At 45.6% G+C, this 71,706-nt stretch overlaps 3 protein-coding genes and 1 pseudogene across 5 annotated transcripts; all 4 read left to right on the forward strand.

Annotated features, from left to right (window-relative positions):
• Positions 1 to 33,902: 33,902 nt before the first annotated feature.
• LOC123136511 (O-fucosyltransferase 23-like) lies at positions 33,903 to 35,856 on the forward strand (annotated as a pseudogene). The gene has a single exon (XR_006467042.1). The product of XR_006467042.1 is annotated as an O-fucosyltransferase 23-like (transcript).
• Positions 35,857 to 36,061: 205 nt separating this feature from the next.
• LOC123136510 (ABC transporter B family member 10) lies at positions 36,062 to 44,622 on the forward strand. Of its 2 annotated transcripts, XM_044555905.1 has the most exons (10): positions 36,062 to 37,340; positions 37,482 to 37,536; positions 38,564 to 38,739; positions 38,853 to 39,053; positions 39,134 to 39,393; positions 39,520 to 39,833; positions 40,825 to 41,048; positions 41,326 to 41,678; positions 41,921 to 42,330; positions 42,444 to 44,622. In XM_044555905.1, the coding sequence occupies exons 1-10, from the start codon at positions 37,065 to 37,067 to the stop codon at positions 43,937 to 43,939; spliced, it is 3,765 nt and encodes a 1,254-aa protein (XP_044411840.1). In that variant the 5' UTR covers positions 36,062 to 37,064; the 3' UTR covers positions 43,940 to 44,622. The 2 variants fall into 2 exon arrangements, with proteins under 2 accessions (XP_044411840.1, XP_044411841.1); XM_044555906.1 differs by lacking the exon at positions 36,062 to 37,340 and having other exon boundaries at positions 37,507 to 37,536; positions 38,890 to 39,053; positions 42,444 to 44,621.
• An 890-nt stretch (positions 44,623 to 45,512) lies between these two features.
• On the forward strand, positions 45,513 to 47,023 carry LOC123133926 (uncharacterized). Its single transcript, XM_044553308.1, has 2 exons — positions 45,513 to 45,968; positions 46,362 to 47,023. Exons 1-2 carry the CDS (start codon positions 45,716 to 45,718, stop codon positions 46,829 to 46,831), a joined length of 723 nt encoding a protein of 240 aa, XP_044409243.1. The 5' UTR covers positions 45,513 to 45,715; the 3' UTR covers positions 46,832 to 47,023.
• Positions 47,024 to 59,345: 12,322 nt separating this feature from the next.
• On the forward strand, positions 59,346 to 61,551 carry LOC123133927 (L10-interacting MYB domain-containing protein). Its single transcript, XM_044553309.1, has 3 exons — positions 59,346 to 59,627; positions 60,421 to 60,813; positions 60,898 to 61,551. The coding sequence occupies exons 1-3, from the start codon at positions 59,477 to 59,479 to the stop codon at positions 61,332 to 61,334; spliced, it is 981 nt and encodes a 326-aa protein (XP_044409244.1). The 5' UTR covers positions 59,346 to 59,476; the 3' UTR covers positions 61,335 to 61,551.
• Positions 61,552 to 71,706: the final 10,155 nt, after the last annotated feature.

Genomic DNA, 71,706 nt, shown 5'->3' on the forward strand with positions numbered 1-71,706 from the left:
TGATGCCTTTCAGCTTGTAGCTGATACTGAAGAAGCCGAAGTGATTCAGGCAGCGAGTTTGAAGAGCTTGTGCCAGCGGTACTGGCCAGTAACTCAAACACTACATCAACGCAGGAGTGTGGGGTTTTCTCACTATCTACAAGATCGTTTTTATCACCTTTCTTGGAGACCAACAGGGTTGTCTCACTATCTTGAACCTTATATGCATTACTTTCTCTACCATTGCATAGTGGGGTGCTCTTCTCCAATATTCTGTTTGCATACTACAAGAGAAACAAGCAGACACATCACAGGTTTAGCTTGTAGTATACGAAACTCATTTTGGTAAACCGGTTCAGTAGTAAGGTGGACAGGATAACAGCATGAAAAAAACATATATCTATGTACTATGGTCATTGTATTGTCCATATCATTCTAGTTTATGTTGCCTAATAAAGATAGAGACACAGTTCAACTCATATATTTTTAAGACATAGCAGCATAGACAGAATATAAGTGTGAGAAACTACACAGCATTGGCAACACTTGTAATGTGCATCACATGAGAACATAACTGTTTATACAACTTAAACTGAAATCAACATAGAGCAAGAAGTTAGAACAACAATCCAGTTAAAGAAATAGGTTTAAAACATACCTCTTGCACCATTGGAGATTCAATTGGATCCTTCAAATTCGAAAGTAGTTGGTATGAGTAAATACAATGATGCAACAGCAAAGGAGTATGGACCATAGCTACAGAATCTAACCTGAGAATAGTTGCTCTTCTGCTTTAAACGTGGAGTTTGGGTTAGCTGTGGTGGTCTTCGTGCTTTGGGCACTGCATTAGCTTTACAAACTGCTCGTGTGGGGGTACTCTGTGGTGGACATGGTGCTTTGTCAACTAGAAGTGTGTTACTATCCGCTGGGATTGCAGTTAGATGGGTTGTAGCTGGTTCTCTGCCCAACGGTGTAAGTGTGCAATCTGGAAGAGTCTCGATTATGTGTGGCGGGGCTAGTTTGTGGGCCAGTACAACCATGGTTCTATCTGCATCGACGGGTAGCACTGTATTTTGTGAAGAACGGGTTTTTGCTCCCTTAGATACTACCATCACCCCCTCCAATTCAAATGGCTAATAAACAAGAAAAGAAATTGAACGTACAAACATTGTATGATAGACAGATGTGGTAATTCACATATATGTTGTCTAACCAAACAGGACAGTATGACACATTTTCACATATATGATGCCTAACTAAACAGGATAGCATGACACAGTTTCAGATATATGATGGATAACTTAATAGGATATAATAGCATAATTCAACATATGATGAGTACCTAAACAGGATGACATGACAAAATTACATGATGTCTTTCTAAAATAGGTTGGGATGAAATAATTCAACATGTTGTCTAAGTATACAGGATGGCATGATATAATTGATATAATTGACATAATTGATTCATATACTAAGCAGCTGGCACTGGCATGTATGATCTCTGAACTAAGCAGATGGAATTCAATATTGTGCATATGGTGTCTAAACTAAGCAATGCAAGACACCATATGCATCATATGAGAAATATAAACATTGCAACTTAGAGCATACACCTCAGGTGGGATATAGGACAGGTCATCTGTCTCTGAATCCTCCTCTGAGTAGCTCCCTGTAACCATCAAGATATATGCTTCAACAGGTACCATTGCCTGCTCTGAAGACCTTGTTTTCAGTCCAGATTTTTCCATAACCGGCTCAAATGGCTGATACACATGAAGAATAGTTCAATATACATAGATTGTCGACAAATATAATATGTAATGAAAAAAAGATGGCATGAGATAATTCACATATATGATGTCTGGCTCCATGGCAGTGCATAATTCACATATATGATAACTGGCTGAAAAACATGGCATTGCATAAGTCACATATCTGATATAGAAAGCAAACATGAGGCATTCACACAAAGCATGTCTAATCTAAGCAGATGGCATGGCAATGCAAGACACCATATGCATGATATGAGCAATATAACCCAGCCAAGTTAGAGCATGCACCTCAGGGGGGGGATACGACTGGTCATTTGTCTCTGAATCCTCCTCTGAGGAGCTATCTGTAACCAGCAAGAAATATGCATCGACAGGTAGCACTGACTCCTCAGAAGACCTTGTTTTCACTCCAGATTTTCCCATGACTGACTCAAATGGCTGATGCACAGGAAGATTAGATGAATGTATAAACATTGTTGACAAATGGAATACATTATGGAAAAAAATATGGCACGATACAATTCACATATACGATGACTGGCTAAACAGGATGGCATTGCATGATTCACATATATGATGCCTGGCTAAAGAAGTTGGCATTGCATAATTCCCATATACTCCCTCTGTTCCTAAATATTTGTCTTTTTAGAGATTTCAAATGGACTACCACATACGGATGTATATATACATATTTTAGAGTGTAGATTCACTCATTTTTTTCTGTATGTAGTCACTTGTTGAAATATCTAAAAAGACAAATATTTAGGAATGGTGGGAGTATGATATAGAAACCAAACAGGTGGCATTCACACAAAGCAAATCTAAACTAAGCTGATGACATATAAGATGTATAATGTAAGCAATGTAAGGCGCCATATGCATGATATGACCAACATCACCATGCCAGGTTAGAGCAAACACCTCAGGTGGTAAACAGGCGTGGTCGGCTCCTTCTGAATTCCCATCTGAACAGTTATCTTCCTCTGGAATACAATATGGAAATGCAGGAGGGGGGCCCACTTTGCCCACCATGGAGCGGCGTCTGCATGACATTATATTCCCACGCAACGGTCTTCTCTTTTTCTATACATGTTCAGTAAGATTGTGTACAATATCTGACATGCATAATAAAAAAATAGTTACATTTTGTAAGGCCTAAGGGGTGCATGCAAAAATCAAGACTGATGGTAGCAAACGAGTGGATGGATCCAAAACTAATGATAGCAGGTAGATTATAGCTTCAGTTTAAAAAGATAGACAATGGATCATCTATTGTTTGTTTCCCACCCAACATGAACCACATAGAAGACCCCAGATGAACCAGATAGTAGACAGATACTATTCGTTGCTGGCTCGATATGAGACCCATGGGCATTTCAAAACTCAAGTTTGAACGATAAAGTAGCAGGTAATAATAACCGATGTATAACATACGCAAACACGAAAGACTGCGACCTCTCTTCCGGAACTGTGTAGTCCTCTGGTTCATCTGCTCAGTCGATGATGGTAATGCAGTTGGCGTGGCTGCCGGCAACGAGGAAGATGATCCGAGGCGGCAAAAGAAAGTCTGCAGGGGGGATCTCTGCTGCAGTGAACGTTTTTGTCGATGGTGCACCTAAGGTGGGGTGGATGACGGCACGGCAGGAGCAAGACATAACACACAGAGTTTTCTTTGACACCTATCTGAAAATGAAGTAAATCTGTAAGGGCTCCTTAGAATTGGAGGATTCTATAAACGCGGGGACAAGAAAAACACAGGGATAGGATAGGAATGCACGTGCAAAACAGAGCATTTGGAAACATAGGATTTCAGTCAACCTGGGTGTTTGGTTCACATGAATTGGAAGAACACAGGAATGGAGAAACATGGTCAAATTAAATTCAAACCACGTGAAAATGAAAAAATAAGAATCTTATTATGCCAGTAATGCAATTAGTTCTGTTCTTCATGCATATTAATTTGAAAAAGACGTCCAAGTGAATAAAATTCCTATGTTTTTTCTTTGAAAGAGACACCAAAGGAAAAAATCCTCCAGTTTTGCTTTGCTCCACTCCTTCTAATAGATTTGCACGAATAGTAGTTCCATAGCAAAGGATCCCTGAGGGATCAACATGAATGCAGAGTAACAAAGTGATGCGACGAGTGTACAACCTCTTTGGCATAGCCTTGTGGACCTCAGCATCATTGGGTTGGACGTGGAGGATGGTGATGATGCTGGTGTGACTATCGGAGGCGGGGAAGAAGATCCGAGGCCTCTGGAAACGGCACCAAGGGTACTGCTCCGCTGTGATGGACGGTTTCATCGTTGGAGCAGCTCCGGTGAGGTGTACGATGACGAGGCTGAAGCAGGACAAGACAGACAATGTTAATCTGAAGTGGGACCCTAATATCATCTGCAATAGATGATGTAAAATACATCACCAAAAAGTGCTAGATGTAAAACGCATCAGCCGCACCATGGCCGCTCCGGCAGATGTTGTAAGTACTGTTCACTCTGAACTTAACTGAAGAAAATGAACTTTATAGTTGAAACTAAATTTTACTGTGGAAAGTGATTGAACTAGTAGCAGAGCATTGCAATAGATGTTTAGGGCGTTCAAGCACTAGTAGTAGAGAAGCAGTGATCTAAATCAGCAGACGCTCGAGCAGGGAACACACTAGCAGAGAGCAAGTCATGTAGTAGCATCGCGAGTGAGTTCTAAAGCAGCAACTCATGTAGCTGTCGGAGGTCATGCAGCAGCAGCAGCAGTGCAAGCAAGAGAAAGAGCAGAGCAGCAGCACGAATGAAAGCAAGAGCAGTGCAGCAGTGCGACCGACAGCAAGAACAGAGCTGCAGCACGAGCAAGAGCCGTAGCAGCTGTAGCTAGTGCCGTTGTGGAAGTCGCCGCCGAGGAAGCAACGACATGGGGGGAGACATCGTGGATGATGTGGCCGGTGACGGCGCCGTTGATGGAGACCCGCCATGTTTGCTCGGTATTGAGCATCGACAGCCCCGTGAGATCGGATAAAACATAAAATGCAGAGGTGGGTGTAGAACCTCCTTGGTGGCGTCGAGTTGGCGTCGGCTTCACCGGATGAATTGGTGAGGGTGTTGCGGTTCCAGTGGGGCAGGTCAAGACGGCGCTGTGGGGATTGAGGTGGCACGATGAAAGAGGCGAACGTCGGGGAAACTCTTGGAGGTGGAGGATGGGGCGGCTGATCTGGTGGGACAACTAGATCGACAATGGATCCTCATCCGGTGCGGTGGATGAGGGACGGCTAGCTATTGCGGTGGACGACATAGTCGGGGAAGAGTCTCCGACTGGGCGGCGGTCGGGAGGCCGACAGAGGAGCGTGGGTTTTCGCTGGTTTTGGCAGCCTCGGTGTACGAATGGGGGGCGAAGGGGGAGGGGGGAGCCAAGCTTGGGACGCGCTTGTCCGAAATGTTGGGTAAGTTACCAGTATACCCCCACCGGTTTTGACACCGCGACGTGGAGCTTCATTTCTGGCTGAGGGGTAGAAGGGGGATTTCACGTGTCTGGGCTGCGGGGCGATTTCGGATGAGGAGGGAGTTCTCGCGCACGTCGAAATTTCGGGATAACAAGGCGCGGCGCGGGTTTAAGAGGCGGGAGTTTCAAAGTAGGTGAGACAAAAGATACTTGAGCTTGAAAATTTCGGGATAACAAGGTGCGGATTCCTTGTTCGGCAGAACAAACTTAACGTGTAAAAAAAACAATTCATACAAGACACAAGAGAGTCATGTCCCCTTTTACTATATTGCTATATATGCCATTGAAAAAACTACAAGAAAAATGTAAAAAGATCGGGAGAACAAGATTACCCTGCACAGTACCAAATCGATTTGCACTTCCCTCAACAACAACAAAAAACAAATTAATTCCCAACAAAAGAAAGAGTAATGTCCCTTTTTATATGATTACAAATGCTAGGATCTCGAATTTCAATTTTTGAATCCACGTTATGTTGAATTCGAATATATCGTTAGGTGACCTTGCATTTTATAATTGATATAGTCGTACATTTTGATATTCCATCATATATGAACATTTCACTCCACCATGTGAACATATATATTGTCGTCTACCATATGGACTAAATTTGAATCAATTTTCCTTATTTGAATACAATTGTTGTCAAGTTATACAATAATTTAAATATTATCTTGATAACAAAAAACATGCATATAGCAGTAATCATATTTCACTATGAACTACATGTACCATACACTCTCCAATTCAAATATTTGTATCCATTTTATGTTGAATTCAAATCATAGTACATTATTGGTCTAGGTAGCGAGATGTTTGGGATAATCTAAACCCTGTTTTCATATGTACAATTTTTGGCTGAATTGGGACAAGTTTTGGTATAAGCTTCTTGCAAAACTGGAGATTCTCTTAACAAGCCTCGTGGTTCCGAGAGGGAACGTGTCACCTTTGTATGCGAAACGATATACGTTGCCTCCCCCCTGATTTTCTTTATAGAGGCAACATAGAACTATATGAGTGCCCTGTTAAATTTTAGAATTATTTCGGGTTCGTTTGGCCTTTTTATAAATTAATTGAGTTTCTGGACTTTTAATGTGCATAATCTAATATGAACTGCATGCACATGCTCCAGTGCACCAAAGTTGGTTGAAAAATCACATGTGTGTCCTTGGTTGAATTTCTAGGTCCCATGGAAGAAATGATAATGAAATTCAAACATCTGGGCGTCGTGACTCAGCCGAGAACATCGAGAAACTTAGATTTTAAATTCATGTGAATCCAAAACTCGCTTGGAAATCATGAAACTTCGCATGGTGTCATGTCATGGCACTAACATGTTGTGGTAAAAAAATGGGCCGATTTGGAAGCTCATGGTTCTAAGAGGGAACGTGCCACCTTTGAGTGTGAAACGATATACGCTGCCCCCCCCCCCCTTGAGTTTCTTAACAAAGGCAACATAGAACTACATTAGTGCCCTGTTAAATTTTGGAATTATTCCGGGTTCGTTTGTCATTTTCATACATTAATTGAGTTTCTGGTCATTTAATGTGCATAAGTCAAATTTGAACTACAAGCACATGCTCTCGTGCACCAAAGTTGGTTGAAAAATCACATTTGTGTCCTCGGGTGAATTTCTAGGTCCCATGCAAGAAATGAGAATAAACTTCAAACATCTGGGCATCGTGGCTCGGCCGAGAACATTGAGAAACTTGGTTTTAAAATTCTTGTAAATCCAAAACACGTCTGAAAATCATGAAACTTGGCATGGGTGTCATGTCATGGTACTACCATGCTGTGGTAAAAAAATTGGCCGAATAGGAATAGATTTTGGTATAGGCTTCTTGCAAACTGAAGCTTCTCTCAAGAAGGCTCGTGGTTCTGACAGGGAATGTGACACTCCAAAAAAATTATTTTGTTTTCAACAAAAACTTTGTTTGTTTTGAAGAAGGTCATTTAAATCCTTCCAAAAACCTCTCTCTCTCAAAATATTTTCCCCATGGCAAGGATTTTAATTTTGTATCTTCTTCAACCCTGGTGTTTGGTTATTAAAAACCTTTCTTCTGATTTTTCCCATCTCAAATATATTTTTGGAATTTATTTTCTTTTAGAAAGAAACCCTATGGGTTTTGGGGCTACTCTTTTGTTTTGAAACCACCCATGGTTTTACCATGCCTCATGTGGTAAATCCTCCCAAAACCCCTCCCTCCACTTTGGGGCAACCCAAACATTCCGTTCCAATAGGTCCAACCCATTTTTGAATTTTATTTCATTTATTCTTGTCCCCAAAAACAATTCTGACAATTATTTTAAGCCTAGATGATTTACAAAGGAAGTACCTGATTTCCTTTGAGTTTTGATCTCAAACCAACTCCTCTGGATAGTCCCTAGCACCCCCAACCTAGAACCATCAAGATCCATTCTTCCTCTTTTCAAAATTATCAATTTCAACCTCTGCAAGTTTGGACCAGATTCATCATTTTTGGTGAAATTCATATTTTCCTTTCTCCAAAAATTCCACCAAAATTCAGGCAGCCCCCAGGTGCTTTGAGAGGCCACCACACCAAAGATCAGCCCCAGAAAAATTCTTCTCATGCTTGAATCATTTCATCAAACACTTGGTCGGCACTGTTCCTGTACACTTTCAGTAAATTCAGAGTTTTGTCAGTGTCGTTTTTCGTCAGTGCCTTGTCATCGATCACCAGTACACCCTGGTGCGTTGCGCATGGCCTCTCCTCCTTGACCAGAGCACCGCATGCACTCTTGGACGGGCACATGTGTCGGTGGCGGCGAGCATCACCGACGCTGGCAGCTTCTGCGGTGGCAGAGCCACCCGTGGCGGCCAACGGGAGCGAGCGCCAGCTCGCTACACCGTCCGGCGCCGCCCAACGCCCTCTAGCCCTCCGCGTGGCCTCATGCATGCCAGCGTGCACCACAGCACCATCGCCGTGGCCCGGCAAGCATAGGGCGCGCCCTCTGCCGCCGACGGGCCCGCGCCGCCCCGTTCTGTCGAAACCACCCAAGAGCGCCTAATCCAACCTGGTTTAGCTTCTAAACGGAACCCGTGGACCTCCACGTTGACGCCCAACCCCCTAAACTACCCGACCAAGCACTGCGCCGCCGTAACCATCGCCGGAGATCCCCGTTCACGGCCACCACCTCGGATCGCCTATAAAATGGAGTCCCGAGCTCGTTCTCAAGCATGCACCACCTCTTCTCCTCACCAGAACCCCGCCAAGCCACCAGGAGGACCTTGAGGAGGTCTCCTCCCCCAACTCCGGCCGCCCCGATCCGCCTCGGCCACTAGCTCGATCCACTCCGGTGAGGCTAGCCCCGCCTCCCAAACCTCGTCAGTAGTCTTCTCGTGCACCCAGTGATCTAACCCAGGCTTCAATTTGACCTCCGCAGCCCTCCCCGACGAGATCCAACTTCACCCGAGCCGCCGTCCACCGGAGCAAGGACCGCCGTCGACGTGGTGCTCGCCGACGACCACCACCACCCACCGACGCGGAAGGACACACTGAGCATGTAGGTACCCTCAGATCCTCCTAACTTGCCGTGGATCACCGCCGGCGACCACCGCAGCTCTCGGGCGCCAACGAGCTCTGTTTCTTCCCCCGTTTGAAATTTCAAACCTGATGGGTGGGACCCCTCGTTAGTATTTTCCTTTTTTTCAAACCATTTTCTGAAAACGCCTTCGGGCAGAGTACGTCTCCCTTTGAAGTCGACGGCTTTTTAGCTGAAGCGTTTTCTGTTTTTATAAGTTGGCCCCTGGAAACTTTCTGTTTCATTACAGATGAGTCCCTGGATTAAAACCTGTATAACTTTTAAACAAAAACTGATTTTTGATTGATTCTTTTTTTGTCATCTTTATTTTTCTGTCTAGTTTTTTGTCATATTTATTTGAAAATATTTGGAACACTTTTTGTGCACTCTCGGTATTTACGTTTGTACGTATTTTGTTATAACGTAGATACCGAAGGAGGTGACGGAACCGCGAACTTCGCCAAGCTAGACTCCGACTACTCCGAACCAGGCAAGCATGTTTGAACTTTTGATATGATGAGTGTTTGTTGCATGTTGCATTAAGTAGTTTCATGGCATGTTTATGAGCATTTCGATAAGTGTTATATTACATGCAAAGATGAGGCAAGTGAGTTTCGAAAATCCATAAGTTGTTGGATGTGAGTTTGCATGGCCATGTGATGGCATGAGAATGGGTAAGATGGCAGTGTTGTAGCATGCCAGTCTTATGCCAGACTATTTGACTCCAGTGTCAACGTGAATCAAGTCACGTTTCCATCTGTTTTCCCTTCCTGTACTACCACATGTCTTCCGCAAGGGATATGGCTTAGTAAGTCGCAAACCTCTTTCCTGGTACACACCAAATAGAGAGGCCGTGATGAGGGTTCCATGGCCCTGGATTAAAGCCAGTCATCCGGTCAGGGGGGATGGGTGTTTCCGGTTGGTACCGAGAGGGGGGTACCCCTTAGAGCGCGCGTATATAAATTTGATCCCATGCTATTCGAGGTTGTGATCTCCCCGTCTCAAAGTTTTTCTTGAATGTTGTCTAGGGTGATTCCTGGCATCATGAGGTGGGATGGGTGTGTACTGGTTAAATGTGTTTCTATCGAAATACCGTAAACGGAACTAGTCCTTCGTGACTACGGGAATCCGTTGGCTGTGGGTAATTAGTACAAACTCTGCAGAGTCAAAAATACTTTGAATCATCTTATTCATGTCCAAGTACTGTGTTCAAGTTATCTTGTCAAGTGTCAGTCTCAGTGACAAAACTCCGGTGAACCACATGAGTGTTAAGTCCGGTTAAATGTTTATTCCTGTGGATGGACTAACCCGTTTATTGTTATGTGTTGAATATTTCCTATGAGTATTATATCTTCGTGAATTTATCAGATATGAATAATGAAATTTACGCCCTTTCTGTGATGTCGCTCAGACGTCCGACTGTGGCACACTTGTTATTTACTTTTGATATAAGCCCTTTCTGCGATGTCGCTCAGACGTCCGACTGTGGCACACATGTTATTTACTTTTGATATAAGCCATTTCTGCGATGTCGCTCAGACATCCGACTGTGGCACACTTGTTATTTACTTTTGATATAAGCCCTTTCTGCGATGTCGCTCAAACGTCCGACTGTTGCACGCTTGTTATTTACTTTCAATATAAGCCCTTTCTGCGATGTCGCTCAGACATCTAACTGTGGCACGCATGTTATTTACTTTCAATATAAGCCCTTTCTGCGATGTCGCTCCAACGTCCGACTGTGGCACGCATGTCATTTACTTTTCAATATAAGCCCTTTATGTGGTGTCGCTTAGACGCCCGACTGTGGCATGATTATTTATTTGTTTACCTTTCGAGGCGTCGCTCCAAACACCCGATCGGTTTTCAGTTGTTTGTTGGGATTTCGGGAGGACTACCGCCCGACTTCCTTTTTACTTATCATGTCGTGCAAATATTTATTAATTGAGTGTGCATTGCTATTGCTCGTAATGCATTCATGCATGCATTTGTTATATCTTATGTCTGAACTGTCTTGCGAGTACTTTCAAAGTACTCACCTGGATTGTTAATTTGGCCAGATGTTGATGAAGGCGATCTCATGGATGAAGAGTTCGATAGCGAGTCCGGCGCCTAGAGGAGTCCCAGTCAGTCCCGCGCGACCCTGGATTTGGTCACTGTATTATATCCGCTTCCGCTACCCGAATAAATTCATCGAGCCTCACCTCAACGCTCGATGAGCCGCCAGTTTAGGAGTCATGTTATCCACTCCACTGTGATATATCCACCACCACTTTTATCTCGAGTCAGTAGTATGCCACCACACCCCTGTATCATAACCGCCCTTATGTACAATATTGGCGTGTTTGTAATAAATTGTTGACCTACCTCAGCTCAACCCTGTAATATATTTAATGCTACTGGGCTTCTGTATCAAGTATTTGTCTACCAGTAAGGAGAATTCTTCCTTTACTGGAATCAAAAGATCGATTTCTCAATAAGTATTTTATTGAAAAACCGGTCGTGACAGGGAACGTTCCACCTTTGAGTGTGAAACGATATACGCTGTCCCCCTTGAGTTTATTTACAAAGGAAACATAGAACTACATGAGTGTCTTGTTAAATTTTGAAATTATTCCGGCTTCATTTGGCCTTATTTACACATTAATTGAGTTTTTGGTCATTTAATGTGCATAATTCAAATTTTAACTACAAGCACATGCTCCCGTGCACCAAAGTTGGTTGAAAAATCACATTTGTGTCCTTGGGTGAATTTCTAGGTCCCATGCAAAAAATGAGAATAAAAACATCTGGGCATCATGGCTCGGTCGAGAACATTGAGAATCTTGGTTTTAAAATCATGAAACTTGGCATGGTGTCATGTCATGGTAGTACCATGCCATGGTAAAAAAAATTGGTCGAATAGGAACAAATTTTGGTATAAGCTTCTTGCAAATCGGAGCTTCTCTCAAGATGGCTCGTGGTTCTCGGAGGGAACGTATCACCTTTGTGTGCATAATTCAAATTTGAAATACAAGCACATTTTCCAGTGCACCAAAGTTGGTTGAATAATCACATGTGTGTCCTCGGGTAAATTTTTAGGTTCCATGCAAGAAATGGGAATGAAATTCAAAATTCTAGGCGTCGTGGCTGGGCTGGAAACATTGAGAAACTTAGTTTTTTAATTCCTGTAAATCCAAAACACGCATGAAAATAATAAACTTGGCTTGGTGCCATGACATGGCACCAACATGTTGTGGTAATTTTGCAGTCCGATTTGCGAAGGCGCACACATTAACAATCAACAAAGTCATTTTGGAACAAGTGTTGTCACGTTACAACCGGAAACACAAGTATTATTGAAACCGTGCATGTTCTATTTACTACCATTTACGTGCCACCACGCGTCCCCATTTTTTATTAGCTAGGAGGTGCCGAGCAGGGTAGCTATTTGAGTACGAGAGGCATGCGATCAGACCCCTGCACGTGCTTATCGGGAGGAGAGCCCTTTGACCTCCATCTGCCGTCCACCTCTCTCCCAAGGTCTCCATTAATGGCGCCCGAGCCTCTATTTAATGGTGTGGCTATGTCTCACTCGACTGAGATTTAAGAGAGAGAAATAAAATCTGAAAGCACGGATCTTGATGTAAGATCCGACGGACCTATATAGCATCTACTGCGACTTATAGCAAGACTGATGAATATATAAGGACGATTAATTGTCTTACATAATTAGAAAGATAATTAAAAAAGCCGAAATACACAAGGGCAAAATAAGAAGGAAGACAAGGATCTGGCTCGCTGATCTCTACTTTCTTGATGCGTTGCTGTAGGCCGCGGAAACTAGTCTCCGCGGCGAGCGGTGATGAGCTCTTTCGTGTCCTCGAGAAGTTGCTTGAGAACATCCACAAATTCCTCCACCAGCCTTTGGCGCTCGTTGCGGAGCATGTCATTCTCGTCCATAAGTTTCTTGACGATGACGTCGGTCCTCTTCAACAAGGCACTGGTCTCCTCCTCCTAGTCTGCACTTCGGACGATCTTCGCCCTCAGCAGGTCGCGCTCGGCCCGGAGCCTCTCATTGCCCTCCCTTAGTTGTCGGCTGACGTCGGTAGCCTGTTCAAACGAGGCTTTCATGTCGTCCTGCAACCTTGCCCACCCGGAGATCTGATCCATCTGGCTATGGATGATCGCATGCATGCGCCTGTAACAGTCGTCGCCTGCCCGCGAGAAATTTTCCCAGGCCGCCGCGGCATGGCGGGACATCTCTGCTGCTTCTGTAGCGTGGCCGGACCAGCCTGCTGCATCGACGGCGCGGCGGGACCTCCGTGCTGCTTCAGCGGCACGGCGGGACCTCTGTGCTGCTACTTCTGTGGACGGGACATCTCTCGTGCTTCCGCTTCCATGCTGGCCTCTCCCTGGTGGCAATCTCTCGACCCAAAACTCACGCTGGCCATGGCAGACGCAAGGGAAGGATGCTGAATGACTTGTTTGTTTTTTGTGGATGAGCAGTTGAGGAGGAATGTGCAGTCATCTTGGCATACTAGTATTTATAACCGAGTACTAATACGCTCCTAAGTGGGAAACCGTTTAGGTTGTGATCGGAGTGAACATGTTTGCAATTCAATATAGCATGGTACTAATACGCTCCTAAGTGGGAAACCGTTTAGGTTGTGATCGGTGTGAACAGGTTTGCAATTCAATATAGCATGGAGTAATTTGGAATGTGATGAGACGCAAGCTCAAAATTTATTGACGGTTCTAGTTTTGAAGTGCGGCACTATTCTCGGATGGCGTTACATGGGCACATGTTCTCGACCGTGGTGTAGCATATGCCATGGTAGTTCTTTTTCTACTGCTGTGTACGTGCAATAACTGGCACCATCGTATACATATCTTACAGTTAATGGGGCGTTCGACAGGAATAGCCGTGTGGCGAGCTATAGGCTAGTCTTTTTTTAGACGCATTAAACCTATCTCTCGGGACTTCTCGCACGCACCATCGTGCCACCCACAAAAACTTGTACTCTGAGTTTAGTACGTTATACAGGAAGAGAAGAGGTGCACGCACACACTCATCCTCTCACACACGCGTCTGTTTTTTCTCGAAAAGGAGGATGATGACCCCCGGCCTCTGCATCTAGGGGTCACACACGCATCTGTAGCTACGAATTGTAGTGTTCTCAACCATCCGATTGGCTCTATCATGGATGCACCTATATACTAAAACATGTCTAGATACATCTATATTTTGACAAATGGAAGGCATGTATTGTGGAACGGAGGGAGTGCTTGTCATCAAAATGGATAAAAAGGGACGTATCTAGAACTAAAATACGTCTACATACATCTCCTTTTATCCATTTTGATGACAAGTGGTACTTCTTACCCAAAGGAACTTTATATCCAACAGACACAAAATATCCGTTCAACTGTTCGAAATTACTGATCTGATGTTGAAGTAATTGATGCATCACCACCAAAACCCACCATTTCTTAAGCAAAAGTAGACCGAGGAAATCCCTATATTAGAATATTACTAAGATAAACAGAAGGCACTGTAGAAACATTTAGGATGTGAGCTTGTCAATCTGAATGTGGAGGGACACCAGCTTAGCCCCGGCCAGCAGCTTGGGTGGAACTGTGAAGAAGGTCAGTTGCTGCACGTCGACGTCGCCGGGATCCTTGCTGCTTGTCAGCTCCTGCACATCGACGTCGCCGGGATCCTTGCTGGCGTCGGTCGTGCCTTTGGGCTCCCCCGGCAGGCCGTTCGCCCACAGCTTGGCCACGTAGTGCGGCAGTGGGGACGCCCCCGTTCTGATGTAGACGACCGACACGGCGATAGGTGCGCTGATGTCGAGCACGCCGCTGACCAAGAAAAACGCATGGCCATCCTCCTCCATAAACAGCAAGAGCCGTGGCTCTGACAGTGGCACTTGTAGCTGGAGCACCTTGTCGTACTGGATCCTGTGCACGAGCATGGGATGCGCGGTACTGATGTGGTGGTAGAGCGCCGGCGGTGGGCCTTCGTAGCCGTAGACGGGCATGGGGCATTTGCAAGGCGCAAGGGACACATGCTCTGGTGATCGGCGAGCTTGTGGTAAGTGACGTAGAGCCCACAGCCTTCGTGCGGGCACTCCACCCTCACCAACGAAAGGACGGCGTCCACCGCCGTGTTCCACACGTCAAAGCCACCACCACGCTCGCACTTCTGGCACTGCTGCTGGTTCCCGGGGCACTCGACGCGGTAGTCTGCGCAGGCCAAGTGCCCTCCCTTGCACTGCAGAAATCAATCGAACAACACATCAATCAAGAAACCTGCACCTTGCTCAATCAGCCGAACGGACGAGGTGTATTCGAACCTCATACACTGGAGGCGTCAAGGGGCGGAGGCACAAGGGGTAGTGGAGCACGGTGAGGTCCATCGAGACCTTAGAGAGCTCCATCGTCGGGTCCTATTTGGTCTGCATGATCTCGCCCTCCTCGTGCACAACCATCTCTCGCTTGGGTCGGGGCATTACAAAGCTTTACCGTCACATATTTTATACTACTTCAAGGTGCATTAAATCAACACATGCAAGTATCAAAAGGAGAGTCACGGCATGCATGCATGTGTTGTAATTAATGCATCGGTAAACACAAATTATTGAAATATATCGAGTGCAGTGCTTTGATGTTTCGCGTTAACTCGTACATCAACGAGAAGTTTGATTATCCTCTCCCTTGCGGACTTAACTGCACCTGCCTTTGGCTGTATGACAGGTTGGCCACCCACCTGTCGGGCCCACCTGTCATACACGCAAAGGCAGGAGCGTCCCTCCCTCGCCCATGAGCGTGGTGGCTGGCAAGACTAGGAGAAGCTTTCGCTACACGCTCTCCCTCCCACACGCGATGGACATGCAGCAGTTCAATCGGTGCCAGATGGCCAGAAGCGTACTGTAGTACTCCTCCGGTGTAGTAGTACTCCATCATTGTTCGACTTCCCGAAGAGGCGAAGAGCCAAGTGCAGCCCGGACGCTCGTTTGGCAGTTTCACGTGTAGAGTAGTCTAGAATAGCATGTACCGTGCCTGTAAGCTTAAAATCGTTGGGGTTGGCTCCATGCTATGTGGACGTCTAGAAGTTTTTAAAAAATAGTCTTCTGGCCCTATCTGTCACCCTGGTGATTGTAGTTTGCACGCTCATCTGGTCAAGACAGGAATATATATTTTAATTTGTGGCGGGTAAATGTTAGAGGTTGCAGCAAATATATTATACACTGCGGGTCTTTCAGCCAAGTTTAGAGGCAAGCATGTGGGGCCCGTGCTATGATGTGTCACGTAAACTCGTACAACAAGGAGAAGCTTGATTTTACTACTACACGCCTTCTCCCTCGCCCATGCACGCGGTTGCTCGCAAACGAGGACAGGCTTTTGCTTAGTACTTCTACAACAAGCTATCCCTCCCGCTCGCGGTGGACGGACATGCAGCAGTTGATTCGACATTGTAGAAGCAGTAGTAGTAACATCATTGTTCATCTTCTCGAAGAGGCGAAGAGCCAAGCGCAACCCAAACGTGGCATTTGCGAACATTGGAGCACGCATATAGCCAGGCTCTTGCATGAGACAAAATTGCTATGTGAGCCCACTATTGTACTAGTACGTACAACTACTTGCTAGTATAGCCCTGTAACCAGAAAGGAGTATTTGCCCTTCTAGAGATTTCAACAAGTGACTAGACTACACCGAGAAGGAGTACATATGGAGCAAAATGAGTGAATCTGCACCGTAAATAAATATGTGTTCTATCGTTTTCATCTCCGAGGTGCACAATATTGAGTATACTGACTAGTCTCTTTTTGACAAACATTTACATTTTTTTTGACACAGTACAGACACAAGCGCTCATATACACACGCATATGCTCACCCCTATGAACGCACACACGCACGGCACTATCATCTTGAAATTTATGAAGTCACCATAGGCACCTCGTCGTCGACAGGAACGTCTGCTGACTCCTGACACGCGACAGACGCGAGTGGCAGTCGCCTCCATAAGTGCTTGAATGCCAAGGAGGGAGAGGGTAGCGGTTCCCGAGACATTTAACGGTTAATGATGCATCCTCAATTACATGTAGAGGGAATTAATTGGAGAAGTAGAATAGAGCCATCACGATGTGAATGCAACAAAGTTTGGACTCTCATAAAAAGGCACCCCACCACTCCAATCCATCTACTCCCAAGTATCTGTGCAACACTGCTCACTCCAATCCAAGACCAAGTGACCAGAAGCCACAAGCACCTATGGAGGCGATGGACGCGAGCGGCAGTCTGCTGTGCCAAATCATCCAAGGCGCTGGCCTGCGGCCCCGCACCGCGCAGCATTTCCAGATGGTGCTGGCAACCGCCGGCATCGTAGCCCTCACCGACACCGGCTTTGCCTCTCGCATGGACGACATGATGGTCAACTCCGTTCGCAAGTTCACCGCCATCAAGAAGCGCACGGACGACCTTGCCGTACTACTCCAGCCTGCGTGCCCAGGCTCCTCATTGCCTACCACCCTCATCGGCCTCCATGGTGACGAACTATTTCAAGCCCTGGTGGCCCTGCAGGTGCCGGAGGTCGCGACAAAGAATGTGCACCTTGAGGCCGCTCTCACTGCGCAGCGCCTTGCCATGCAAGAAACCGTCAACCTGCACATCCACGTCTATGAGGAAATCGTCTACATAGGCCACTACAAGGCAAGCGAGGACAGAAATATGTTGGCCTCCTTCCAGCGGCTAGAATCTTTGGACGCCATTGTTCAGAAGCACGTCGATCTGGCCACGAAAGCCGCTGCTACTTAGGCGCCGTTCGGTGGGCCGGCGCCCTGAGTCGAGGAGGTGGACGTCGTCGATGGATGCATCTCTTCTTCTTGCCTCCTGTAACCAGCACTGCATCGCCTCGTGGCCTTAATGTTTTATTAGTATAGTACTCCCTCAGTTCCCAAATATAAGTCTTTCTAAAGATTCCAGCAAGTGACTACTACATATGGAGCGAAATGAGTGAATCTACACTCTAAACTATGTCTACATACATTTGTATGTTGTATTACATTTGAAATAGTATCTAAAAAGGCTTATATTTAGGAACGGAAGGAGTATATGGCATTTTTATTCCAGTCGTAACGTTTTCACTGTGAGGTGGGGCCGTCGTTGAGCAAACCCACCCCGCCCACCAGGCGTCGGCCGAGTTTAGAATTATAAGAGAGAAACAAGGGAGGAGAGCTAGCTGTAGCATGGACGTTGTTGTCATATGGGACTCGTGTTGATGGAATAGGAGTACTGAGCACTCGTGCCTCATTTTTTTGAGGGAAAAATTAGTCGTATGTCTAGTACCACTAGTTGGGTGCGTGCGACCTATAGCTATCATCACTTTAGGTCTCCTTTTCAAACCGCGGCTACGCTTCATAGTACATATTTTTTCACGCATTTATCCTCCTATATGTACTCCTAGGCTATTCCACGTGCTCCCATTCGCCGACATGTGGGACATAGAGCATCTGGGTCGTAGTGCATGCACGACTCGGAGCATATGCCGGGGTACTTTACATTTCAGATCTCACGAATTACATGCAAACCCCCCGCAGAAGAATAAATAAATGAATGAATTACTACATGAAACCGGATTATTCGTAGAAACCGGAGCACGTTCATTAAATTTTGGATATAACACGTTTATAAAAAATGACCGGACCTAAACCAGTCTATGGGCCTCTTTTATTTTTCCTGCAAAAAAAGGGCCTCTTTGATTCGCAGGATACTGAAAACATAGGAATGGGGAAAGTATGATGGCGATGAACAGAGACGAGGAGAACTCTAACTCAGTTAGAGGTTGGAGTTAGATTCTAACCCTGAACTAACTCTAAACCAAAGAGGTGTATGGATGGCAGGGTTAGATTGACAATAAATGCTCTTTCTCAATCATTTGACTACTTTGGACCCTATTTCCAACCGAATTTTGTGTGGCCGTCTCTTCTGTGGCCTCCCCTTGCTCACAATTGACATAAACGAACCATCTTTACAAATCAAGCATGCAAAACATTATAATTTTTACTTTGTCCATACAAATGAGATATCCCACTTAAACATACAAGTCGTCAATCAAGCTTCACAAAAAAACACTCCATGAAACAAAGTATGAGCTAACTCATCACGGAAGTCATTCACGATAGGGAGAGAGCCCGGAGCTCCTCACGCACCGAGGGAGGAGCTCGCCATCGTCGCTCTAGAGGAAGGCTCTGTATAGCCCAAGCCTCGGGAACCCCTCCGACGCTGGCCCTTGCGAGTTGAGGTCGACACCAGCATGGGTAGCAGGGCCACTTGCCGCCGACTGGGAACTTAATCTTTGGGCCTCTAGAAATAATGCAAGCCTGTAACTAAAATACCTAGAAAGGTGAACTGAATCTTTGGGCCTCTAGAAATAATGCAAGCCTGAAACTGAAATACCTAGAAAGGTGAACTGAATCTTTGGGCCTCTAGAAATAATGCAAGCCTGAAACTGAAATACCTAGAAAGGTGAACTGAATCTTTAGGCCTCTAGAACGATTTATTACCTCCTCAAGCAGCATCAAACAATTCCATGCATGCACCACAAATCTATACCAAGTTTGATCAGGATCTACTTTTCCAAATCAGAATTAGCGCTAGAGCGAGCAAGATCAATGATATGGCTGTGAGACAGAGAAGGAACGAACAAACTCAACCCTCTCGGCGACCTCCCTGGTAGATGCGCCACCATCGCGCATGACAGAGGGAGAAAAACGACCGGTGAAGGGGGAGCGGGGCGACCTTCAAAGGCCGGAGGGAGAGGGCGGCCGGAGTAGGGCGGCGGAGGCCGAAAGGAGAGGGCGGCCGGAGGAGAGAGAGGGTGAGCGGCGCTTGGGCGGGCGGCCCTATGGGGAGCAGAGAGGAGTCGTGCGAGAGGGGGGAGCGATCTGGTGCGGGCAGGGGAGATTTTTTTAGTTCTCTTTTAGTGGGCCAGAGGATAACTAACCCAATTAGAACCTCTCCACCGGGCTAGTTTTTTTAGCTGGGTTAGAGCAAACTAGCTCAAACTAACCCCTCTTATTTCGATAATTTGAGGCTATTTCAACCCAAACTAGCTCTAACTCAGGGATCCAAACAAAGAGGAGTGTTACTGTACATGCTACACTGTGGACCGTAGCACATTGTTTTTTATGGCCATATCACCACATTGTTTTCTACTGCTAGTTCATTGGGCTACCGTGTTTTGCACTACTAGTTCACTGGGCTGTCGTGGTTCGCACTGCTGGTTCACTGGGTTGCCGTGGTTCGCACTCCTCCGACCTGAGCAATAGTAGTACTAGTATATACCACATCATTCTTTGCTCCTTCTTACTACTCCGACAAGTGGGAGAGCCAGCATCTGGGTCGACGTGTCATGCACCAGATTAGAGCACGGAACGGAAGGGGGCATCACCCCGGTCGGAGCATCAGTAATTCATGACTATAGTGAGTGGTCATATCACAAGTCTTTCCAGCAGTAACGCGCCGTCAAATCGCACATCCCAACCTTTCCAGGAGTATGTTTGAGAATCCGCCACTTGCTCACCCTCCTCGCCTCTCTATCAAACCGCCTACCCGAAAACTGTCGCGCTTACTGCCGGGAAAAGCCCCGCCCTCAACTTTTAACTACGCGAAAATAGTTCAAGCTTGTTCGTTCTATATAAATACAGCACTTACTGTATGTTTATTCAACCGTGGGGTTGTTCAATGAATGGAGGGGTGGGGAGCACAAGTGAACAATACTAGTACTACTAGTAGTAAGTAGGAGTCGTACAGTAGTCACCTTAAATAGAGAGTTTCTTTTCTTTAATGCCACGTACAAAAATTGAAACGCTTGTTGTGGAGAGAAAAAGATAATCACTCCACTATATATGTAAGCAGGGGCCTGAGCGCTTGCTTTACTAGGGTTGCTCTATTCATTCTCTCATCCTCTCCAGATATAAACAAGACAGCGGTAGCGACATTTTCTCTCTGCTCACCACTGGTCACAAATCCGGCCGGATCCCTTTGGGCGATGTGTGTAGAGGACTAAAAGGTGCATCGTTCACGCGGTCATCACCGTCGAGGGAGGAAACCCACAGCTGCCGGAGGGGCCCAATCCTCTGCCCGTGTCATTCTCTCCGACACAATGCCGGCTCGGGAGGTCCTCCGACCCTTCTTCCTCCCTGTCGTATTGTCCGCAGATCCGACCAACCGCCGGCAACATCCCGGCGACCCTCAGGTATAAGTTCTTCGAAAGCGGCCTTGCTCTATTGCCCCAGCTCCCCACGTGTTTGCATGTGCATCTTTTTCTACTCCCATCAGCTCTTCCAAAGCCACCTAAATTTTTAGTATTATTAGAGGTAAAGCTACTTCATGCATTCGAATCTAGGGCTTTGTACAAACAATGAAGAAAGAGGGGGGAAGTTGTAGCATGAATCTAGGACTTGATTCAAAGAGGAAATAATATGGTGAAAGTAGTAGAGACCGGATACCCAACGGTCTCTTGGTTGAAAAGGGAAATAATGGGAAAACGCAGTACAAACTGGATAAGGAAGAGATCTATTATTGGTTGAAAAAAGGATAGAAAGTGGAGGCTGGTGGACAAGTTAGCAGAGTATGTCCAGGATTAGATTTGCTGCCCTCACATAGTAAAAGGTCTCGAGGATTAGAATTTCTTCCCTCACATAGTAAAAGGTCTCAGGATTAGATTTGCTGCCCTCACATAGTAAAAGGTCTCCAGGATTAGATTTCCTGCCCTCACATAGTAAAAGGTCTCCGGGATTAGATTTGTTGTCCTCACATAGTACAAGGTCTCCAGGATTAGGTTTGCTGCCCTCACATAGCATGAACAAACTCAGCATCACCATTTTATGCCTCCTTGTAGGTACATTGTGCTCATGCGTCCACTGTCGCATGTCCTTATACCAACCTTTTGTTGTTGTTAATATAAGGGTGCATGTAAAATGAAGCGATCACACTGTTACCTTAGGGACATGTCTAACCAATGTTATTGTTAATCTAATCCCTCGAGTGATAAGATGCAATTAAACTGTGTTACAAATGGCACTCCTGTTGTTTTCCCCAGTATGGTAAGTAAGTTGCTCCTTTACGCTGCTGAGTGTCCTGGTGTCCCCATGGTCCCATGCCCTTAAACTAACTCTTTAGCTGATGTTGATTTACTGTGTCTGGTAAACAAGCAATGCCACCATTAAAGTAATCCCATATTTGAGGAATCTCATTGTTAATCGTAATGCTTCTGGTAACATGAAGCATTGCTGACATTTTAAAATTTCTACAGTCCTTGCGTGATTGCCATGAACATAATTATGATGCTTCTTTTCATTTTGTATATGTTTCGTATATTCTTATTGACCAGCAACTGTATACTTTCTATCTTTTCGTGCGGATAGGGATATCCATTTCACCTTGTTGCTATTGTGACCTTTTGGTGAACTGCACAAAACACTTTTTTGGAATGAGTGTCTTGTGCAGTTCAACTAAAATGTCACGTGGGCAACATCTCTCAATTTTGGTGGAACTACACAAAATGGTGATTAGAGATTCCAAAATCTCCGTCAAGTTCTGCTGGTAATCTCGTGCAACATTTTATTAGCCTTTGCAAGATGAGCCGTCACTGTCACCACAATGGCACTTTATTTTAGTGGAACTGCACAAAAGGATAAGAAAATTATAGTTGCACCTTACATGAGCCGGACAGCCAAACTTAATGTTCCTCCATTTTAGTGCAACTACTAAAGAAGAATCTGCCAGCTCACGAGAGCAAGTACTTCTTGCTAGCTGAATGATGCAATATTTGCTTCATTTTAGGTAAACTGCAGAAAAAGGCGCATGAATTGAATCATGGAGCTAGAGGTTGACCTCATCCTAGTGGAGCTGCAGGTTGAGTTCAAGGAGGCCACTATTAAAGTGAAATCATGCTCTTCTTGTTTGTGCTATGCAAACAGGAATACTCAACTACAAATGTTGTGACGGTCAAGAGCATTCGCCAAGTTCTCCGATTTTATGGCATGGCTAGCCAAGATGGATTTAATCCCGATATTCACTTTATCAAAAGGCTCTAATGGGTTGGTTCTGAATCTTGCAAGCTGGGAATCAATGAGATGTGTAGGCATCTTTGTTGTACTTATTATTTGAATCTTATTTATTGGTTCTGAATCTTGCAAGCTGGAAATCAATGAGATGTGTAGGCATCTTTGTTGTACTTATTATTTGGATCTTATTTGTTGATTCTGAATCTTGCAAGCTGGGAATCAATGAGATATGTAGGCATCTTTGTTGTACTTATTATTTGGATCTTATTTGTTGGTTCTGAATCTTGCAAGCTCGGAAACACGGCATGATGATGCAGAGGAAAACAACCATAACAAACAGTTCAAACTTGGTAGTATTATCTTTGTGAAAGTGCGACAAATGTGATGATCTTGTGCGTCCTGAGAATAATAATTCTAATTGTTGTGCATGTTGATCCTGTGGCACTGATAGAACGAGCCAATGCATTGTTTGTTTTAAGTATAAATTTCTATTAAAGCTAATTAAATTTAAGTAAAGTGACCACTAACTCCTATTATTACAATACCAATACAGACCCGCTCGTGAACCAACGTTTGGTCAGAGTAGGTTTCTTAATGGAGGCGTTTGAATGCGTCGAGGGTGCATCTTCTGCCGGGCGTGCAGCGGACGAGGGAGGGGTAGTAACTATTGTCGCCTGTACACACTCAGTTTACTATTGAATCCAGTTCCCCAAGAGATGAAAAACGAACTGCTGCTGCCGCCTACACACTCGATCACTTGAAGAGACTCCAATGGCGATCCGAGGGGTGAGCTTGCTAGATATGGACTTCAGCAAGGAGTTCCCCTTTGAGTTTTCCGTTCAGTCCTATGGCTGCACCAAGTTGAATGTGATGTACACCGATGATCTGGACTCGATGAAGCTCTGCCTCACCGAGTTCAAGCAGTACCTACAGGACAAGAAAGCACAAGGTTGCAGGACTATACCTTGTGCCCATCCATTCGTATCCTGACAGGGACCAGCAGATCGCCGTCGCCCAGGTATGTGTGCGGGACGAGGTTCTCATCTACCACTTCTGTAGGGCCATCAGAGGTTCTGGAGCATTCGCCCGTTTCATCGGCAACACCGACTGCACCTTCGCTACGGTGGTGAGAAGGAAGAACGCGACGATTCGGCCATCTGGTGCAACAAGCTTGACGACATCCAGAAGCAATACAAGATCATCAGCAACAGGCAGGAGAAGGCCTTCGTGGTTGACCTCGCCGAGACCATCATCGACCCCTGATACGCCAACATGAAAGAAAACAACGATACCAAGGACCTGAACACATGGGAGGTACCTCTGAATCTAGCCTACATAACCTATGCAGCCAAGGATGCATACGCATGCTACGACATATACAGGCAGATCTTGGACATGAGGGCGTGTCTGCTTCCCGTAACCGACGAGTACACGGACAGCCGCAACGTCATGATCAAGCGTGCCAGGAAGGTCTAGATGTTGCACTTTATCTGTTTATAAGCACCTTTATCATCTGAGTGTTTCATGCATTAGCCTATGTGTCGTAATTATCTGTTTTGTCCGAAATATTTCTTTTAAGAACCCATTAACCTAATTGCTTTTTTAGTGGCTATTTGCTTATGTATGTAACTAGTTCACTTGTTCGTTAAAAAACTAGTTCACTCGGCTGCCGTGCTTTGAATCTCCTTCCTCCCAACATATTCCCCTCCTCAGGTGGACCCAGCAGGTCTCTGAATTTTTTCCCACTTTCTTTTTCGATGTAAACTGAGTTTTCTCCCAGTACTTTTCCCTAGAACCAACTCAACTGTCCCACGTCTAGCCTAAAAATTAATAATACCCCACGTACTATTAACTCATCAAATTTAAATGATATTTTATTTTGTAAGTTGAAAGTTCTTACAAAATAATAATAATAATTGTTTATATATAACTTGGCAAGTTAACTCCTAGTGATTGCGTACATAAGCTTGGAAAGATTTTACTGGCCAATGCAGTAATAGATGTGCAATCATGTGTTTATGTTTTTATAACATTTCTCCGTCTAGCCCAACATGATATTTTCACCTAGCCCAGCAAGTCTGCAGATTTCGAGAAAAATGCAAATGGGATTTAAATTCTACCATATATATAAACGGGCTGCATAGATGCTACATCATTGTTTCACCCAGCCCATCAAATGGACTAAAAAACAAATGGACTGGCTGACATGTGGGCCAGTAGGTCGAAGCCTAAGAAGGCGTTGGATTTACATCCAACGGCCAGCATTCTTCTTCAATCTCTCGTCTTCTTCCCCCAGCGCTACCGGGACCGCCTGCTCCAGCTTTCGGCGTCCAACGGCATTGTTTTGCGCTCCTCAATGAAACGCTACCCCACCGACGGCCATGCCATCCCTCCACTCTGCACCTCCTGTTATTCTCTGCCAAGTGTAGGCCCACCTCGCACCCGAACCAGTCAAGTTTCCCACTCCTCTATGCGACTCCACTACCGCGTCTTCCCCATCTTCGGGTTGTTCCAGTCTTGGGCCTCGCCGTCGTCCATCGCCTCGGTGCGCTCGACGCGGCGTGGTCAACATACGAGAGTCATCGGAAGAGGACTATACGTGGAGAGCCTGACGGCTGGGACCCACGAGGTCCATGGTCGCACGCAAGGAAAGTTTCTCCTTATTACGCACTGTACGTGGGAAGGGCTTTTGTATTTCGCGAAAAAACGTTCCCCCCGCTGACAGGTCGGACCCACTAGCTATATCTTCGCACGCAAGGAAGTGCCTCCTTATTACACACAAAAAATGAATACCACCTGCTAGCTGGGACCCACCATAGTGGGTGGCTGACTTTTCGGCCTACTAAGTTGACAAGGACGGGGAGCTTTATCAACTTAGTCAATATGAACGATTCTAGATCCAGTGACCGTACGATGTCCATCCAACGACCATAGTGCTTCTTCAACCTCTGGTCTTCTTGCTCCAGCCGCCCAAAGCAATGTCGGTCGTGCCGCGTGCTCCTGACTCTCATGGCTGGTTGTGATGCCGTGGAGGCCTCACCGCCCCTACTACTCCTACCGCTGGCCCAGGGCATCCCTCTACTCACCCACACCCCCTGTTATTCTGCGGCGACGGCAGCCTCACGCCGCAGCCGAACCAGTGAACCCTCGTACTCCTCTCTGCGTGGGCATCCATTGCCGCTTCTTCCCCAGCTCTGCGTCGTTCCCTTCCTAGGCCTCATCGTCGTCCACCGCCTTGGTGCTCTCGGCGCGGCGTGGTCAATGTGGTCAACGACCGACTTCCATCGGAAGAGTACAGTACTTGGAGAGGCTGACAGCTGGGTCCACGGCCGCAGCTGGGTCCACGGCCACAACCTAGTTTTTTTTGTGATTTGCCAAGTACTCCCTCCGTCCGGAAATACTTGTCAGAGAAATGCATAAAAATGGATGTATCTAGAACTAAAATACATCTAGATACATCCATTCCTCCGACAAGTATTTTCGGACGGAGGGAGTAAGTCGCTTTGTCAGGCCTGTTGGGCTGCAAATCTTTCAAGACGAGGAGAGCTTCATTCGGCTGGCCGAGAAAATGGCCTATCAGTAATGAGAAATGGGATGTACATTTTTAAAACACATCAAATCGGCAATTAGTTTCAAATTACTTTTTTTTCATTTTGAGACTTTAAACTGCATTTATTTTTATGCGTGGACAATTTGTTGGATTTTATATTGATATACATTTATTTTTAAAATTATTTTGAATGTGACTCGAAATTTCGGGATTAAAAATAGTTCGGACCGCACCGAAATATGCAAAATTTCATATAATTTTTTAACCGTGGCCACAATATGAGCCATAATGCTAACAAAAAGAATATGGGCTCCCAAAAAACCTTAAGAATTACCAATGTGCTGTAAATTATTAGAAATAATGGCATATGGAATGTATGTTGTTTTCCACAGATTTGAGGCTTTCCTAAAAAAAGGCTGACGCACAAGTAGTGACTGTTGGATTTCCATCCAACGACCGTCGTTCTTCTTCAATCTCTGCTCTTCCTGCTCTAGCCGCTCAAACAAGTGCCGGCGGGACTGCCTGCTCCCTCCTCCCCGCGGCCGGCTGTGCTGCCGCGCAGGCCTCAGCGCCCCACCGTACTCCCATCGCTGGCCTAGCCATCCCTCTACTCACCCACACCTGTTGTTATTCTCCGACGACGGCAGACGAACTAGTAAACCCTCGTACAGCCGTACTCCCCTCTGTGTGGGAAACAACTGCCGAGTCTTCCCTGCCTCCATGTCATTCCCTTCCTAGGCCTCGCCTCGTCCACCGCCCTGGTGCTCTCGGCGTGGCCTGGTCAACATGGTCAACGACCGACATGCATCTGAAGTGGACTGTACGTGGAGAGGCTGGCAGCTTGGTCCACGGCCGCACGTAAGGAAATGCCTCCTTATTACGCGCAAAATAATGATTCCTCCACCTGACATCTGGGACCCACCAAAAGGGCCTCTGTATTTCGTGAAAAAAATGTTACCACCGCTGACAGTTTGGACCCACCAGCTATATCTTCGCACGCAAGGAAGTGCCTCCTTATTACGCACAAAAAAAATGAATACTCCCCCTGCTAGCTGGGACCCAGTATAGTGGCAGGCTGACTTGTGGGCCTACTAAGTTGACGGGGACAGAGGGCTTTGTCAGCTTAGTCAATATGCACGATTCTAGCTCCAGTGACTGTACGATGTCCATCCAACGGTCGTAGTGCTTCTTCAACCTCTGGTCTTCTTGCTCCAGCCACCCAAACCAGCACTGGTCGTGCCTCGTGCTCCTGCCTCCCATGGCCGGCTGCGATGCGGCGGAGGCCTCACCGCCCCTACTACTCCCACTGCTGGCCAGGCCATCCCTCTACTCACCCACACCCCCCTGTTATTCTGCGGCGACAACAACCTCACACCGTAGTGAACCAGTGAACCCTCATACTCCTCTACGCGTGGGCATCCACTGTCGCGTCTTCCTCGGCTCCGTGTCGTCCCCTTCCTAGGCCTCGCCGTCCTCCACCGCCTTGGTGCTCTTGGCGCGGCGTGGTCAACGTGGTCAAGGAACGGCTTCCATCGGACGTGGACTGTACGTGGAGAGACTGACAGCTGGGTCCACGGCCGTAGCAAGGAAGTGCCTCCTTATTACGCGCAAAATAATTATTCCTCCACCTGACAGCGGGACCCACCGGACGGGCCACCGTATTTCATGAAAAAAACGTTTCCCCCTGACTACTGGGACCCACAGCTACATCTTCACACGCAAGGAAGTGCGTCCGGGCAAAAAAATGATTCGCCCCCCTGACTGCTAGGACCCACCAGCTACATCTTCGCACGCAAGGAAGTGCCTGACAATCGGGACCCACCTGGTCGAAGCGTACGTAGCATTGTCATTCTGGTCGCGAACATGTATGTACATACTGGTCGATGTAGAGGCGCGACATGTTGTAGTAGAGGCGCGCACGTAGCATGTACATGTACGTACAGCGGCCAGGGTGCAAGAAAGTAAATACGGCCACATACATACATATGGGCAGGATCTCGAACGCCTACTCACACGTATGTACGGCCAGGGCTCCTGTACATGGCTGGGTCGGAACGGAGAAACTGCGTCTCCGTCGTGTTCATGGGGAGGCAACGGAATGCGTCGTGTTCATCGGGAGGCAACGGAACGCGTGGGAGCCAACCGGCTTGGACGGAACAGGCGATGGAAACAATGCCTGGCGTACCGCAGAACGGAGGAAATGGCCTTGTGTTCGACCGGCCACGTTCGAAACGGGATCCTGTTCATCGAGAGGGGTCTGGCGTACCGCAAAACGGAGGAAACCGACTTGTGTTGGACGTCCTACGGTCGAAACGGGGTCCTATTGATCGGGAGGGGTGTGGTGTACCGCAAAACGGACGAAACAGACTTGTGTTGGAGCGCGACGGTCGAAACGGGGGTCCTGTTCATCGGGAGGGGTGTGGCGTACCGCAAAACGGGACTCCACGAGATATTGTTCATCTCCACCATCGACCTCCTCCAGCCTCCACGGGCTACTGTTCATCCACCGTCGACCTCCTCCAGCCTCCACGGGCTCCTGTTCATCCAGCCTCCACCACCCGCTACTCCATCGGCTACTGTTCAACCACCCCTCTCCACGGGCTCCTGTTCAACCACCCCTCCACGGGCTACTGTTCATCCACCCCTCCATCGTCTACTTTTCATCCAGCCCTCCACAGGGTCGTCCTGTTCATCCAGCCCTCCACGGGGTCCTGTTTATCCAGCCCCAACCGGCTCGATCGATCGGGGTCTTGTTCATCCAGAGGCAACGCCACAGGGTCCTGTTCATCCACCCCCACCGCTCACTATTCATCCACCCCCCCCCCCCGCAACGATCACTGTTCATCCAGAGGCAGCATCGATCGGCTTCAATTAGCAGAACTAGCGAAGGAATCACTCGATCGGGTTCAGTTAACAACCATCGATCGATCGCTCGGGTTCAGTAACGCGTAACCTGCGGTGCAATTGCTCGGGTTCAGTTAGAGCCCAACGCCTCGCTCGGGTTCAGTTAGAGCCAACGCCTCGCACACACGCGCATACGTGTATGAGAGAAACGCGCATCGCTCGGCCCCCGACCTCCCACCGTAACCGGGAACTCGCCGAAATTTTCCTCACACTCGCTTCTACCACGGTTTTTTCCGTCATGGACGGCCCAAAGAATGTCATGCAGCTGCGTCTCCGGCCCGCCCAGGACGAAAAGCCCATTTTCTATCATGATCTTTTGTCATAGAAGTAGGAGCCCACCACATCTATGATGATACCAGGTTTTGTCACAATTATCTTCATAGAAGTGTCATAAGTATGACAGAAAAAAATTCATTCGGCCCAAAATGTCATAGATGTGTCTTTCTTTTTTGTAGTGTTGGCTTGTCATCGGGGTTGTGCATGATTAAATAGTTTGTGTGATGAAGATAGAGCATAACCAGACTATATGATTTTATAGGGATAGCTTTCTTTGGCCATGTTATTTTGAGAAGACATGATTGCTTTGTTAGTATGGTTGAAGCATTATTATTTTTATGTCAATATTAAACTTTTGTCTTGAATCTTTCGGATCTGAACATTCATGCCACATTAAATAAAATTACATTGATAAATATGCAAGGTAGCATTCCACATCAAAAATTCTGTTTTTATCATTTACCTACTCGAGGACGAGCAGGAATTAAGCTTGGGGATGCTTGATACGTCTCCAACTTATCTATAATTTTTTATTGTTCCATGCTATTATATTATCTGTTTTGGATGTTTAATGAGTTTTAATATGCTCTTTTATATTATTTTTGGGACTAACCTATTAACCGGAGGCCTAGTGCTAGTTTCTTTTTTTTGCATATTTTAGAGTTCTGCAGAAAAGGAATACCAAACGGAGTCCAAACGGAATGAAACCTTCGTGATGATCTTTCTTGGTCCGAAAGCAAACCAGAAGACTTGGATTTGAAGTCAGAAACGCCATGAGGCGTCCACGAGGCAGGAGGGCGGGCCCGGGGGGTAGGCGCACCCCCCACCCTCGTGGGCTCCTCGTAACTCCACCGACGTACTTCTTTCGCCTATATATACTCTTATACCCTGGAGACATCAGGGGGAGCCACGAAACCACTTTTCCACCGCCGCAACCTTCCGTACACGTGAGATCCCATCTTGGGGCCTTTTTCGGCGATCTGCCAGAGGGGGAATCGATCACGGAGGGCTTCTACATCAACACCATTGCCTCTCTAATGAAGCGTGAGTAATTTACCACAGACCTTCGGGTCCACAGTTATTAGCTAGATGGCTTTCTCTCTCTCTTTGATTCTCAATACAAAGTTCTCCTCGATGTTCTTGGAGATCTATTTGACGTAATACTCTTTTGCGGTGTGTTTGCCGAGATCCGATGAATTGTGGATTTATGAACAAGATTATCTATGAATATTATTTGGTTCTTCTCTGAATTCTTATATGTATGATTTGATATCTTTGCAAGTCTCTTCGAATTATCGGTTTAGGTTGGCCTACTAGATTGATCTTTCTTGCAATGGGAGAGGTGCTTAGCTTTGGGTTCAACCTTGCGGTGTCCTTTCCCAGTGACAGTAGAGGCAACAATGCACGTATTATGTCGTTGCCATCGAAGATAAAAAGATAGGATTTATATCATATTGCTTGAGTTTATCCCTCTACATCATGTCATCTTGCTTAATGCGTTACTCTGTTCTTATGAACTTAATACTCTAGATGCATGCTGGATAGCGGTCAATGTGTGGAGTAATAGTAGTAGATGCAGAATCGTTTCGGTCTACTTGACATGGACGTGATGCCTATGTTCATGATCATTTCCATAGATGTCTTCATAATTATGCGTTTTTCTATCAATTGCTCGACAGTAATTTGTTCACCCACCATAATACATGCTATCTTGAGAGAAGCCATTAGTGAAACCTATGGCCTCCGGGTCTCTTTTCCATTATATCATAACTCTTTTACAATATATTGCATCTCTTTAAATCTCGTTTACTATTTTGCAATCTTTACTTTCCAATCTATACATCAAAAATACCAAAAATATTTACTTTACTATCTTTATTAGATCTCACTTTTGCGAGTGGCCATGAAGGGACCGACAACCCTTTTATCGCGTTGGTTACAAGGTTTTTTATTGTTTGTGCAGGTGCTAGGTGACTTGTGCGTCGTCTCCTATTGGATTGATACCTTGGTTCTCAAAATTGAGGGAAATACTTATACTACTTTGTTGCATCACCCTTTCCTCTTCAAGGGAAAACCAACGCAAGCTCAAGAGGTAGCAGTGAGCATCATGAAATTGGTGATGGAGGATGGTTGATGATGACGACGGCGGCGGATTCCCCTCTCTAGAGCCCCGAACGGACTCCAGATCGGCCCTCTCGAGGAAGAACATGGCTTGGCGGCGGCTCCGTATCATAAAACGCGATGAATCCTTCTCTTTGATTTTTTTTCTCCTCGAACGTGAACATATGGAGTCGGAGTTGAGGTCGGTGGAGGTCCAGGGGGCCCACGAGGTAGGAGGGCGCTCCCCCATTCTCGTGGCCAGGGTGTGGGCCCCCTTCAGCTGATTCTTTCACCAGTATTTTTTATTAATTCCAAAGTTATCTCCGTGAAGTTTCAGATCATTCCGAGAACTTTTATTTCTACACAAAAATAACACCATGACAGTTCTGCTGAAAACAACGTCATTTCGGGTTAATTCCATCCAAATCATGCAAATTAGAGTCCAAAAGGGACAAAAGAGTTTGGAAAAATAGATACATTGAAGACGTATCAGATGCCACCTTCTCCGGGATGGCAATCTGTCCAAATTGTGATAGTCGACGCCTTCTCATATACATCGACAACTTCATGACTGTCCCTTCTCCAATATCTCTGAAAAGAAACAAGAAGGTGAATATGGACAACTAGAAATTTTACTTTGATTACTAACAAGTTTAGGCTATACGAAATATAAAGATGTGCCTAAGGTCAAGTGACAAAAATCACAAGTAATAGCTATAGGTTAGTATTTACCAAAGACTATGAAGTTGCAACTCTATGTTAAGAAACACAAATTATAAACATAAATAAATCAATAAACTCCCTAAAATTTGTTACGTATAATACTTATCCGATCACTTGGAGCTTCAGATTTTTTTTTGAATATCAGTACAGACACAAGCGCTCATATACACGCGCATACACTCATTTTTATGAACGCACACACGCACGCCATACCTCTATGAGCACCTTCGAAAGACTAAGCTGACATATCATCTTGAGATTTACAAAGTCATCATAGGCGCCTCGTCATCGACGAGAACGTCTCCTCCCACCGAATGCGCATCGCCGAAAATCCTGAAATAAATTCAGAAATAAATGTGAACATCAGAATTTAAAATCTGATGGGCTGAGATACCACAATCCCTCTAACCATCCAACCACAGGTTCTCAAGTGATGAGAATAAGGAAATCCCCTTACACTGGCAAGCTGGGCCCAATAGTCAGAACACGTGAACCGCTCCGTGCACGTGCACGTTCTCCCCTTGACCTACCGCCTTCGTGTTTTTCCCCTTCCCGAATTTCTTCCCCCCTTCCGGTGGCGATCTGCCTCCGACGGCCGGAACCATGTCGAGCGTTTGACCCTCTCCTCCTCCTACCCTCTGCACTAGATCGAATCACTCTTTCTGCCTAGATCGGGCCTCCCGGAGTAGCGGAGGAGGAGGAACGGGGGGCCTTGGAGAAAGGGCTGGGCGCTTGCGGCGGCGGCGGCGGCGGAGGCAGAGCCGTGCTTGCCGGCTGCAGATGCGATTGGGGGGTGGAGGTGAGGTGGAGCATCTGGCTCATTCGAGGTCCGGCCGAGTGCAGCGATTTGGGGGACAGCAGTGCACAGTTGCAGAGCTTCGGTGAACACAAGTGATTCATAATACCAAGTAAGAAGGTGTGGTTTCTGCTCAGTTGTAGAGCTTTGCTGTCAAGATTCATGTTTGTGAGTAGTGACCAGCGAGCGTGTTTTTTTTTTTTTTTTTTACATTCATGTGAAGCTCCAGTCTGTCAGCATGGCTTGCTTGTTTGATTTCCATGTGAGATGGGGAAATTCGATAATGGAAACTTGGATATACAGAAGCTTCTGGCTTAGGATTGTTACATGTATGAGTATTACTTTGCTGTAGACACCGCCATATACCTGTCATTTCTCCTTTATAAAATTCACGGGGCTCCTCCTTTATAAATTCCTGACATTTGGTTCTGCGTCCATAACTGATGTGAACCATGGGACTCTAGGCGTGTCCACACCAGGGTATCTTATGCAAACTTAATGTGCATGTTATTATATGTGAATTCGTAAAAAAATATCTTTGTGGTTAGTTTTTGGTTAACATTTTGCTGTTGAGACTGTTCATCTATATGAGTGAATACAGTGAAAAATTGTTCTTTGTGGAGCCACTTAGTAGATTTATTAAATTGCATAAAGTGTGGCAGTATAATAACTCTGCATTATGTCTTTGTTTCCCTTCAATTGCATTTGCAGTCTCTCTGGTGGAGCATGTACTAAGCTGTTAACGGAAGGGTTCAAGGAGTATGTTTACCCGAGCTTGAAACCTGATTTACTCATAGCTCAGGAAGAACTGGTGAAGCCGTCCACGCGTGTTTGGATATTGATTCCATTATATTGCAGCACAGTCTGTACTTCTGTTGGGTGATGGATAAAAATGACCTGGTAGAATGAGAAGGAATTAAAGAACTGTTTCAATGAACATCCTACAAGACCTTAAGCATCTCAAGCACATTAGCTTGCCGGCGAGGCTTATCATTTGCAAGTGCATTCTCATAGTGATTGGCCTTATTGTATTGAGAGCAATTATCTCCCCTTTTCTTGCCATTAGCTCGTCTGAGAAGAGCTTTTATGAGTCACCAACCCTTGACTTGTTCCCTGGAGTTAGGAAAGGCAAGTTTGTTGAGGTCCGATTATATGGGGATTGAACAATCAGAAGATTGCATTTGCCAGAGCATGCTTGACGGCAAAATTCCTGAACCGTTCTCTACTCATGCCAAGTCTGAGTGCTTCGCTTTTCTACAAAGAGGTTGACTTGCTGCAGCCTATTGCTTTCGACAAGGTATTTGACCTAAACAAGTTCAATGCCCGCTGTCATGGGTTTGTAAGAGTAGCTCGGTATTCAGAAGTTTCGAATCGTACCGAGCCTTTCAAACTTCAAAAGGGCAGTGGTAGGAGGTGGACAGTGGAGAGAGATTTGGATCAACTGCAACAATCCAGATTGGGGGAGGCCGATGGCTTTGAAGTGATTCATGTCACTGGGAAGCATCCATTTCTATGGCCTGATCATTGGCCAGTGAAAGACTATGCCAGGATCTTTGATTGCCTTGCTGTAGCTCCTGAGATAGAAACTGAAGTTGTCAGGGTCATATCCAAGATTAAAGATGCAGGGAAAAAAGCAAGACATGATGCTGCCGTTTCTCATAATAAGAAGAGGATAGATGGTTTGAAAAATCTTCCTGTGCAGTACATTGCTGTTCACATGAGAATAGAGAAAGATTGGATGATTCATTGCAAGAAGTGGGAGCAGCGGTCCAATTTAAAGGAAATTTGCAGCAGCAAAGGAGAGATCATTCATAAGGTCTCACAGATCACTGACCTACGTCGCCCGGTTGTAGTTTATCTTGCAGTAGCCGACAGCCTTCTAGAAGATAATTCAGTAACCAGTGGTTGGAGAGTTGGTATGGTTGCTTATGAGAAGAAGAAACTTGGAGTTACTGACATATATGAGAAGCAGCCTTACCTTATAAAGTCTGCCATCGACTTTGAGGTATGCGCAAGAGCGGATGTGTTTGTTGGCAATAGTTTCTCAACATTTTCCAACCTTGTAGTATTGTCTAGAACAGAAAGGTTATACAAGTTAGGGAAGGCAAGCTCATGTGGTGAGGATGTTGGGCTGTCGTCCTATGCGTACAATGTCATCGGAGATGATGGCGGGCCACAGAAATGGATGACAGATATGTTGGACACAAGCCTTCAGCGCATAAGTTATGGAACAAATAACGTCTCCTGCCACTGACCTTCAACACATGTAACATCTAACCAAGACACAACCGCAGACAGGAAGATAGTTTTGGCTGAATCTTGTCTAGAAATGAGCAGGTGCAGCAGCTTCACGTTACTTTCCATGCTAGAATCTTGACAGTTGCACTGGCATGTCGCACTTACAAAATACTTTGGCCAGGAATTCTTTGTGTAAGTGTGTACAGAAGTTGTTTCCTGAGCAGCATTATGCCAAACAGTTTTTTAGTTTGCAAAGCTAAATGTTGTGTGATGCATTGTTTGCGTTCTGTGGTTTACCGGGAGGAACTTGCCTCACACTGTAGAGAATCTGACGCTGGCACTGTCACATGAAACATTTGTATCAAGTGTATTCGTTCGTTTATGCTGTTAAAACTCTTGATTCTGTAGCACCTTGTAATTTCCTTCAGAATCATTCTTCTTTGGATGTGTTCCTTCTCAACAAAATGCCCAGTCGGTGTAATCACAGACATCATATATCAACATCTGTGCAACGAAAGAGGTTTGATGTGGGGAAGTTTGAAGCTCATGGGGGCTGGAATTTACAACTTAAGAACGAACAAATGGGACGGCTATTTCTGTGCAGACAGCTGATTCATCCAAAATAACTACAGGTTGTATACTTGTTTTTAATATATAACAGTTGATTCAGTCAAGGTGGCAAGTTCTTTATGGATCTATCGAGGCATGGATCATGGCATGTTTAGGGTGCATAGTCTGCCTGCACGTCTGAAGATGTTTCGATGAGCCCAGATGAATGAAACATTGCTATTTGGCTAAAAGTTATATTTCTTTGTTGCTTCCAACTGTCCTTCTGGACCTGGAGAAGCTAGTTGCTGAAGATTGTGATTTTGTTCAGAAAATCTGAGAGTAAACCACCTACTATCGGAGTACGGAAGGGGTTAGGTTTGTTATGTTCGGATGAAAAATGGGCATAAAATTCAGAGAACATATGCAATTGTTAAGTTTTTTCTTCTTGGACAAAAAATGCAGCAGTAAACTATATATGCTCAAATTATGCCCCAAATTATGCACCAGATATTCCCAGTCACCAATCTTGGTGATGTGAGCACTCCTTAACCTATTATCTAAATGAAATCATCCTGATCTCATTAAGCCATCATATCAGGAGGCAAAAATGTGTTTAATTGGTAGGGTTAGGGGACTCTGAAGTAAGATCCTAGGCAGTAGTTTTGTTTTCTTGACTCTTACAAAATTCGTTGATGAAAACAAAGATGGTTACAGCAGCAAAAGATCCATGCTTTGTATTTTACAGCGGTGCAGCTTACAGTCAATAAATTCAAGTGCCACATGTCGCTCCCAACAAAAAGTCTTGCGTATCAGCTTGAATGTGCATGGTTGTCATGCTGTGGCAGCAAAAATAGTTCCAACTGAGAACGGCAACTGCTAAGGCTGATACATCATGCTAATGTTCATTTAGGGAAATAACTAATGTTATCTGGTTTCGTGTTGTAGCAGCTCAACATGTAAACCTTGAGAGTAACAGGGTTTTGTCCTACCTTGTACCTGGAACCAAGCTATCGGTTACTATATATCACTCGTGTTTCTGCTACTCTTCTGCAAACTAGTGCAAGACTCACAAGAACAAAGGCATTCATGGAAGAAAAGGACTGCCCCGTCGAATCATTCAAACCCGAGGATGACAAGAAAAGCACACCACCAGAAATAGCAGTTGCTGATGAACCGTTCCCATTCTTCGGCCTGCTTTGCTACGCCGATGCGCTAGATTGGCTGCTCATGGTATCAGGGACAATTGGGTCCTTCGTACACGGCATGGCACCTGCAATGTCATATTACATACTTGGCAAAGCTGTTGATATGTTTGGGGACAACATAGGCAATCGGGAGGCAATTGTCCATCAACTTACTAAGGTTAATTTTCTTTCCAAAATATTCAAGGCCATGATATAAGACATCATTAGATTTTATGAAGTGTTTTTGTTTGATTTTATTAAGGTTAAAAAAGCTGTTGGCTATGTCACTGACGGTGTATATTCTTGTTCTGATTTGTAGTTACTTCCATATATGTGGTCCTTGGCAATTATTACACTTCCTGCTGGAATGATTGGTGAGTACACCTCTTCTAACTTTGCTAGTTTACCAAATGTAAACAAAATCATGAAAGTTAATGGTATTACTTATGCCCTAAAGGAAACAATGGAAGTCCAAATATTATGATGAGCTAAACTATTTCACAGTTATGAGAGTACTAAAGAATAGTAGAATTACTTCAAGTCAACATGGTAGCACAATATAAGTGCATGCTTATTGTATAGTATTGAGGTAATGAACATTTGGCACAAAGAAAACATGAATCCTAGTTACAGTGGAAACTTCTGTATATGAATATAAGTTCTTATTTATAAAATACAAAATGTGCGTAACATCCAGGTGTCAGTCAATTTCAGTGGGGCCTAAGTCACCCTCTGCATGGCACTATTTGCAAAGTTGCATGCAAGTATGACCTACATGTAATCCTGGGTTTGAGAAACTTGGTACCAAGCAACTTTGAGTTGAAATTAGGCCAAAATGCTGAATTGAGAGGATTCTTCGAAAGCTAGTTTTCACTGAAATTATGGAAATTCTAGCTGATTTCAGCGGCCTGTTAAAATTTTCAGTGATAACCAATTTCGGGCAGATTGAAATGTAACTCAAATTTTGGTCAATTAAAAAAATTTAGGTGATTCGGCTGAATTTGAAATTTCAGTGATTTTACTGGTTACCAGAATTGGTCTAAAAGGAGAAGTTGTGAACCCTTGAAGCTGGTTAGAATTTTATTATTTTGTGTTGATGCCCCAATCAAACATCTTATAGTAGCCACCTGACGATAGCTTGGCATAGAATATAATGTGAAGTTCAGAAGAACAGCAGCACATCACAACCCAAAGAAATGTGCACAGAAAACAATCTTTATGATAATAAAAGCGGGGAATTTTATAATAGCACCAATCTCTATTTAACTACTTCTCTTATTTAACTCTTCGTGCATGAACAAGAAAACACCACGTGATGGAAACACAAATAATATGAAATGGCATCAGTATATATTGAAATAAACTGTCTTACGTTTCTGCCACAATGTCCCTGTGCTGCAGAAATTACATGTTGGATGTACACAAGTCAGAGACAAATGACACGCATGCAGATGGCATATCTGGGATCAGTACTCAGTCAAGATGTCGGAGCTTTTGACACCGACTTAACCACCGCGAACATCATGGCCGGAACAACAAATCACATGAGCGTCATAAAAGATGCAATTGGAGAGAAGGTATCAGCTTGCATGTTATAGCATTCACTGTATGTTTGGTAATCCAAAGAGAAGCAAAAAAGATTGTTTTATGGTAACAAATTGTGAACAGTATCTTACTTATTATTTCTCAGATGGGTCACTTTATTTCTAATTTCTCCACATTCCTAGTCGCTGTCATTGTTGCTTTTGTGTGCTGCTGGGAGGTGGGTATGCTCTCTCTGTTAGTTGTTCCGATGCTTCTTGTGGTTGGAGCAACATATGCTAAAACAATGATTGGCATGTCGATGACAAGGACAGCCTTCGTCTCTGAAACAACCACTGTTGTGGAACAGGTACCTACACAATGACAGTTTTGTTAGAAGTAAGTAGGTTACCATATTAAATGTATATTATAAAACATATATTTGTGCAGACTCTTTCACATATCAAGACTGTCTTCTCATTTGTTGGAGAAAACTCGGCGATGAAATCCTTTGTGAAATGCATGGACAAGCAATACAAGTTAAGCAAGAAAGAGGCATTCATAAAAGGACTAGGTTTGGGAATGTTACAGATTGTAACTTTCTGTTCGTACTCACTGACAATCTATGTTGGAGCAGTAGCAGTAACTAGAAGATCCGCGAAAGCGGGTGAGACAATTGCGGCTGTTATTAACATCCTCTCCGGTGCAATGTAATACTGAGAACTATCCTTCTAGCAATATATCATACTGGCATGGTTATCCTAAATTACTATTCCTCCAAAATAATTATCCCGCGGAGTAATCAGTGCTGATATTTTTGTTATCTGTGATTTCAGATATCTCTCAAATGCAGCTCCAGACCTTCAGATCTTCAGTCAAGCAAAAGCTGCTGGTAAAGAAGTGTTTAAGGTTATCAAAAGAAATCCAGTGATAAGTTCTGAATCAAATGGAAGAATATTGGAGAAGGTCATCGGTGACATTGAAATACGAGAGGTGCATTTCACATATCCATCCCGTGAAGATAATCCAATTCTCCAAGGTTTCTCGCTGACTGTACCGGCAGGCAAAATTGTGGCTCTTGTCGGGAGTAGTGGATGTGGGAAGAGCACTGTGATTTCTTTGGTTCAGAGGTTCTACGATGCTATGTCAGGTACACGTCTAGGACATATACCTAACACCGCACAAACTTTAGCCGAGGTGTGTTTAAACTTTATATAGTTTGCTTGGCTGTATTCAGCAGTGCTTGATTTTACGAATTCAGACTGCATTCTTGACATAATAAAGTTGCAAAAGTATCTTTTGTCACGGGGAACTCTTGCAATCCACCTTTTGCTACGAAAATGGTGTCTTCTGTTGTGCCACTTGTTCTAGCATACCCTATTTTATTTCTGCCACTTCCATGTGGTTAAAGGGGTTTGATCATTAAGAAAAATATATGAGCGGAGAGAAATACCAGACATCATTATAAACTTAGAAATTATAAATCAAGAAGAAGAGATAAAATTCAAAACAAATAGTGAGCCACTGAATAATTTTAATTTCTGAAGCAAAGATGTAAAAATAAATTAAAATTTTTACAACGGGTAAATTTTAAGGGTCCAATAAACTTTAGAAATATCGATATGTTCCCATAGTGCAAATATTCTGATAAGAAATCCTAGTGTAAAAATTTAGAAGAAACTTAACCTTTTTTGCAACATCTTAAGTATATCCTGTTATAAAATATTACTAAATTTTCTTACTGGTTTCAAAAGTGATCCATCATTTTCCCGTATTTCCAGTATTTTAATTTACCTTTTCTTAATTTATATTATCTTTTGTTTTTTTAAATAAAAGAAAAACTAATTTTTGATATTTTCCTAATGGTCAAACCCTTTGAACATACTTAAGTTGTCACAAACGCAACATGATGCCAGAATAGAGGAATTATGGAGAAGATTGTTTTTAGAATGCGGAAATGTTATTGCAAGATTTTGCAGTGGAAAAAGAATACAATCATATTATATTCTACACCAAAAGTTAAATAATATGTTGACATGTCAAACAGAACCAATTATTCCAAAAAAAAGGAAAATTCAAATGATGAGTAAAATGTAAATTTTCAGATTTTACTTGTGTTTGTAATATGGTGTGGAATGTAGGTGACATATTAATTGATGGTCAAAACATTAAGGAACTTGATCTGAAGTCCCTGAGGAGAAATATAGGTTCAGTGTCTCAAGAACCATCACTCTTTTCTGGTACTATTTCTGATAATTTGAGAATCGGCAAAATGGGTGCAACTGATGAAGAGGTCACTGAAGCAGCAAAAACAGCTAATGTGCACACTTTTATTTCCAAGCTTCCAAACCAATACTCAACTGAGGTAAGACTTTATGTTCACAAAGCAAGGACAGTGAAAAATTCACAAACCTCTCTTTTATTTTATGTTTGTGAATCAAACTAAGTCAAATTATTGATTTTAATAGCCTTACGGAAATGCAGACTACACTTCAAGTTGGGCACTCCGTTGTCCCTAACCCTGGGTAGTCCATAGAGAGCAGCAATTTGTTGCATAAAGGACAGCTAATTTTCTAGAAAATTTAGTTAGATACCAAATCTATATAATAGTGAGCATTACCCCTCTTCATGGATTACTTCAGGTAGGAGAAAGAGGTGTGCAACTATCAGGAGGCCAGAAGCAGAGAATAGCTATTGCAAGGGCTATTCTAAAAAATCCTCCAATTCTTCTGCTTGATGAAGCCACAAGTGCACTTGATTCAGAATCCGAGAAGTTAGTTCAGGATGCTCTTGACAGAGCTATGCAAGGGAGGACTGTTATCTTGATTGCCCACAGAATATCAACAATTATAAACGCGGACAAGATTGTTGTTGTGGAGAATGGAAGAGTAGCTCATTCAGGAACCCACAAAGAATTGCTGGAGAAAAGTGCATTCTACTCGAGTGTATGCAACATGCAGAATCTAGAGAAGGAATCTGACAAGATTGGAGAAAGGTAAATGTAATCAATTGCATGCTTCTTTTTACACTGTGTAATTATGAAACCCATCATCACATTGTACATGTGCAATTACGAGTGAAAATTGATGAGTATTAGATACCATGCGTGCCAGGAGATGCGTCAGGGCTGTGCTGAAAATATGTTTTTCTAAACTGGACCGACTATAAGTACCTAATTTGAGTAATTATAATAAGGGTAACAGTTCACTCACTAGTTTATGTTGATTGGTAAAACAGAATCACAGAGCAAGACGAAGAAGAACAAGACAACAAGCCATCTTTCGCTGCAGATGATGAAGAGAAGAGAATAGAATTGACCTCAAAGCAACCGAAGCAAGGGATCAGAAAGAGAACATCTGCTTTCTACAGAATATTTCTTGGAACTTTTAAACTTGTGCCCGGAAAAGTTCTGCTGGGTTCCACAGCAGCAGCAATCTCTGGGATCTCGAGGCCTATATTTGCTTTCTTCATTATAACGGTTGCCATGGCATACCTGGAGACAGATGCAGAGAGAATAGTTGGCAAATACTCTGTAATTTTGTTCCTAGTTGGGTTCTTAACATTCTTCAGTAACATCTTTCAGCACTATGTCTATGGCCTGGTTGGTGAAAGGGCGATGAATAACCTAAGGGAGGCCCTCTTTTCAGGTATGACAACGAACATATAGAGTTTTGGCTCTCTCGCAAGCTGCATTTAGCACAGAAGTAAATGGACGGTCATTGTCTTGAATGTAACACCATCTCTCCTTTGCTACATGCAGTCGTTCTTCGGAGCGAAGTAGGTTGGTTCGAAGAACCCGGGAACAGCGTTGGCTTCCTGACATCGCGTGTTGTCAGCGACACCTCCATGATCAAAACGATTATATCCGACCGAATGTCCGTCATCGTTCAGTGCATCTCTTCGATCCTGATAGCAACCGTGTTAAGCACAGCAGTGAACTGGAGGATGGCTCTAGCCGTATATGCTATGATGCCGTGCCACCTAATCGCCGGCCTCGTACAAGTCAGGTCAGCGAAAGGCTTTGCCACTGACATTTCCAGTTCTCACCAGAAGCTCATCTCGCTCACCTCAGAGGCCGTCAGCAACATCCGCACCGTGGCGTCTTTCGTCCAGGAAGAGGAGATACTCAGGAAAGCGGACCTAGCGCTTCAAGAACCAATGCGGACAATCAGGATGGAGAGCATCAAGTATGGAGCGTTGCAGGGGGTTGCCCTCTGCCTATGGCACATGACGCACGCCATCCAGTTGAGCTGCACCATCGCGCTGCTCGGCAAGGGACTGGCGACATTTGAAAACTGTGTACGATCATATCAGACGTTCGCGCTGACGGTGCCTTCCATCACGGAGCTATGGACCTTGATCCCTATGGTCATGTCGGCGCTCGCGGTACTGGACCCTGCGCTCGACATTCTTGACAGAGAAACAACGATTGTGCCGGATGTACCAAAAGCGTCTCATGATGAGGAAGACAGAATTGTGGGCGGCATCGCGTTTGAAGGCGTCAGCTTCAGCTATCCCTCCAGAGCAAAGGTGACCATTCTGGATGGCTTCAGTCTCGCCATTAAGCCAGGCCAGAGGGTCGCCTTGGTCGGCCCGAGCGGCGCCGGAAAGTCCACGGTGTTCGCGCTCCTGCTAAGGTTCTACGAGCCTAGCCAAGGAAGAGTGCTTGTAGACAGCAAGGACATCAGGGACTACAACCTGAAGTGGCTGAGGAGGCAGATAGGGCTGGTCCAGCAGGAGCCGATCCTGTTCAACCTGTCCATCAGGGAGAACATCAGCTACGGCAACGAAGGCGCGTCGGAGGCGGAGATAGTGCAGGCCGCAACGGAGGCCAACATCCATGAGTTCATCAGCGGCTTGTCGGCGGGGTACGGCACCGTGGTCGGGGACAAAGGGAGCCAGCTTTCTGGGGGGCAGAAGCAGAGGATCGCCATCGCGAGAACCATTCTGAAGAAGCCTGCCATACTGCTGCTGGACGAGGCGACCAGCGCCCTGGACGGCGAGTCCGAGAGGGTGGTGATGAGCTCCCTCGCCGCGAAGGGGTGGGGGAAGAGCGGTATCGGCGAGGTGTCGTCGAGCACGACCACGAGCATCACGATCGCGCACCGGCTGTCCACGGTCGCGGGCGCGGATGCGATCGTCGTGATGGAGAAAGGCGCGGTGGTTGAGATGGGCAGCCATGAGACGCTGGTCTCTGCGAGCAATGGTGTATACTCGCGGATGTACCGTGTGCAGGTCAAAGGGGCGAAGGACTGAGTTTCTTTTCATGGGTTTCTGATATGGCTGCAGCATTAGAAATTTAAGCATCATTTGCTTATTTTCGGTCTTGTCTTGTCGCTTACAGCCGTGTTTCCCTGTCCGTATGCCGACTCATATATTTATAGTGTCAACCGCGGTGCAGTGGAAAGTTCAGGTGGGTAGACCTTTCGAAAAACAGAACTACAAATTACTCCCTCCGTTCCAAAATAGATGACTCAACTTTGTATTAACTTTATACGGGTACATCCAAACTCTAAAAGGGTCTTTACTTTGCAAGGCAGTGAATTCATTGTACAGTACAGTTATATCCACACACTTCTCCAATATGGGAATTTAGAGCTTAGCAGGGATACCATTCTATTACACTTCTCTGATATGGCAAATTTAGAGTTTAGCTAGGGACATCATCTGGCAGCAGTTAATAGTCCGCGCACATTATGGGAGAAGGCTGTTCAATTGAGTTATAAGCGGCATGTTGGCAATGGTAGATTAGTGACATTTTGGGAACATAGTTGGTTTGGGAATGTCCCTTCCCTTTGGCAACCCAATCCTGGGATCTCTGCTGTTTGGTGAATCAGAAAAACAGAGTTATTGCTGATGCTTGGGATGGACTTCAATTGAAGTGAACATTTCACAGGCTCTTTTCTGATAACTTGGTGGATGAATGGTTTGGCCTAGAAAATGTTGCTGGAAGTATTGGGATAACTGAACATGATGGTTCCATCATATGGAAATACGAGTCTAAAAGAGTCTCATCCAGGTCTTCGTATGGCATTGTTAATTTAGGGGAGTATGCCCATATTTCTGCCAGCTGTCTGGCATCTTAATTAAGGTTACCCCCAGGATTCAAATGTTTTTATGGCTGTTGTGAAAAAACAAAAACAATACATGTGATGATTTAGGAACTTGAGGTATAGCTAAACCCCTTGAAAGTGTTTCACATGCACGCTGACAGCTAAGCTGGCCGGCGCGACCAGCCAGAGGACCGCCGTTCTTCCGGCGTCGTTACAATTTTTTTTTGATTAATAACATAATTACCGAAAAAGGGTTGCCCCCCTTTATATTATAAAGCAAACATCATCACAAGCATCCAAGCGAACCGATACAAACACACCCACCACGATACACAGCACACACCCAAGGCAAGATACAAAGGTGCCGGGCACCGACACACCACTCGGACGACAACCAAGCAAACTAGATATGAACGAAGAAGAACTACTTGGAGCCACCTAGGAGGGGTGAGACGGACAATGACGGAGCAAGGACTCCAAGACGGTGCCTCCCAGAAGGGTGCGACCACGGATAGCCGCCACGGTCCGATCCGAAGATCAAGTTTTCACCCGGAGCCACACGAAGGAGTGGGAGCACCGCGACGGAGCCTTCAAGAAGGATACGACGTCCGTGGACGCCGCCGCCACCGGCCAGTACGAGGACTGGGCAAGTGATGGACCCCGGCGATCACACCCCTCCGACACCCCCGCTCCGCCCACCACCCCGCAGCCAAGCCCCCACGAAGCCATGGCTACCCGCCCGCACCTAAGGCAGATGGAAGAGAGCCTTTGCATTGAAACCGACGGTGGATTTTGAGAGCACCAGCATGCGTACAGTAATAACATGCTCAGTCAAGCCAAATCCGCCGACCAACATTATTTACAAAAATATTAGGATAGACATGATTTTTTGCAAAAAAAAATGTAACTTAATATTTTCTTTTAACCTAGCCTTGGAAGCGATTTACTCCGTGCAGATCCATCCTCGTTGGCTTTGGCCATGCCATCGGCAGCTTCCTCGCTCATGCGGTTCGCCGGTGCCGCTCGCTCAGCTGCGGCGACCGCATCTCGCTTCGCGCGCTTAGCTGAACGAGCGGCCCTCTCCACGAAGGCGGCGGCGGTCGAACGTCACACTCCCAGCTTGGATTCCCACCATGCCGCCACCGTAGATCCGCGTCTGCACCGTCCTCCCGCCGTCGTTCCTCGCCCCGCCATGACCGCACCTGCCTCCCAGACGCTCAGCAACTTAGAAGGTAAAATCCAATGCCTGGCTGATAGAACAGGAGCATGGTTTGGGCATCATGGCAAGGGAGCGGGAACGGGATTGCCCATCTTCGGTTGTTTTCCTTTCATTTTTATGAACTCCGGACGATTTACCACTTTATATATAGCCTGCGAGAATCCACCATTTTATTATTTTATCAAACATAACTGCCTTTGGCCAGCTGAACCCATCTGAAGCTCAAGTGGGGGAATAAGATAACATGTTATTGGAGTAGTACTGCATCAGACGCCGTATATTAAATTGTACTCCTCCGTTCCATAATATAAGACTTTTATGGCACTATAATAGTGTAAAAAAGGTCTTATATTACGAGACGGAGGGAGTAATTCGACACAAGACTTAATCTTTTTTTTTTAAATAGAACAAATGCCGGAAGGCAAGGTGAAGTTTGTGGCAGAGGAGAAAGACCTTGAGTCAGATGAAACCCTCTGGGTCTTGTATGAGCGCTGGTGCGAGGCTTTCAACCAGAAGCGTGACCATGATGAGAAGCTTCGCTGGTTCAGCACATTCAAGAAGACCGTCCTGCACATCCACAACAAGCCCAATGTGGGCTACAGAAGGGGAATAACCCAATTCGCTGATGGAAAGCTAAGGAAGCCCTGTTGCACTGACCTGCTTGATCTTAAGATTGCAGAGCAGGCTGACGGCCATAATGTTGAATTTATCACAGATGACAGTGGCAAACTTTACAAGCGAGTCTACGCCGATTATAAAGTGGTTCGAGACAGACTTTATGTCCATTTGCCCAAGGGGGTTGATGTGAAAACCATCACCAGCAACCCTGAATGGGCTGAGCTGGAAAAGTATTACTCCACCAACCCTGAATGCTAAGTTGTGCTATGCTGAATTGGTTGTTGCTCTTCTGCCAAAGAAGACATCTGTGCTAAGTTGTGCTTTGGCAATGCATGCATGCATGCGAATGCTTAATAATATTTGTATGCAGACTATGTTAATGCTTTTGTAAGATACTTTGAAGTTTGTCTAAGGTGTTATAATAATCTGGAACTCATCATTTGGTCGAAATGAAATGGAGTACAGATTACAGGGTTTGTGAAATTCTTTCCAAACTAGACCATGCGCCGGCAAGAGGTGTCAGGTGCTGAAGTTGCCGGATGGATGGTGGCATTCTTGTGCGTGGTATCTGGGCTGCGTGTGTTTGATGGGTGCTGCGTTGGGCACTTGTGGGCGTGTATATGCTGTGGAGGAGCACGCAGCAGAGATGTGCTGAACGGCATTACAGATTGACTGTCTGAATTGGCCTCACCCCAGCGTAAGTTGTGCTTTGACTAAGTTGTGCTTCTGCCAAAGAACATATTATTAAGCATTATTGGCTGAGCAAATAGTCTAAACTGCATAATACAGTGAGTACACGGTAATTACCATCATATCTGCTGGCTCCAATTCAGCCAAATATGTAATAGTTGCTTCAGTTGGTTGACGTCGACTCTGTCCCATTTGTTGTATTCAATTTCGTAAGGGATGGATCTCGCGCTGAATAAGAAATATATACTTCTATCGTGGCATTATCTGGATTGGATTTCAGAGATATATTTCAGCCATATTTAAAAGACTGTGATTACCTTTCAAAGATTGTCGACACTTCTGGAGTACGTTGATGTGCCATCTAGTGGCCAATGTCATTGCAGGTAGAAGCAGAATGCCTGAATGACATTGCGGTTTTGTGTTACAGAAAACCTTAGGCAGATACAATCCCCTCCCCGCGTCGCTCCCGTGTGGCGACCGGGGGGGAAACCCTAGCCGCCGGCTTCGGGCCTCCCCTCCCTTGCCGCCGCCGGACCACACTGTCGGGCAAAGCTCACCGGCGCCAGTGGCGGCGGGGCTCTTCTTCATCCCGCTCGGAGGCTGTTGGCGCGGGGCGGCGGCGGACGGCGGTGCTTCGCGCTGGTGCGGGGCGCGGAGGCGCGGCGGCGGGCCCTGACGGCGGGGTAGCGAGGGCTTGGTGGCGGCGCGGTGGGCTGCACGGGGCGGCTCGCGCTCGTGGCTGCGGCGGCAGCCAGGTCTAGGCTCGGCTAGATCTGGCGGTCCGGCGGGCGCGGGCGACGCGCGGTGCCTCGCCGGCGGGCGCGGGAGCTTCTGCTGCTGCGTGCAGCGCGGTGGTCGGGCTCGTGGCGGGCGCGTGTGCTGGTGGTGCGTGTTGGCCGAGCTTCATTGGGGCCTCCCCCGTTCCGGCCCCTGGACGACGGCGAGCGGCGCGGGATGGCTCTCCGGTGAGTGCTCTCGGCTGCGGGTGAGGGGTGGCTTCATGCTCCTTGTCGATGGCTGGGCGGGCTGTCGTTGGTGGCCTCGTGTCAGGCCGTGTCGGCCGCCACGGTGAGGCGACACGGGGTGTGTCCGGTGGGAGTTCTCAGGAGGGATGGGAGGCCCCGATGTCGGGCTACCCGTCGCCGGTGCTGGGGTGCACCGGTCCGGACGCGTCCGCTCCCCCCCCCTTTCCTCGGTCGTGTGCCCTCTGGTGAGGTTCTGGCGATGTTCGAGGCAGGGCAGCTGTTGGCTGCTCCATTGGCGGGTGCTTCCAGTCAGGCCAAAGCCAAGGCCTTTGGGTGTTCTCGGAGTTGCTTGGATGCAGGGCGGCGGCCCTGGCGGCGGGAGACGCGGTGTTCGTGGGCGGAGCGCGCGTCTTGGCTGCGGTCAGGCAGCCATGGTCACGCGGGTGGCATGGTTGGTGATGTTTGGCGTAGCATGGTGGTTTGGCGGAGGGTTAATACCAAAGTGCATAACTTGCCCGGTCTTCTCCGGTTGACGGTGACGGCGGCCACGGGCGTCGTTTCCTTTATGAAGGCTCCATCGTGGTGTTCTCCTCTCTCCACGTTGCTCCGGGTGAAAACTTGATCCTCGGGGCCGGGCGGTGGCGACAATCGGTGTCGTGCCCTTCTTGAAGGCACCACCTTGGAGTCCATGCTTCGTCACTGTCCCGCTTCACTTTTCGGTGGCTAGGTCTCGGGAGGTCCTCGTCGGCCCCAAGTAGTTTCTTTGGGCTCATCCGTAGTGTGCTTGGTGGTCGATTGGTAGTGTTGCGGTGCATCGGCACCCTTGTATCTTGCTTTGGGTGTGTGTATTGTGTGGGATGGTGGCGTGTTGTATCCGGATTTGTTTCTCTAGTCGTGGCTTTATATATAAAGCGGGGCGGTAAAACCTTAGTCAGCACACATTGTTCCTTTTGTATTTCAAGATTCATTGAGCTGCAGTCTTTATTCCCTAAAATTAAAGATTAAACAAAGTTATGAGTACATTCCATAATGGTATGTTTGTAAAAATAAAATAATCAACACAGATGGGCCCAAGTTCTCAGAGAAGACATAGTGGTAGTGGTAGCATAGAAGTAGTGGAAGTGACATGGTTACCTGATAAATAGAAAAGTCAGATTGTAAGTCAAAAATATTAAGTTAAGAACCAATGTACTGTAATTGCAGTGAACAAAAGAGGGAAAACAACTGAGTATCAACTAATATGGAAGATTCTAAACCTATGAATAGCATCCACACGAGGAGGAGTTGCCCATATGTTATGGATGAACTGGCACTGGCCGCCATGCTTGCTCCTTGACCCTTTTGAGTTTTAACTCACCGGATCTGAATATTTGTCCTGTTATTTCTATCTTCAGAAGTAATGCTTATCCTACAACTGGTAGTCTATATAAAAAAACAATGTTACTTGCTGTCGGAAGACCAGGGTCCCACGGATCCGTCTCGCTTGGGCCGCGGCAGCTCCGCTAACGTGTGAACATGGGCAACCAGCCTATGTACTCAAGACCATGCCCCTTTCGAGGTGGCATGCAGATCTTCGTCAAGACATGACCACAAGACGCAGATCCTTGTGAAGACTCTCACCGGCAAGACCATCGCAGACGGATAGAAGCCATTTGGCACCATCGACAACGTCAAAGCCAAGATCTTCACGAGAAGGGGTTGATCCTTCCGGGAACTCCCTTTCCATTGTCTGCTTCTCGCGGACACCCTAAGCCCCGCCAATGACTAGTCGCTGGCAGGAGCATTGAAGGGATTACTCAAGGGCCACAACGGGCCTAAGCCTGTCGTGGCCAGCCATAGCGCGGGGTGAGCTGGCAGGCATGGACGATCTCCCTTGGAGGCCAAGTCGCATGCGCGCTGGCACCTTGATTGCTTTCTACGGCATGTGCCACTTGCTGGCGCTGAAGGAAATATGCCCTAGAGGCAATAATAAAGTTATTATTTATTTTCTTATTTCATGATAAATGTTTATTATTCATGCTAGAATTGTATTAACCGGAAACATAATACATGTGTGAATACATAGACAAACATAGTGTCACTAGTATGCCTCTACTTGACTAGCTCGTTAATCAAAGATGGTTAAGTTTCCTAACCATAGACATGAGTTGTCATTTGATTAACGGGATCACATCATTAGGAGAATGATGTGATCGACTTGACCCATTCTGTTAGCTTAGCACTTGATCATTTAGTATGTTGCTATTGCTTTCTTCATGACTTATACATGTTCCTATAACTATGAGATTATGCAACTCCCGTTTACCGGAGAAACACTTTGTGTGCTACCAAACATCACAACGTAACTGGGTGATTATAAAGGTGCTCTACAGGTGTCTCCGAAGGTACTTGTTGGGTTGGTGTATTTCGAGATTAGGATTTGTCACTCCGATTGTCAGAGAGGTATCTCTGGACCCACTCGGTAATGCACATCACTATAAGCCTTGCAAGCATTGTAACTAATGAGTTAGTTGCAGGATGATGTATTACGGAACGAGTAAAGAGACTTGCCGGTAATGAGATTGAACTAGGTATTGAGATACCAACGATCGAATCTCAGGCAAGTAACATACCGATGACAAAGGGAACAATGTATGTTGTTATGCGGTTTGACCGATAAAGATCTTCGTAGAATATGTGGGAGCCAATATGAGCATCCAGGTTCCGCTATTGGTTATTGACCGGAGACGTGTCTCGGTCATGCCTACATAGTTCTCAAACCCGTAGGGTCCGCACGCTTAAAGTTCGATGACGGTTATATTATGAGTTTATGTGTTTTGATGTACCAAAGGTAGTTCGGAGTCCCGGATGAGATCGGGGACATGACGAGGAGTCTCTAAATGGTCGAGACGTAAAGATCGATATATTGGACGACTATATTCGGACTTCAGAAAGGTTCCGAGTGATTCGGGTATTTTTCGGAGTACTAGAGAGTTACGGGAATTCGCCGGGGAGTATATGGACCTTCTTGGGCCATACGGGAATAGAGGAGAGAGGCCAAAAGGAAGGAGGCGTGCGCACCCCCTCTGGTCCGAATTGGACAAGGGGTGCAACCCCCTTTTCCTTCTCCATCTCCCCCTCTTTCCTTCTCTCCTACTCCAGAAAGGAAAGGGGAATCCTACTAGGACTTGGGAGTCCTAGTAGGACTCCCCACACTTGGCGTGCCCCCTCTAGCACTAGTAGAAAAAAGACCTAATGTGAGACACATTAGTGCCGGTTCGATTTTGGCCCGGTACTAATGGTACCATTAGTGCCGATTCAAATGGCTATGCATTAATGCCGGTTCGTTTTGAACCTTTAGTACCGGTTCGTGCCACGAACCGGTACTAAAGGGGTGGTGGCAGGCTGGCGTCAGGCCGGGGCCCCGCTATCACCTTTAGTACCGGTTCGTGGCACAAACCGGTACTAAAGAGCAATTTTAAATCTCTACCCCCCTTGTATATCGCCATTTCAGTTTTGAAAAATACAAAAGAAAATAATAAAAAATTCATAAATTCTTCGAGATGTAGTTATATTACTACATCTACTAGTTAGGAAAATTAAAAAACTTAAATTTGGACATGTTTTGCAAAAAGTGTAGGGAAAATGTAAAACGGCTATAACTTTTGTATACGATGTAGGAAAAAAATGTATAATATATCAAAAATTCAGCACAAAAATCCGCATCCGATTTTGACAGCTTACGGCCTATTTGTAATTTTTTAGAATCCTCAAATACCAAAAGGAGAAAAAGATATGCTTAAATTTAAGTTTTTTTTTAATTTTGGTTAAATCTGGTCAAACTATGGTCAAACTACTTATTCAAGAAGTATTAATGTTACTACATACTTATTCAAGAATATTAGTGTTACTAAATAATTATTTCAATTTATTGAATTTTGGTCAAATTTGGTCAAACTGTGGTCAAACTATGGTCAAACTTATTTCAGAAATATTAGTGTTACTAAATAATTACTGTTTTTTAGAATAATAGTTTCAAACTCAAACGGTGAAATGTGTGACCTAATGCTCAAGCTAAACTGCTGAGGGTTAATAGGATTTACAGCTTACATTTGTCAGGAAAACAACAAGTACAGACTTGGAAAGTAGGGAGAATAGAACTTCGAAGTTAAGCGTGCTCAGGCTAGGGGAGTGAGAGGATGGGTGACCGGTCGGGAAGTTAGACGATTTGAAATGAATGATCCACACTTGAGTAGTTAAGAGGGGCGATTAGAGACTAAATCATCAAATAATTCAGAAAATTGAAAATAAAAAAATCATTTTTTTTTCAAAATCTAAAAAATACCTTTAATACCAGTTGGTAACACCAACCGGTATTAAGGGTCCCCCATACCACGGCGCGAGCTCGCGCCACGTGGTGGGTCTTTAGTGGCGGTTCGTGCCGAACCGATACTAAAGGGGGGGCCTTTAGTCTCCACTCTTTAGTGCCGGTTGCAGAACCGGTATTAAAGGCCCTTATGAACCGGTATTAAAGCTCCGTTTTCTACTAGTGTAGGACCGACCTCTCCCTCCCTCCTTTATATACGGGGGCAAGGGGGCACCTCTAGACACAACAATTGATCATTGATCTCTTAGCCGTGTGCGGTGCCTCCCCTCCACCATAGTCCTCCTCGATAATATCGTAGCGGTGCTTAGGCGAAGCCCTGCGTCGGTAGAACATCATCATCGTCAACACGCCGTCGTGCTGACGGAACTCTCCCTCGAAGCTCGGTTGGATCAGAGTTCGAGGGACGTCATCGAGCTGAACGTGTGTAAGAATTCGGAGGTGCCGTGCTTTTGGTGCTTGATCGGTCGGACCGTGAAGACATACGACTACATCAACCGCGTTGGGATAACGCTTCCGCTTTCGATCTACGAGGGTATGTGGACACACTCTCCCCTCTCGTTCCTATACATCACCATGATCTTGCGTGTGCGTAGGATTTTTTTTTGAAATTACTGCGTTCTCCAACAGGCGCATGCTACAGTGATGGGCATGAAGTCAACAAAGCTGCCCGATGGGACGTAATACGTCTACTCCCGACTACGTCATTCCACGCCATGTGCCTCTTGCATTTAATGTGTTAGGTGCTCCGCTATACAACCAGCATTTTTTATCGTGTTATAGCTACTGTGGCAACCCCTTGCAACTATAAAAGGAGGCCAAGCTACCTAGATTAGGTTAGGATTGGATTCTAAGAAGGATAGACCCTCAAAACGTTGAACACCCACATACCATAGTGTGTTTCCTTGTCCCGGCAAGCCCTGACAACAAAAACCGCTCCTTGTAACCATTGTTCATCATATACAGTGAAAAAATCAAGCATGACGTAGGGTATTACGCTTCTCAGCAATCTGAACCTGGGGAAAAATCACCATGTCGTAGGATCCTGAGTTATTACGAGTAGGATCTATATGTCTCTTCGTCCCAAACCAAACCAAACAAAAGGGACACGCAAAACTCCCTGGTGTTGTGTTTTCTGTTGGGATTTTTGTCTATTTGGACCTAGCCCAATAGCAGTTTTAGAAATTCCTAATAAATTCTAGAGGCCCACACAGCCCATTCGTGCAAGGCAAGAGGTGGAACTAAAGTTTAGTCCCACATTGCTAATTTAGAGGGAGTTGGACCTTTTTATAAGGGAGGCTCCTTCCCCACTTGTATGAGCATGAGAACAAGAGGGACATCCACGCGCGCTCCTCCGCCGCCGCCCGCCGCGCCGCGCCGCGCCGCGCCGCGCCGCGCCGCGCCGCGAGTTGCGGGAATGAGCCGAGCCGATGTCTAAATTTTTGCCACGCACTACGGGTATACGAAAGGTCACACAGAAGCTTTTTGGGACAGTGGAGTTTGAATGTGAACGGTGCAGCCCTTCGGCTGCTGGATGTTCACTTCGTCTTCGTCTCTTCGTTTCACCTTCCGTCGCTGCCCTCTCGCCTCCTTCTCTTGCGCCTATAAAAGGGAGGTCGCTCCTCTCAGAGAGACGCACCAGAACTTCTCCTTCCTCTCGCCACCGGTTCCAATCTCTGCGCTGCTTCTGTCTTCCTCATCCCGGCTTGCGGCGTGCACCGCGAGTCAGGACAGTAGGCCTCCGAAACCGCACCTTTTGAGCCTTGTACGGGAGAAGGGTGATAAGGTTTTTGGGGAGCGCTCTGCGCGACTACTGACTTCTTCGTCCCGAACGCCCCGGACTCCGACGACTACTTCCCCGACGTCGACAACCTCCTCGACGACATGGAGGACACCGACCCCAAGTCCAGTGCCTCTGCTCCTGCTGCTGTCACGTACGTGTTTCTCCCCTTTCTATTGGAGGTTCTGCTACAGTTCCTTGTTCTAGTATTTGCCCTAGATATGTTAGACTCCATTTCATATATGCAACTTGCTATACTGTCTGCTCAAGATATGTTTAGTTACGGTTCATATATGAAGATGTTGTTTACCTTCTCTTTGTCAAATCGCATGGCTTGTTTTATCACTGCTACACTAGTCATGCTTTATCTAGTATTTCTGTTAATAAAATCACTCGGTAAATTGCTCATATTTCCAACATTTGCACACACGACATCTGGCACGTGTAGCACCCTGTGTTTTGTAACCCTTGAGCTTAGTTAAATAATTTTATGATGGACCCCGAGTTATTTGAATGGTTTCTCTCTTTGTTTAAAATTTCAAGGTTGTGCCTTGCTTGTTAAAAGTCCTATGCTCATTCTGCTCCAGATATGGATCCCGACTTTCTGCCATTGATCATGACATGGGAATAGGTCATAAAAATATTTATTTTACCTAATGTTTTGGCCAAAAGCTATTTTCTAAATTTAGGTTTTCAAAGACTTTCAATCATGGCTTCAACTACAAGTCCCTGATTTAGGTGGAATAAAAACTTTGCAAAGTTATATTTTGATCCTATTAGTTATAGGACATCCCAAAACCACAAAAATAATATTTTCAGAAGTATAAAAGTATTTTATTTAAAGGCTTTTTCTTAAGGCCAGAAATGGTCTTTAATAGAGAAAATTATTTTTATGTTTCAAAAATGTTTGAGACCCATGGTCATGTTCAATTATTTGACTAGATCTACAAATTTAATTTCTGCCTCCCCAAAAATTCCTAGGACTGTAAAGGTTGTCAAATATCGGCCGCAAAAAAAAGGTTGTCAGATATCACCCCTGCCAAGTTTGAGCTACCAGGTCATCCATTTGATATGGAAATCAACCAATTTTTCACTTCATACAAAATCTTGCTTTGAAACTTTTGCGAAACAAAGTTTCTCAGAATGCCCTCGAATTTTAACCAGAGCTTGGACATCCAATGAACTTTTGTGAAAAATCTCCTATGTCCCGTAAACCGGCGGTTATTATGCCGGATGGCCTGGTTTACGAGATCTGCTAGAGATGCTCTAATGAGGTCGGCGGATCGCCCTGTAGTTGCTAGGAGGGAGGACGTACATGTATTACACGCATGTAGCGTGCGCTCAAATTCCTATCCTGGTCTAACCGCATTTTGACGAGGTAAGTATTTCTAGCTTACTTGTTCGGGGTAGTGGCATGCGAGTTGCCGGACCTCTGGCTAGCCCGGGGCCATTACCTTGCAAACTTTTTCGAGCTAGATACGACAAGACGATGCAATCGTTCACACTGGCGGAGCTAGCCAAAAATCACTTGGGGGGGGGGGGAGCTAAACACAAATCATTAGTGTTGGGCGGGAGGGCAAATGCGATCTAAGCCCTCCTATTTTTTCCTTTAGGAATTAATCCAAGGCTAGGGGGCAACGCCCCCCCCCACCCAATGTCGATCAAGAGGGTGTCCATGGAGGCATGGGCAGTGGCGGTCGTGATGCTCATCGCGTCGTGTGTTATGGTCAAGCCAGTTTCCGCCGGGGCACCATCATCGTCGGAGGTGCGAGTGGACTGAGTACAGTACAACAAGCTTTAGACGTTGTTCCCGCGGAAAAAATCAATGGGTCCGCATACATGTCACCCGCCGGAGAGTACATGTTCTCTCTGCTCTCAAACGTGGTTCATTTCCCCAAAAAAAATTGTGCATTCCTTCTAACCCCTCTAATTGCAGGGGTCTCCATGGTGGAAAAACCCTATGTTCTCCTCGAGGGTGAAGGGCGTGAACAAACCATAATCGAGTGGGGCGACCTCTATGTTGTGTTGGGTGATCCACTTGGACGGCCTGCACGAGGAACAAACGACACCACAACAGTCAACGTAAACGCTGAGAATTTCATGGCTTGGTTCTTTTTGACATCAAAGTACTTTTTATTACAAGGTGATCACCGTATTATCTTGTATAAGAGTATCAACAACCTCTATGGATGGATCTTCCATCCACCCCACACACATCTTACTTCTAGCTAGTTTGGTTAAATCATGGGCAACACAATTAGTCTCTCTAGGAGCATGCTCAAAAATACTATGTGGGAAATCATACGCAGGGTGATATATATCATCAAGAATTGCCGTCGATAGACCAAAAGAGAGACCTCCATTCTTTATTGTCTCTATCACCTCGATGTTGTCGGAGTTCACCTCTATGCGATTACATCCGATTGTAGTTGCCAAATTGGAGATGAAAGTAAGGCCGGTGCCTCGGCCATAAGCGCATCTTCACACTAATCGATTTCCCCGTTTCCTGTCGCGACGAATGTGCCACTCATGTCTCTGATGATAGCGCCATACGAGCCCTTGAGTAAGTATGGTTCAAAAGCCCCATCCACGTTTAACTTCACATAGTTCTTCTTTGGTCTTTCCCAGCCATGTCGCTTGATCGTCGCCTTTTGCATCACTCGTCATAGTATAGTTAGCAACCAATGCTTTTGATTGCCATGACTCGGTTTATAACTTTCAAGGTACATTTTTTGCTACCCAACCCCCCTCCGGGGGTTATTCCCACTATTAAAAGTTTATAAATCTTGAAATCCTTAATGTAAAAATGCTATTTTCCGAACAACATTGTAAAATCAATGCAAAACGTTATATCAGATCGAAAACACAGGCTCAGGCGCCCGGCACTAGCAGGCTAGCGGCCCACTGGGCATCGGCCTGACTTTCTCTCAACGCAACGCATTCCCCAATTCCCCCAGATTTCTCAAAAAAAAAACTTGGGCAATGAGTTAAACAAATTCTTCATGTTTTGTTCTATGTTTGTGTTATATGTTTGCTATCCTATTGGCCGTTTATGTTTCTCCAACAATACTTAACATTTTGGAACTTACTTTTTGATATAGAGATGCATGGTTCCATTAAATTGAGTTTGTTCGTTCAGAGACACATGATCAGATATTTTTCGTAGTTAGTTTAAATTATGTAGCTCTCATCAGCCATTGTTCAAATTGTGAACGCTATTTTGAAAGTTTTAGATGCTGAAATCCTTAATGTAAAAATGCTATTTTTCTGATGTTCAAGGTGTTCGGCGTATCGCCCGCAAGATACAAATGGATAGTGATGATGAGTACTTTTTTAACAACTTCATTTGTGATTCGGATGATCCTTCATCCGACAATGAGGAGATTGTGGTCCCGGCTTTGGTCGTCCATGACCACATTGATAGGTAGCGGGTGATGTTTAGGGGCTCGATCCCGAGGTATACCCCGGCGTTGAATCGCAACAGATAGAGCGAGCATTGCCTACTTTGGAAGGACTACTTCGAGTCCACTGACCCACTCTTCACACACAACCTATTCTTGCGCCGCTTTCGGATGGCTAGACATGTGTTCAATCGTATCCGAAAGGTGTGGTGGCTTATGATAATTATTTCAAATGCAAGAAGGATGCCCATGGGGAGGGTTGGCTTCTCCTCTTATCAGAAATGCACTGCAGCTATTCGGATGCTTGCATACAGAATATCTGCTGATCTTATTGGTGAGTATGTCCGAGATGAGCGAATCCATGTGCCTAGAATCCATGTATAGGTTCTGCAAGGCTGTGGTAGCAGTATTTGGCCTGAAGTACTTGAGAGAACCAACTGTTGCAGATACAACCCGATTATTGGTGATCAATGCCGATAGGGGCTTTTAGAGATGCCTGGTAGCGTAGATTGTATGCACTGGGAGTGGAATAACTGCCCTTCTGCTTGGCAGGGGCAATTTAGGGGCCATGTGAAATCTTGCGTTGTCATACTTGAGGTCGTGGCTTCACACGATCTCTGGATTTGCACTCTTTCTTCGGCATGGCCGGCTCTCACAATGATATCAACGTGCTTCAGCGTTTTCCAGTGTTTGCAAGGCTTGCAGAAGGCAACTGTCTAGAGGTCAATATTGAGATAAACGGCCACCATTAAAACAAATGATACTACCTAACTAATGGTATCTATCCTCAATGAGCTACACTTGTCAAGACAATCTCCAACGCGATAGGAGAGAAGAGGTAGAGATTTGTCCAAGCACAAGAGAGTGCAAGAAAAGATGTGGAACATGATTTTGGTGTTCTTCAATCTCGATGAGGCATCGTTCGGTATCCTGCTAGAATTTGGAGCACCAAAAAGTTGTGAGCGGTGATGACTGCTTGTGTGATCATGCACACCATGATCATAGAGGATGAGCGTGAGGATAAAATCTTGGATCAGGGGTTTCAATTTCAAGGGGAAAATGATGTGCCTGAGCATGGAGGAACGACTACATTTGCACAGTTCACCGAATTTCATCATCAAATGCGTGATTGGAAAACTCACATTCAACTACAAGATAATTTGGTTGAGCATACGCTGGGCTCACCTTGACAATCAATAGATGTATAAGCTATTTTTTCTTTCAAATGTATTTGTAACAATTTAAATTTTATTTGGTTTGTAACCTATGAGATTTTTTTGGTTTATGAAACTATGATATTTGTATTTGGTTGAATTATGTGAACTTTGGGCAATATTTTTCTATATCTACATAAAAAAGCAAAAAAATAATCGCGTGGACGCACTATAATTCAAATACGGATGAAGACAGATAAAGACCAAAACACCGACCCAACAAATAAAAACAGACAAAATTTACGTTCATTTGGATCGGCGCATTGAAGACACCCGAGGTTTGGTGAACGGAAACTGTTCCGTAGGAATTCTGCAGGCCCGTTCGCTCAGCAGGAAATCAGCTTCGTTCGTTCCACAGTAAAGCGTCCCCCTCAAGCTGCACTTTCCACGGGAAAAATAGCATCTGCTCGAACCAAAGGAACGCCAGGCGAAAATCCGCTTCCCTCGCTCCGTCACTCTCCGTTTCCCACGAGCTTGGCGCGAAATCGACATGGACGACCACGGGGGGATCCCACCTCCACCTCCTCCTCTGCCTCCGCCCCCTTCCTACGCCCCTCCTGCTCCGCCTCCCCTCCTTCCATCGACACAAGGGTCGGAAGATCTGCAATTTGGGGAAGGTCAGGAGATCTGGCAAGAAACAGGTAACCCACTCTCGATACATATTGGTTTCTCGTTCAAAATCTTGATTTACTGTTGAACATTTGTCTTGCTAGGACAGATCTGTCTCTCTTTGTATGTATGGTGTGACAACCTAATTAGTTACTACAGTAGTAGATTATTTTCTCTTCGGTTGTTCGACTGCTAGTACGTGTGCCAATTAGTGGAGCAGAGTTCTGGCTAGTTAGGATTTAGTGTGCACGCTACATTTTCAGAGAGTATTTTTCATCACACAACAGGCAACCGTTGCATGTACTGCACTGATGTATACATATATTAGCATTTAACATCGGTTCAGCTATATAGCATGGTGTGTGCCTATCCAGCTATGTACTGGATTCTTTGCAATTATGTGGCAAGCTGTACTAGGAGATTCAAAGAATCAGGAAGATATATGATGCTGTGTGTATGTATGGATTGATTCTTACCATCACCTAGTTAGCTTGTTATGTGGAAGATCGAGGCGAGGCGAACTTTTATTGTATGGATGTTGTGTCGCTGGTTTGCTGTGATGTTTCAGGGACAGTTTATTTTGATTTTTTGGGATTTCATGTGAATTTTGGGCCGTGGCTCCCTCAAATTAAGTGAGATCAACACTCCATGTATGTTAAGAGGATCGTGAACTAATGTTATAATCCTATATATGATGACATTGAGTGTGGCTCTCATTGTTTCACTACCCATAGACTTAACTTGTATGCGCTATTCAGTGCATAGCTAGTTAGTAGTATGTTTTTTCAATAACTAATACTAGAATTGCACTTGTCATATCATCAGGCACCACCAAGAGTTGTTCTAGAGCCAGCTGGAATCACAAGATGAAGTCATATCTTATTTGGCTCTTGAAAGAACATGATGTGCCGACATATCGAACACGAAATGCATGGAGCAAAGAGGCTTGGAGAAGGATTGTGGATGCATTCAATACACGATTTGGTTTATCACTCTCAGTAACTCAGGTCAAACAAAAGGAGCAGGACCTGAAGAAAGATTTTAAAGCTATAAGAGACTTGATATCTGAAAGTGGTTTTGGCTGGGATCGTGATACGATGATGGTGGTTGCTCCTGATAGTGTTTGGGAAGAATTAAGGGCACGTAAAAACAAAGATGCCCTCCGATGGCAAGACAAGTCATTCCCATACTATTATGATATATTTGCTCTATATGACGGTGAGTTTTAAACCATTGAATTAATTAGTTATGTTGTGTCTCTTATGTTCTTAAGCGAGATTCTTCTGGACGTAATCCATGCAGGGCGCTATGCTCAAGGAAGGAGTTGCCATGGCACCGATAATTATGCGAACAAGGCCCCACATATATCGATGGAACCTCCAGAAGACCTACATAGAAATCGTCAACCACCTCATTCTGCTCCTGAGCCTACTAGTGCTAAACGGGCAAAAAGACAGAAGACGAACTCTAATCTTGATGATTTCCAGGAGAGGTACCTGAGCTTCAAAAGAGAAGAAATGAATCGGTTTGCAGCCATTGAGGAGAGGAAATTGGAGGATCCCTATAGCATACAAACATGCATTGCTACACTTGAAGGGTTGCCGGATTTACAAACGGAAGATATGCTAAAAGCAGCTGACCTCTTCACCGACAACAAGGACAACAGGGAAGTGTTTCTCTCCTTTTCATCTAAGGAATTACGGCTGAGCTGGTTGAAAAGAAAAATTCAGAACACCTAGTGTAATGGCTATGGAAATATGCCCCGTGGAGAAGGCTTTTGTGTTAAGGTGGTAGGCTAGGAAAAGGGTATGCGAAGTTGCTGTAGTACTACTAATGCAATGTTAATGGTAGCAAATTATCATGTAGTGCTAAGGTGCTAGGCTAGGAAAGGGTCCTTAACTTTTGTGTATGTGTTCCTGGACAGATGTGCTAGTACTGATGCAATGTTAAATGACACTTGATCACAATCCTTTTGATTGAATAGAACTAATTGCAGTACAAACCAATTGTTTTACACTTATTACATATGGTTCATTGTCTTGCAATGTAGTCAGCCCACAATGCATTCTCCATGGCATCTCGCATGCCATACCCAGCTTGCTATGCTGTCAAATAACGGCACATCAACATTGTATTGGCCATTGGGTATCTCCATCTGGTAAAGCTTCCATATTGTTTTATTTTATATTTTCTGTACATCTCACGGGCAAGTTCTATCAGTGATGAGTTGTTTTTGCTTTACCAAATTTATTTGTGTTGTAAGAATATCTCATTTTAGGTGTAAGGCAAGGTCAAGGTCCTGGTTGAGGACCAGCAAGCATGATGCACTCTAGAATATCTCATTTCATTTAGGTGTAAGCTGTTGTACATTGGCTGCAATCTATTATTATTTTTTGCCATCTCTATATAAAGCTGTTGTACTCCTGCAGGGTGGTTGTGTTTAGTCAACACCTGTAACAGGGAGTAACACCTGCGTATTTAAATGGATGTGGGTTTAGGTCATTGTTTAAAAAAATAACGTTGCTTCGTTGATATTTAGATGTCGCTACACATGCTGTGATCATAATCTAAGAAAAACACATGTTGGATGGTGTGTATTGGAGTTTGGCCACATGCTTAACTACTTGTGTAGCTTAAGCTGTTTGGGCAAAATGTTGCTTTGCACATCTTAAAATCGACATCCCATGTGCTTTACTCCAGACAACTGGAGTATCATTTAGACTTTCTTTTATTGCAATGGAACTTTATATAGAATACTTTTTTTTTGCAATGGAACTTTGCATGTATAACTATTTACTCCAGACAACTTCCTCAGTAGCTATCAGATATGATCGGAGGCTACTCCATGTGTACCAAAATGGCTTTTCTATATGGTACAGTTTTAGCTATCATCTTTCAAAACAACTACTCCCTCTATTCACAAATATAAGATGTTTTAACTTTTTCTGAATTGGATATATATAGACACGTTTTAGTGTGTTTGTTCGCTCATTTCAGTCCTTATGTAGTCCATATTGAAATATCCAAGACATCTTATATTTGTGAACGGAGGGAGCATTTCATATCTGGTAGCGCGCCAAACAGCAGGCAACGCAGGGTGGTATAAATTGATGAGTTGTCTATGAATCGCAGTGGATTGTGTTAATCCTGTCTGTCTAACTAGACAATGTATCCGCAACAATTCCTGGTCCACACTAATAGTAGCAGTGCGTCCGTCGATGCTGGCAAATTTTGATATTGTCTATTTGCATTCTGTTTCGTCACAACAATCTTTTTCTTTGGCCCAGTCTTCCTTCTCACTTGATTAGTTGCCAGGGTAAATTACAGAATACCACTCCTTTTGCCTCGACTTCAGGCAGTTTACGCAAGTGGTACGAAGAGTAGTGGTTGGGAAATCCGCAGGTAAATAAGGTTACCATCTCAAACAGCAAGCAATGTTAAGACCAAGGATAGTTGCATACCTTTCAGTACGCAAACCATTCTTTTGATATTATGGCACTGGAGCTATTTCAGGTTAATGTCTTTACTCTTTGATTTGGTCCTTCTGTTAGAGACTAGACTGTTTCACCAAACATTGCTGCAGCTCTACGCTCCAGCGCATTATAAAGTACTAGTAGTAAATGTTTGTAAACTAATGTACTATTATGACGTAGTACTACCAAGCAGGAAAACGGCGAGTTACATCCAGAACGCAACAGGAGAAAATGCGCGGACATTCTTGGTCATTTGACAGGATTTGGTGGCGCGATCGGCGATCCGCAGCTCTCTCTTGTGAGAGTACCGGAGGCGACATGTGGTGATGTTGAGCATGCAGCCATCAGTTAAACTTTTTTTAGAAGAGCCATCAGTGTACTTTTTTTTTTTGAGGGGCGCCATCAGTGTAACTAGACGTCATCACCTCGCACACCACACAGTCCACAAGGCAAAACCTGCCACGGCCCATACAGGTGAGCGTAGGCCCATGAGCCGCCCGCCGCTCCTTGCTCCAGAGCTTGTCCTTGGCGATCTTCGAGTAGAACCGCGGCACTTGCATGCTACTGGCAGGAGTAGGGTCGGCGACCTGGCAGGCGCCGACGTAGCGGTCCTCGTCAAGGCCGACCCAAGCGTCCAGGTAACCGTCGAAGTAGCCGTTGTCCATGAACGGCAGCCCCCACTCCCCGTGGCACGTCCACTCGGTGACCAGCGTCGAAGGACATGGTGCGGAAGTGCCGGTTGTGAGGGCCGACACGAAGACGGTGCGTCCGTCCGGGTGCGCGGCGCAGGAGCAGACCCTCTCCTTCCGGGCGAACGGCGAGGGCACGACGCTTCTCCAGGACCAGTCCACGGTCGGCACCTGGGAGCACAGGTCCTTGGCGACGGAGGACAGCGCCTCGACGGCCTGAGGCCCCCGCATGAAGTAGTAGGTGAACGCGTACAGCGTGCCGTCGGCGGCGGGCAGGAAGACGGCGCGGCCGTCCTGGAGGGCCGGTGGTCAGTCCGGCGGTTGCCGTGTCGTAGATGAGGGTGGCGGGGTGTTGGTTGCTTGCTGCGATTATGTGGCTGCTGCCCATGGCGGCGTAGGACATGCAGTGGATGTGTCCGGGAGAGAGGAGGCGGAGGACGGGGGGCTCGTCGGTGAGGATGAGGTCGTCGGGGCTGTCGGCGTGGATCTTGCGGATGGTGAAGCCCTTGTCCCAGTCGTCCAGCATCAGGTAGAGGTGCTTCTGTAGCTTTGTGCTCGGCTGCTCGTTGTTGTGCCCTGAAACTGTCGCCGTTTATGCATCCTTGCTACTCCTTGGCCTCTGACGTCGGAGTTGATTTTCTCCCGATTCATCATCGAGCTGTGCGAAGATCCGATTTTTTTGGTTGCGTCTTAGGTGACTGCCAAATGCGATGAGAGAAATTTGAAATTGGTGCTTGGGCTTGGTTTGCAATCGACTCGGGTTAATCTTGCTTGCTAGTAAGAGGAGGAGGATGCACTTGTAGTCGTAGAGAGAGCCTGCTAGGTTGAAGAAAAGAATTGCCCAGTTAATATACGGAATATCGGGTGAAAACCATATGCGATCATTGAGCGGCACACGTAAAAAAAAATTCCCCGCACATCACTTTAAAGAGGGCCTCATTGAGATAGCACGTACGTCATTGTCTTCACTCCTCTCCTAGAGGCGTCCTTGTCATCTCTAACTCTGGGCAAATGATTCCGACTTCGCCATCGGCGATCATTGACTCAAACCACATTGTAGTAGATGCATGAAGCTACATAAAGATCCGCACCAAACTCAGGCACCTGCGGCCAGACATCGTGTTAAGACATATTTCTCTAATGGTTTTAGTGATTGATGACAATGCTTCGTGTGGACTAACCGTGTGCATTGAGCATTTTAGATATTCTATTATATGACACAAGACGGGAAGGTTTGGGGAGTCCGTACCTTTTCTATGTCAGAATCCGACATTTCGTTTGAAGAGCCCTTTCCCCCACCCCGTCCCTTCTCATGTGCTTTGTATATCTACACCATCGAAGAAGACATTGTTGTAATTATGTGTTTTGCAACTATATTTGAATTTGAAATTATTAATATTTGGAAGACCTCATTATAGAATTATTCATGCATTTGTACATGAAATTACTTTACATGTTTATCATGGAATTATTACTTGTTGTAATGTACTTGCATATTACTTGCCCTGTTCCTTTGTGTAAGATGTATTATTTTTGGCATGATGACCAAGGCACATAATTATAGAGAGGTTAGGACATAATTATCCTTGACAAATTTGTTGTTTAATGGCAAGTAAATCAGTTAGTTCAGAAAAGTAAGAGACACATGCAACCGAGAGAGGAGAGATAAAGACAATTGTGGGAGAGTTAGTTTCCTTTTTTTGGAGAGCTAAAAAGAAAATTATGAGGAATTAGAAGAAATGCATCTTGGCAAATTACAATGAGATAAAGACAATTGGGAGAGAGATAATTTTCTTTTTTCGAAAGGCTAAAAAAAGAATTATGAGAAATTAAAAGAAATGCACCTTACATTGTGAGAATTTCTTAAAAACAAGTACCTTATATAACGGAACGAAGGGAGCTTAACACAACCGGCCATTATCAATGACTAGAAGAACGCCCGTGCGTTGCAATGGGGTCATATTAACTTTAAGAGTTCAATATTACGACATTGGTGACCTTTTTTACCATCAAATTCTCACACGCACACTCTCTCCCCCTCCCTATTCCTCCCTCTCTCTCCCTCTCTCTCTCTCTAACACACACATAGCCTATTCTCCCCGCCAATAAGACTTACTCAATTGAAAATAATATGCGGACTTGTGGTGAGCTTGACCGACCCCGTCCACACGGCCACTGCCCTCCCTGCTGGCTAGGAGCTTGTCGAGGAGCTCCGAATGCCTTCGCTACTTCGTCTGCGCCAACGAGATCAAGTCCAGCACCCCTAGATCGACGCCGTTGCCGTCTTCCTCAACCTTCGGCCACCGCGACATTGCCGTTTGATCCGCGCCGCCCCAAGCTCCCCTGTCTTCCCCTAGGGTGCCATTGACACCGCCGTGATCTCCTCTTGCCTTTCCCCAGTTTCTCCTCTCGTTTGCTCTCGTTAGGTATTTTGCCGTGGCCGAGAACCGCCGTCCGCCATGGCCATTGCAGGGGTAGCCACTGAGCTCCTCGGATTGACCCCATGGCACATGCCCGCTCCTATGCGCGCCCATGCCCGAGCCTTCAACTCTTCTTCCACGCTCGCGGGGCCACTCCCTCTCTGGCTCTCCATGCCCACGCACGTGCCACACCGCGTCCGTCACGCCCGCCGTTGCCATCATGCTCGCCACAGCCACCGCACCGTTGTGCCCCGCGCGACGCACACCCTGGCCGCGCATCACACTCTCGCTGGCTGTGCTCGCCCCGTCTGCTGCCGCCTATCCCTTCGCTCGCCCCGCTGTCGCGCCCCTGCCTCACCCCGCCTCATGTCGCGGCCATCTTCTGCCGCCGCCCCCTCAGCCATGCCGGCCGCATCTCTGCCCTCCACCATCGTCCGCTCGCCCGCCTGCTGCATGCTTCTTCCTGCTGCTATGCGCTGCTCTACCACTGGTACGCTGTTGCGTGACACCGCCGTGGACAAACGTGGTGGAGGGATTGTCAATGGAGTACGAGGAGGAGGTGGCGGAGAAGGTGTGGAGAGGCAAGAGGTCTAGGGTGGCGTCAGCTGGCTGTGGTGGAGGTGGTTATGCGAGAAGGAGCCGGAGCGAAAGGAGAGGTCACAATTGGAAAGAATCGCAAAAAAATCATAACCCGAAGATCTCATTCCAAAAAAAATGCTAATATCAATGGAGGGGTGATTTCCTTCAATAGGTGGAAAACATAGAAAATATTGGATGTTATCAAGGAAAGGTAAAAATTTAGGAAAGTTAGGATTTTGAACTGATTTCTATGCAAATGGGGTTTTATTGTTTGGTAACATGATATCAGTACCTGCCCGTTTGTGACGTGTCTGATTAGGAAAGTTTGCAAATGTTAAGAAACTATTTATTGGGAGGAAAGTTTGTGACGTGTCTGTTATTTGTTTCCTAAAACAAATTTCACTAATGAGAGAAATCGATTGATTTAAATAAGTTAGGAAAGTTAGATTTAAATCTATTATTTGTTTCTTAAAAATTTGTTATTTGTTTCCTAAGACAAATTAAACCAATAAAAGGAATTGATTGATATGAATAATTTAAGAAAGTTAGATCCGTGATTTGTTGTACGTTAGGAAAGTCATGGTTGTAATAAAGAGTGGAGAGAAAAATAAACCAATGGACCAGGATGGGAGGGGGTGGTGGGAGGAGAGACGAAAAAAACTCAACGAAAATAAACCGTGAAAACTATTCACCAACTGCTCCATTAGAAGTAGAGATACAGTATACTATGTATTTGTATTAGAAACACTACCCAGATACATTAATAATTGGAAGGAACTAGGCTACGACCCTAATAGTGACCTGCATGATTGATAGAATTTATACATGATCATGGTGCATTGCTCACAAATCCGTGTTTTGAGAGACACAACGGGTAGAATCCGTTAACAAATAAATTTAATCATGGTTGGTAATTTGATCTGAACTCTATCTCAGAAACCAATTGAATAAGCTAGGAATTTTATTTGTATCAAAGGTGAACTCTTTGGAAAGACAATATAAAAAAATCGCACCCACTAGTCTCTGATATGCGAATTGTGAGCGGCACCTCAGAAAAGCAGAGGAACCCTAAATTTCTAACACACGTCGCGGCTGTGTCACCTGGTCGTCGCGGTGCTAGAACTACAACACGTAAAATTAGCGAAGTATGTTATTTTAGATATACCTGATTCACCTCAAAAGATATATACCTGATGAGTTGTCTACATTTTGTTTTCCAATAAATATGAATGTACTGTAAGAGGAAAGTTTTTCCCCGAAAAACCTGGAGCCTGGTGACAGGCGATTAGGGTTAGGGTGGACTCCTGGCGGCGCACGTCGATCTCACGACGGGGCGCAACGGTGATCGGGTAGGGGATGGCGACGTCGTCTGATCCGGAAAAAGGGAAGACACCCTTGTCACCGGGGGAGGCTAGGGCAAAGCTAGCCGAGGCGTTGGGCAAGCTGGATATCACCGATGAAGAGGCAACGCCGCTGGTCTTGGATGATCTCGAAGACGGAGTGCCGGAGAAGTGGTTGGTGGCGGGGAAGATTCTACATCGCAATGTCATTCACATCAACACCATCACCAATGCTCTCCGCCCTGCATGGGGTAATCCGAAGGGTTTAGCTTTCAGATCTGTGGGAGATAATACCTTTGTGGTAGAGTTTGCTAATCAGCGAGATCGCGATCGGGTTTGGGATGGATTGTCTTGGCATGTCAGTAAGAACGCGGTGATCCTGTCGGAGTTTGACGATTGTATGCGCCCAACTGAACTAAGGTTTGACAAGCTACAACTTTGGGCGAGAGTCATGAATTTGCCTTTCAATCTGTGTGATGACAAGTGGAGTGCATCAATAGTTGGTCAGATTGACAAGAACGCCACGACGGTCAAGTTCGATCATATGGTTGGGTTTTTGAGGGCTAGGGTTACTGTTGATGTGGATAAACCTCTGAGAAGATGGATTTTGATCGAATCAAAAAGGAGGAAGTGCACGGATTTATATGATATCCTTTACGAGAACGTGCCCCACTTCTGTTTTTCCTGTGGCCGTTTGGGTCATTCGGATTTGTACTGCCCCACTCCTGGAACTCGGGATGCCAACGGAGATCTACCCTTCGGGAGAGGTTTACGAGCTCCGGACGACAGGAAGAGGAATGTGTCTGGGGAGGGCTCGACGACGAGGGAGCAGTCGGCTTCCCAGAGCAAGAAAGCTAAAACTCGACAATCGAGCACTGCACCCAAGGGTGGTGTGGATGTTACATCCCCACTGAAAACGAACCCTATACAGAACAAACGAAAGGGGGGGCCTCAAGGGCAGAAACATGTGTATAGGAGAGTTGAATTGCCGCTCCTACTGGATTGCCCCCTTCGGGAGGGTACTGGAACTGTCGGATTGGTGGCTCTAGGTGGGGATCAGGTGACGCATGAGGATGGTGACAGTGAAGCTGAGAGGGAACACAAGAAGAAGAAACCTACTCCGAGCAACTCGGAGTCTTCGGCAACGACTGCGGATCAGTCCTGCCCGCACCAATGAGTTGCTTAAGCTGGAACTGCCGGGGGCTTGGGAACCCAGCGGCAGTTCGCGAGCTTCGCAATGTTGTGAAGCAAGAAGGGCCTAGTCTCCTCTTTGTGATGGAGACGAAGATATCGGCTAAGCGGGTGGAAAGTCTGCATAATCTACTTGGTTTCGCGGGCTGTTTTGCAGTTAATAGCAATGGATTAAGTGGCGGAATTGGTTTGTTTTGGTCGGCTGAGATTGAGGTTGATTTGAAAAATTTCAGTTCGAGCCATATAGATGTGTTGGTCAGGAAGAATGCCCGAGACTCCAAGGAGTGGAGGGTTACTGGCTTTTATGGTGCCCCAAGAGTGGATGAGAGACATCACAGCTGGAGATTTCTCCGTACTCTGTTTACTTTGCAGCATGAAGCGTGGCTTTATGTTGGGGATTTTAACGAGACTATGTTTGCTTCTGAACACTTCTCGCGTGCAGTTAGGCCGGAATGGAAAATGAGGGCGTTCAGAGAAGCTTTAGATGATTGCTCGCTTCTTGACCTGGGATGGACAGGAGCAGAGTATACTTGGGATAACGGACAAGGGGGTGAGCAAAACGTAAAAGCCAGGCTGGATAGGGGGTGTGGCAACACACAGCTCACTAACATGTTCCCGCACATTTTGGTTCGTCATATAAGTACCATAGAGTCTGATCACTGCTTTGTTTTGGCCGACCTGCGTGACAATTTGAGGGAACCGTGGAACCAGACTGCGCGTCAGTTCAGGTATGAGGACGTGTGGCAAACCCACTCGGAGTATGATCAACTAGTACGTGATACTTGGAGAAACGGAGCAGGTCAGACGGGTTTGGTGGGTGTTGTCAGCGCGTTGCAGGATATGCAAAGTAAGCTTGCTGCCTGGGGTGCAAAGGAATTTGGGTGTCTGTCCCGGAAAGTTTGTAAGCTTCGAGGGAAACTTGATATGCTGTGAGGCCTTTCAGTTGGGAGGGGTCCGAGTGATGAAGAACGAGATGTAGTTATACATCTACGGGAAGCACTATGACAGGAAGAAATCTGGATGAGGCAACGATCCAGAGTAACTTTTTTGAGGGAGGGAGACCGTAATACAGGGTACTTTCATGACCAAGCTGCTCAACAAAAGCGTATGAATAAAATCAAGTTTTTACAGGGGGGCGATGGGTACACGTGTCAAACTCCAGACGAGAACCATGCAGAAGTCCAAGGGTTCTATCAATCATTGTACACTTCACAGGGTTTTAAGCCGATGGATGATCTGCTTCAGTTTGTCCCTCCAAAGGTGACTGACCAAATTAATGAGCGCTTGGACTTGCCGTTTACGGCTGAGGAGGTCAAGATAGCATTGTTCCAAATGGCGCCGTCCAAAGCGCCGGGTGTGGATGGATTTACAACGGGGTTCTTTCAGAGGCATTGGTCGATTCTGAAAGATGATATTATCCCGATTGTGTTGGATTTCCTGAATGGAGGATCGCTACCGTGTGGGATGAATGATACTTCTATCACCTTGATACCGAAGGTACGCTACCCACAGCGGATTTCTCAGTATCGGCCCATCTCCCTATGCCCAGTGTTATACAAAATTGCATCGAAATGCATTACTAACAGGTTGAAGGAATTTATGGGCGAGATCATTAGTGAAGAACAGAGCGCGTTTGTTCCCGGACGCCTCATAACTGATAACATTCTTGTTGCCTACGAAAGTGTCCATGCAATGAGAAGAAGGAAGAAAGGGAAGAATATGGTTTGCGCGGTGAAACTTGATATGATGAAGGCATATGATAGGGTTGAATGGCATTATCTGGAAGCCATCATGTTAAGATTGGGGTTCAGCTCCCGTTTCATCAGGCTGATTATGAAGTGTGTCACCTCAGTTAGATTCACTGTGCGGGTCAATGGAGAACTGTTGCCATATTTTACGCCATCCAGAGGATTTCGTCAAGGTGATCCTGTCTCACCGTTTCTGTTTCTTCTGTGTGCTGAGGGTTTTACCTCCCTGTTGAAAAGTTATGGAGGAGCCTCGGTAGATAGAGGAATCCGGGTCAGCTATCGTTCACCTTGGGTCAATCATCTACTTTTCGTAGATGATAGTCTAATCTTTATGAATGCTAAGCTACCCAGTGCACTCAGGCTTAATGAGGTGCTTCAGATCTACGGGGACTGTTCGGGTCAGTGTGTAAACATGGAAAAGAGTTCAATGTTCTTCAGCCCTAACACGCCCGAGCCGGTACGCCACTTAATGAAAGTTATCCTGAGTATCCAAGTTGAAGCATTCAGTGAGCGTCATCTGGGTCTACCTACTTGTAAGGGCATATTTATCCCTCAGGTGTTTTGGTGATTGATGACAATGCATTTGCGGACTAATCGTGTGCCTTGAGTTTCTCAGATACTTCATCTCTAGGCATGAGACGATTCGGTGCCCCTCGGAGACTATTGAAGTC

This window comes from Triticum aestivum, chromosome 6B, assembly GCF_018294505.1.
Source record: "Triticum aestivum cultivar Chinese Spring chromosome 6B, IWGSC CS RefSeq v2.1, whole genome shotgun sequence".
NCBI classification, from domain to species: Eukaryota; Viridiplantae; Streptophyta; class Magnoliopsida; order Poales; family Poaceae; genus Triticum; species Triticum aestivum.

Excerpts from the sequence above, each read along its gene's own strand:
- LOC123136510 (XM_044555905.1), top strand. The coding sequence starts at position 37,065 with ATGGAAGAAAAGGACTGCCCCGTCGAATCATTCAAACCCGAGGATGAC. Across the intron at positions 39,394-39,519 it reads AACATCCTCTCCGGTGCAAT|ATATCTCTCAAATGCAGCTC; the intron begins GTAATACTGAGA and ends CTGTGATTTCAG. Across the intron at positions 41,049-41,325 it reads CAAACCAATACTCAACTGAG|GTAGGAGAAAGAGGTGTGCA; the intron begins GTAAGACTTTAT and ends GGATTACTTCAG.
- LOC123133926 (XM_044553308.1), top strand. The coding sequence starts at position 45,716 with ATGCCATCGGCAGCTTCCTCGCTCATGCGGTTCGCCGGTGCCGCTCGC. Across the intron at positions 45,969-46,361 it reads GACGCTCAGCAACTTAGAAG|AACAAATGCCGGAAGGCAAG; the intron begins GTAAAATCCAAT and ends TTTTTTAAATAG.
- LOC123133927 (XM_044553309.1), top strand. The coding sequence starts at position 59,477 with ATGGACGACCACGGGGGGATCCCACCTCCACCTCCTCCTCTGCCTCCG. Across the intron at positions 59,628-60,420 it reads GGAGATCTGGCAAGAAACAG|GCACCACCAAGAGTTGTTCT; the intron begins GTAACCCACTCT and ends TCATATCATCAG. Across the intron at positions 60,814-60,897 it reads TATATTTGCTCTATATGACG|GGCGCTATGCTCAAGGAAGG; the intron begins GTGAGTTTTAAA and ends TAATCCATGCAG.